Consider the following 65,476-nt stretch of genomic DNA (forward strand, 5'->3'; position numbering starts at 1 on the left):
GCTGGGCCCGTGAGCCATGGCCGCTGAGCCTGCGCGTCCGGAGCCTGTGCTCCGCAACGGGAGAGGCCACAACAGCGAGAGGCCCGCGTACCGCAAAAAAAAAAAAAAAAAAAAGATATTGGTTGGGTTTCCCTGGTGGCACAGTGGTTAAGAATCCGCCTGCCAACGCAGGGGTCACAGGTTCGAGCCCTGGTCCGGGAAGATCCCACATGCCGCGGAGCAACTAAGCCCGTGCGCCACAACTACTGAGCCTGCGCTCTACAGCCCACGAGCCACAACTACTGAGCCCATGTACCACAACTACTGAAGCCTGCACGCGTAGAGCCCATGCTCCACAACAAGAGAAGCCACTGCAATGAGAAGCCCGCGCACCGCAACGAAGAGTAGCCCCCATTCTCACAACTAGAGAAAGCCCATGCGCAGCAACGAACACCCAAGTCAGCCAAAGATAAATAAAAAATTTTTTAATCTTAAAAAAGATATTGGTTAACATTGTTTAAATGTGTTGTTTCTAAAACAGTCATAAAGTTAGCAGAGAACATCTCTTTTACTCCATCTTAATAACCTAAATCTATATGCTCCAAGGCTCACCTTTCGGCAGAAAATATCCCTGGAATGGGCGCAGCCTCCTTCTGCCCACCTGAGCAGTGGACATAGTGTCGAAGCGGGCGGGCGGAGACCGCGGGAGCGCCTCCCACGCTCAGTCAGACCTCCAAATGGGAACTACAATTCCCAGTGGCCCCTGCAGAACGCCGGCCGCGGCCACGATGCGCCTGCGCAGTGGCGGGAGCTCCGGCTGTGTGGTTCCCGCCATTTCTCGCGGCAGTCCTCCCTGGGTTCAGTTCCGCGCTTCATGGAGGCGTTTGACTCCGCCGAGCTGCCCGAGCTGCTTAAGCTTTATTACCGGAGGCTCTTTCCCTACGCCCAGTACTATCGTTGGCTCAACTATGGCGGAGGTGATGGAGGCGGGGAGTGGGGTGGGTAGTGGGTTGGGAGGGGAACGTGAGGAGGTTTCAGGAGGGTACCTTGGAATGACAATATGAAGTGCTTCCTGTGCGCCAGGCGTTGTGCCGGGCACCGTCGTGCGTTATCTTGAGCCCTCCCCCTCACCTCTGAGGTGTAAATGGGCCGAGAGAGGTTGTAATGACCAGCCTACGCTACGCATTGTAAGGCAGAGCCGCTGCTCCTATCACTCCTTGGTCAGACTCAAGTGGTCGGACTCACTTTCGGTTTGGTGTTTAGCCAAGGGGGGTTACCGGGTCATAGCATGAAGCTGCAGAGGCGTGATCTGCTCAGGGACAGAGGGGCATCTCCTAAAAGAGGAGAGGTACTTAACTCTTCCCAGGAATTTACTAGTGCCCACCGAGGAAAGAGAGGTGGTATTATATATTGAAAATATTTCTGCATCTTTTTCCTCATTTTTACTTTTCCCTGTTAGATGCGGGATGGTAAACCCCTTCAAATTAGGAACTAGTTCTTGTCTTTTTTTTTTTTTTTAACATGTAGGACAGTGCTGAGCACAGAGGACTCATTAAAAATATCTTATCATTGGTTAATGTTTTAATGCTCTGAGCTGGGTAATGTACCAAATTAACTTTTAAAGTGTACATTTATTTTGCAGTGGTAAAGAATTACTTTCAACACCGTGAATTTTCCTTCACATTGAAAGATGATATTTACATTCGTTACCAATCCTTCAACAACCAGAGTGATCTGGAAAAGGAGATGCAGAAAATGAATCCGTACAAGATTGATATAGGCGCGGTATATTCCCACAGAGTAAGAAATGGATTTTTTATGTAGAATGGATTGGTGCCCCTAGCATTTTGAGATAAATTTTTAGAGCTTATTTTAGTTGAAGAGCCACAAATTGTCCTTTGATGCTTGACATTACTGACTGGAAATTTTTTGGAAGTGAATTGGTTGTATTCTCACTAGGACAAAAAAAAAGAGTATCTGGCTAAAAGACTAGGAAGTCAGCGTGGTTGAGCACAGAGGGCATTGGAGAGAATAATTCTTGATTTCTCTATTTCTCTCACACCTGTATCTGTTTCACTAGGAAATCTCTTTAGCTCTACCATAATAATATCTAAAATCCAACCACTGCTACTAGTGCTGCTACCATCATCATCACCATCTCTAATCTAAATTACTGTAAAAACTTTCTAACACTTTGCTCCTGTAGACTCTAGACTCTATTCTCAACACAGCAGCCAGAAGGATCCTTTTAAAACAAGTAAGATTTTCATGATTCCTCTGCTCAAAACCATTCTCCAGTGGCTCCCCATTTCACTCCAAGTAAGAGCCCCTCTCTCCTGCTCAGTCACTCCTCACCTGCCACACTGGCCCGTGCTCAAGCAGTTTCCACTGCCTAGAACCCATTTCCCCAAATATCTTCTTGGTTCATTCCCTCACCTCCTTCAAGTCCTTACTCAGTGAGGCCTCTGCAGCCTGCCGTTCCTCCTACCCGCTCACCTCACTGATACATTCTAAGTGCCTAGAATACTGCTAGGCAGAGAGTACACAGTAATTATCTGTTGAATGAGTGAACATACCAAAATTTCCCTTCTTCCTCTCCTTAAAAATACACACATGGTGGGGAAAATATACACATGAAATAATAGCTTTTGTATGGAGCTTTTTCATGTGTTGTATAACTTGTTTTTCATATCAATCCTCACTATTCTTTTTACAAAGGAGAACTTCGATAATTTGCCCTAGGTCACACAACTTCTAAATGAGGGAGGTGGGACCTGCATCCAGGTTTTCTGACTCTAAATCCCTGGGGAAGGGGAGAAGAAGAGGTAAGAGAAGGCAGGCAGGGAAAACGCTTTGGAACAGTTGACTCCTCTTCAGAGGTGGAGGTTAAAGCCGTAGGCTCTGTAGAAGGGTCAAGTTGTCACTCTGCTCCTTCTCCCTTGCACAGAAAGGGGGGGATAGTGTCATCTTTTTAATTGGACCAAGACAGAGGCATCTATACACCTTTTTTGTGTGTTTTGTTTGTGATTTTTATCAGTTATATATGCATGTAGTTTACAGAATCAACTACTATTAATTAGGCTTTTTTTTTTTTAAGGTCTCCTACTTTCCCCCCTAGTTTTTGCTCCCCAGAGACAAGCATTTTCTTTTTGCTGATTGTTAAGGTATTTGCCTCCTTGTCTCTAAATAACATGATTATATTTCTTCTGTTTTTCCATTTTAAGCATTATCTACTGACCTTCCACTCTGGCAGATGAGAGTTTAGGGTTTTTTTAGTCTCACCCCCTACCCTCACCACACAGAGAACCTTCCTATTATCACATGCTCTTAGTATGTTTGTTAAAAATTAGGATTAGATCACTAATTCAACCCCAAACTGCTAATTATATAAATCTCCCAATGTACTCAGATCCATCAAGTATTTTGTCAGTTTCATCCTGAAGAAATTTCTCCTGCAGCCTTCTTAACTCCAATCTGGATTGATTCCTCTCTAAGCCTGACGGGTAAATATGATTTTTTTTTTTTTTTTTTTTTTGCTGTACGCGGGCCTCTCACTGTTGTGGCCTCTCCCGTTGCAGAGCACAGGCTCCAGATGCACAGGCTCAGCGGCCATGGCTCATGGGCCCAGCTGCTCCGCGGCATGTGAGATCTTCCCAGACTGGGGCACGAACCGGTGTCCGCTGCATCGGCAGGCGGACTCTCAACCACTGTGCCACCAGGGAAGCCCCTAAATATGATCTTGTAATCACCCTGGTTTCCTTTCACCTCTCTCCTGTGATCCTTGTTGCCTAGATCCTATGTTCTCTTTTTGGTTTACTCCCTTGTTTTGGTGGAGCACATCCTCCAGGAGCTTCCAAAGAAAAGGTGCATGGAAGACAAAATATTTCATACCTTCTGTATCTGGAAAATGTCTTCATTCTATCTTTATGCTTAACTAATGATTGAGTTTGTAAATCATTTTCCCTCAGAATTTTGAAGACATTGCTACATTATCTTCCAGCTTCCATGTTAAGAAGACTAATGCCATTCTGATTCCTGTTCCATTGTGTTGGACCTGGAAGCTCTTAGGATTTTCTTTTTAAAAAAAAATATATATTTTTTTTATTTCTTTAAAGTTGTATCTATTTTATTTATTTTTGGCTGCATTGGGTCTTCGTTGCTGTGTGCGGGCTTTCTCTAGTTGCGGCAAGCGGGGTCTACTCTTCGTTGCGGGGCGCCGGCTTCTCATTGAGGTGGCTTCTCTTGTTGCGGAGCACGGGCTCTAGGCACGTGGGCTTCAGTAGTTGTGGCTCGCGAGCTCTGGAGCGCAGGCTCAGTAGTTGTGACGCACGGGCTTAGTTGCTCCACGGCATGTGGGATCTTCCCGTACCAGGGCTCGAACACGTGTCCCCTGCATTGGCTGGCGGATTCTTAACCACTGCGCCACCAGGGAAGCCCCACTCTTAGGATTTTCTATCTATGCCCTCTGTCCCTAATGGTGTACCTTGGTGTACATCTTTTTTCATCTATTGTGCTAGATACCTGATGGACCCATATGATCATGAGCTCGTATCCTTCAACCCTGGGAAATTTTCCTCTTTTTTTTTTCTTTAATAGATCTTTATTGGAGTATAATTGCTTCACAATACTGTGTTAGTTTCTGTTGTACAAGAAAGTAAATCAGCCATATGCATACATATGTCCCCATATCCCCTCCCTCTTGAGCCTCCCTCTCCCACCCCTCTAGGTCATCGCAAAGCACTGAGCTGATCTCTCTGTGCTATGCTGCTGCTTCCCACTAGCTAACTATTTTACATTCGGTAGTGTATATATGTCAGTGCTACTCTCACTTTGCCCCAGATTCCCCCTCCCACCCTGTGTCCTCAACTCCATTCTCTGTCTGCATCTTTATTCCTGCCCTGCAACTAGGTTCATCAGCACCATTTTTTTTTTTTAGATTCCATATATATGCGTTAGCATATGGTATTTGTTTTTCTCTTTCTGACTTACTTCACTCTGTATGACAGACTCTAGGTCCATCCACCTGACTACAAATAACTCAGTTTTGTTTCTTTTTATGACTGAGTAATATTCCATTTTGTATATGTGCCACATCTTCTTTATCCATTCATCTGTCGATGGACATTTAGGTTGGTTCCAAGTCCTGGCTATTGTAAACAGTGCTGCAGTGAACACTGTGGTACATGTCTCTTTTTTTTTTTTTTTTTTTTTTGCGGTACGCGGGCCTCTCACTGTTGTGGCCTCCCCCATTGTGGAACACAGGCTCCGGATGCACAGGCTCAGCAGCCATGGCTCACAGGCCCAGCCGTTCCGCGGCACGTGGGATCTTCCCGGACCGGGGCACGAACCCGTGTCCTCTGCATCGGCAGGCAGACTCTCAACCACTGCGCCACCAGGGAAGCCCTTTCTTCCTATTTTTTAGTCTCCTTTTTCTCTACTTTCTGGGCAATTTCCTTAAAAGTTTTTAATTTCTGCTATTATATTTTCATTTACAAGAACTTTTTTTTAGTACATCCTGTACTTTTTTCATTGATACATCTTCTCTCACTGAGGATATCAATGATAGTTTTTAAAAATGTTTTCTGTTCCACAGGCTCTTTTCTCTAAAAGTGCATTTTTTCTGTTTTTTTCCACTCTTTCATATCAGAGGTTTTCCTCATATGTCTGGTAGTTTCTTGCTTGTTGCTTATATTTAAGAATAGAGTACTAAAAAGCTGATTGGAGACTCTATACATGGCTGAGATTTCTTTACTACAGAGTGATCTGGCTGGGCTGTTTTATTGGGGCGAATGTCTGATGTCAATTTCTCTAGATCTTTGCTAGAATGAAAACTCCAGTTGATCACTAATCTATTCCTAGAGCCTAATAACAGTGCCTGACACACTTGGACAGAGTTTTCAGAAAGGAATCTTCCCGTTTCCTGCCTGGGGTGTTAGTGGAAGGGTACGGAGGAGAGGGCTGCGTCTCAGCATTCCCCATGTAAAGGTCTAATTAATCCTCTGAATATCTGTACAACACATCCTTCTTCAACTGTGCCTGTTGTCCCCTCCCCAGCCCAGAGACCCTCTGTTTTATGCTCTGCAGATAATAATTCAGGTATCTTTGCCAGGGAAATGGAAGCACAGTCACCTAGCTCCACAGAGTAAGTGTAGCACTATGGGGAACTAACTGCTTCATAAGTAGATTTTAAATCAATCCTCTTGTTTTTAATCTCACCTCCAGAGATACCTGTTGTCACCTATTCCTGAGACTTTTGGGGATTCTGAGGTGTAAATTGGGTTCCTTCTTATCCTTTACTGAGAGCTGAAGATTCAGTTTTTTGGTTCTCCTTATAAAAATTGTGGTATTGTCTCCTCTTTGGTTCTTTTTTTTTTTCCCCCCAGGACACCTCTTTATTGTGTTAGAAGAGGTTGGTTACAACAGTTTCTCTAGACATGGAAGGCAACACTGTCCCCAGACCCAGGGGGACCAGAAAATTTATAGCATCAGAGGGAAGCCAGGGCAGGAAGCCAGAGCCTACTGAGGACAGAGCTGGCCTTAAGACCAGAATATTTTCTTCCCCCTGCTCCTTACCTGAGCCCAGGGTTCTTGCCCCAGCTTCAGCTGCCAAGACATCATCCTTCACCCCAAGATCCTCCTAGCTACCACAATTCAACAAAGGTGCAGTTGGGGAACTTAAGGGTGGGAGTACAGGCTGTGCCCCTAGCCCTGAGGTATCCAGTGCCCATCCCTCAGCCAGCTGTGCCTCCTGGGGAGGGGCCTGGTCATGCAGGTCAGGCAGGGAAAGGGGCTGCTCGGGTCAGCACCAGGCCCCTCTCTGGTTCTTTTTTAAAAGGCTTACACCAATGAACTTACTTACAAAACAGAAATACAGTCACAGGGACTTCACTGGCAGTCCAGTTGTTAAGACTGCACTTCCAACGCAGGGGATGAGGGTTTGATCCCTGGTCGGGGAACTAAGATTCCATATGCTGTGGGGCGCAGCCAGAAAAAAAAAGGAAATAGAGTCATAGATGTAGAAAACAAACTTACGGTTACCAGGGGGGAAAGGAGCGTGGAGGGATAAATTGGGAGATTGGAATTGACATATACGCACTACTACATATAAAATAGATAACTAATAAGGACCTACTATATAGCACAGGGAACTCTACTCAATACTCTGTAATGACCTATATAGGAAAAGAATCTAAAGAGTGGATAGGGACTTCCCTGGCGGCCCAGTGGTTAAGACTCTGCACTTCCACTGCAGGGGGCTCAAGTTCCATCCCTGGTCGGGGAACTAAGACCCCACATGCCAAAAAAAAAAAAAAAAAAAAGATAAAAAAGAGTGGATAGGGGCTTCCATGGTACGCAGTGGTTGAAAATCCACCTGACAGTGCAGGGGACACGGGTTCAATCCCTGGTCCGGGAAGATCCCACATGCCGTGGAGCAACTAAGCCTGTGTGCCACAACTACTGAGCCTGTGCTCTAGAGCCTGTGAGCCACAACTACTGAGCCCGCGAGCCGCAACTACTGAAGCCCACGCGCCTAGAGCCTGTGCTCCACAACTAGAGAAGCCACCACGATAAGAAGCCTGTGCACTGCAACGAAGAGTAGCCCCCGCTCACCACAGCTAGAGAAAGCCCTCACGCAGCAACGAAGACCCAACACAGCCAAAAATAAATAAATAAATAAATTTTTAAAAGTGGATATATGTATATGTAAAACTGATTGACTTTGCTGTACAGCAGAAACTAACACATTTTAAATCAACTGTACTTCAGTAAGAATTAAAAAGTAAGTGAATGAATAAAAGACTTGTGCCTTTCTTTAAAAAAAAAACAAACTTTTATTTGTGCACAGGTTTAGAGGAAGCCAAATTAGTATTTGTATTCAGTCCACCTTCTTTACCAGGTAGTCCATCGCCTCAAAGGAGATTACTTACAGCTTGAACCAGACTAACTGAGAGATCTTTTTGAATTATTGAAAATTTTCAAATACATTTCTATTACTTATATGTCCAGTAACAATTAAAGGTCCTTAAGATACCTTGCAGTAGGGCATTAATTATTTGTATGTACTTTTCCTTATCAGAAACCTAAAAATTCATTGTTATGATTTCTATTGATCAACAAATGTTTATTATACAATGTCATATATATCAATTATATCTCAATAGAACTAGAAAAAATATGGTAATATGTATTTATCTCTTCTTGTTTTAAGTAGATGAAAGTTACACTGTCATCAGTTCTGGATGTACAGGATCGAGTCAGTGAGCTTTAGCTGACATAGACTTGGCATTATATGGTTTCTTTACTTCTCTTTGGCCACTTTTACTGTGTAGGTAGAAAATAAGCATATCTGGCAGCATGGCAGCTCTTATAGAAACTGATTGTTATTCTGTACTTGTAGCCCAATCAACACAATACAGTGAAGCTGGGAGCTTTCCAGGCTCAGGAAAAAGAACTGGTGTTTGACATTGACATGACAGACTACGATGATGTGAGGAGATGTTGTAGGTGAGTTCCACATGTTTTGATGGTAGGTGGGTGGTATCACTGACAATGAGTAATGATGATTGTACTCCAGTTCTGCAGACATATGTTCTAAGTGCTGGACCCTCATGACGATGGCCATACACATCATTGACCGAGCATTGAAGGGCAAGTATTAACAGTATCAGAGTGGGGTCAAACGCGAGAATCTGTTTTCCTCTGAATATTAACCTATCTACACCATTTTTTTTTTTTTTTTTCTTTTTGCGGTATGTGGGCCTCTCACTGTTGTGGCCTCTCCCGTTGCGGAGCACAGGCTCCGGATGCGCAGGCCCAGCGGCCATGGCCCACGGGCCCAGCCGCTCCGCGGCATATGGGATCCTCCCAGACCGGGGCACGAACCCGTATCCCCTGCATCGGCAGGCGGACTCCCAACCACTGCGCCACCAGGGAGGCCCTCTACACCATTTTATAGTCAAATCTCATAAATTCCTAACATGTTTCTTTGAAACATATGGTAGGGAAAATAAAAGATTAGAATAAAGTTGTAGTTAAAACTTTGATAAAGCTATTGATCAAATCATTTAATTTTTTTCCCAATTCAGTCATCTATTGAGCAACTCTTGCAAGCTAGGTACTGTGCTAGATGAGGGAACTATGAAAGACAATAATTCTTACCTCAGGTAGGTTATGCAGTCTAAGGAGGAAACAAGAAAATTCAGGATTACGTATGCATTAATATGCACGGGATGCTATGGGGATATGGAACAGCAGGAGTGCATACAGGAATGGGAAGAGATTAGATGAGAAAAGGCTTCCTAGAAGAGGTGATGATGAGGATGATAATGATAATAATAATAGCTAACTCTTATATAGGGGGCTTATGATGTACCAGGCACTGTTCCAAACACTTTAAATTTATTAACTCTCTTAATATCCCTAGACTGGGTCTTTAGAGATAAATGGCAGTTGGTCAGGGAGAGAAATGGAAGTACTGGGGCATGAAGACATTCTTAGCAGAGAGACCAGGATAGGTAAAGAACTGAAGGCAAGAGCATGGGGGGCATGGGAAACTATTGGGTTGGCCAAAAAGTTCATTCAGAGTTTTCTGTAAGAGGTTACAAAAGACCCGAACGAACTTTTTGGCCAACCCAATACAAATAACGTACAGTTGACCCTTGAACAACATGGGTTTGAACAGCGCATGTCCACTTATACAGATTTTTTTTCAATAGTAAATTCTACAGTACTATATGATCTGTAGTTGGTTAAATCTGCAGATGTAGAACCGTAAACACAGAGGAACTGATGCAGAGGAACTGTTTCTATGGAGGGCCCACTATAAGTTATACATGGATTTTCAACTGGGGAGCGCTGGCACCCCAATCCCCACTTTGTTCAAGGGTCAACTGTAATATAGTTAAGATGAGTACCTGTGGGTAAGAGGTTAAAAAAATGATGCTAAAGAAGTAAGCAAGAACCAGGAATTCATAGATTTGTTTTAAAACCTATTTTTTCTCCCCTCCTCAGAGGACTTTGGATTTAAACATCGTCTCTGGGTATATTCTGGAAGGAGAGGTGTTCATTGCTGGGTCTGTGATGAATCAGTTAGAAAACTGTCCTCTGCAGTACGTTCTGGGATAGTTGAATATTTGAGTGTTGTAAAGGTAAGGTCTTCTTAATGATATTTACATTTCTTTGTTTGCTAGATATTACCAAGCCTGGTATGTTTAGTAACAAAATTAAACTATCTTTTAAGAATTTGTATTTCAGAGTAGATGATTTTACCAGTAGATCAATTAAAGTCATAGTAGCTATGGGCTTCCCTGGTGGCGCAGTGGTTGAGAGTCCGCCTGCCGATACAGGGGACACGGGTTCGTGCCCCGGTCCAGGAAGATCCCACATGCCGCAGAGCGGCTGGGCCCGTGAGCCATGGCCGCTGAGCCTGCGCGTCCGGAGCCTGTGCTCCGCAACGGGAGAGGCCACAACAGTGAGAGGCCCACGTACCGGAAAAAAAAAAAAAAAAATTGTAGCTACGTTTTTTAAGATGATTCATATTTTGCTGTTAAGCATCCTCCTTTGTGGCATAAGGAAGATTAGTTTACTTTTCTGGTTCAAGTATGTCAAGTAAAGTTAACCCAGAAAGTTACATGTATTGAGACTATATAAAATGGCATCCAAGGTTCTATACTTTGACAGAATTTAATCAATATCTTTAGAACACGTTAAAGAAAGTTTTAATTATTTCATTTATGTTACATAATATACACGAAGTGTTTTTTTGATGGTTTGTTTTTCAGGGTGGTCAAGATGTTAAAAAGAAAGTTCACCTAAGTGAAAAAATTCATCCTTTTGTCAGGTCTGTTGGAAAAGACTCCATAAAGTTTAAGTTGTGTCTGATTTACCTGCATGTGCTTTTAGAATTACCTGATTAATTTTCTCTGCTGGGGTAGCATTTTACAATAATAATAGCTAGAGTTAATTGAGTGTCTATTTTATATGCTCCAGTATTCATGATAGGTGCTTCACAAATATTCTCATTGGTCTTCACAACGACCTCATTAGATACATGATGGTATCTCCATTTACAGATGAGAGAAGTGAGATTTGGAGAGATTGTATAATTTGCTTGGCTTCACACAAGTAATTATTAAATTCAGGATTCATGTCCTGGTCTGCTTGATTCCACTGAATTCACTACTTCTCCAAGATAATGGAAAGAGGATTTGCATTAGGAGTAAGAATCCCTATTCTACCAGTTTAATACAACCTTGATAAATATTAGAGCCTCTGTTTCTTATCAGTATAGGGAGAACAATGTCTGCTCCATCTATCTCACAGAGTTGTGGCAAAGATAAAATGAAGCAGTAGAGGGACTTCCCTGGCGGTCCAGTGGTTAAGACTCTGCGCTTCCACTGCAGGGGGCGCGGGTAAATAAATAAACAGTATATGTGAAGTCTGTTTTCAAACTGCTAAGCACTATATAAGTGTTGAGATGTTAAAGCAAGCAATTCAGAGTAGAAACTATAGACTGTATCCCACATCCTACTACTGATGTATTATTATGCTGTCCTGACTTGGTTGCTTTCCACCCTTGTTACATACTAATGATGCTATTACCTTCTAAATTGTGGAGTTTAAAAAGTAAACATTTCTTGAATATCTAGTCTAAACCAAGTACTATGCTAGGTTCTTTCCCCTCAGAGTGTCTCATTTAACTCTTATAATCCTGTGAAGAGATGTAATTCCAGTTTTACCTAGTTAAGTTTTAGAAGTTCAGTGAAAATAAGTACTAGCCTTCCAAGTGGACAAAAGCCATGTGGCATATGTGTTGCTAATAGTGTTGGGCTTTGTTATTGTTATTCCTACAGAAAATCTATAAACATAATAAAAAAATACTTTGAAGACTATGCCTTGGTCGATCAAGATATTCTTGAGAATAAAGAAAGCTGGGATAAGATTTTAGCCCTTGTTCCTGAAAATATCCTTTCCCAAGACCATTTCTATGTGAGCTACTTGTATTGATGTACGATATTATAAATGTGTTCTGCCTACATATTCTCATATGCTTATAAGTCTAATGTTTTTACACAAAACATCTCCTGTGTTTCTGCGTTTTTTAATTTCTAGTCTGGAATACAATAAGAAGAGAGGCTGTTTTGTAAATAAATTTCCTCATTTTGGAAGTTGATCCTCCTAAAATTAATGACTACTTAAAGGATGTGGGATCATCCTCAAAATATGTACAGACCAGGGACCAGTTTTACCTTAAACTTTACAGTTATTTTGGCATTCTTTTTTATATCTAATGTAGTTTAACAGGGGAATTTCTCTAAGGATATGTGTTTAATATTTGCATTTTAGAAAACAATAATTACTTTCTATGTGAACTTTAGATATCCTTGTGGTAATACATACTGAAAATAAGTTGTTCATTGATGTGCCCTAAATGAGTGTGTTCCTTAATGACCCATCACCAATGCATGATGAACTTCAACAAAGCTTCCAAAAGCATCACAATTCACTTCAGCGCTGGGAGCATTTGAAGAAAGCAGCCAGCAGATGTCAGGTATATTCCATTGAAATCTGTATTACAAATACAATAATGCAGTTTTTAATTAAATTCTGATTGTTTTGCCTACTAAGTTAAAGATGGTTGAAGATCACTTTTTAACCACTTTAAAGAAATCCTCAAAAATTCCTACTGATCCTCATGCTGGATTTGCATCTGCTTTTAGAATAACAGCAAAAATGACAAATGTGGACCCTGGCTGGAGTGGGAGATCATGCTCCAGTACTGTTTTCCACGACTGGATATCAATGTTAGCAAAGGAATCAATCATTTACTGAAGAGCCCTTTTAGTGTTCATCCTAAAACAGGTACTATATAAAGAAAGTAAGGAAAATAAAAGAAAAATCAAAGTTATTTTTTGTTTTAGAAAGCATATCACTGGGTGTGAATGTCTGAAATAGTAAAGGTTGAAGAATTGTTCTGTCAGCTAATGCCCGTGTTCACTGACTTTTCAATTGTTGATTAGTACCTGCCTGATGAGTTTCCACTATGTAAATAATTTTTAGTTGGGTTTCTGAGGTTTATTGTTAGAAGTAGAGTTGGAGAGGAACTTAGAAATCACAGAACAGTAGCTCTCATTGTACAGATGAGAAAACAATGGCCCAAGAGGTTAAAGTGACTTGTCCACAGTCTTAAAACAAATTTTGGGGAATACCCTGGTGGTCCAGTGGTTAGGACTTGTCGCTGTCACTCATGGGGCCTGGGTTCGATCCCTGGTCAGGGAACTAAGATCCTGCAAGCCTCGCAGTGCAGCCAGCAACAGACGTATTGTGTCAGAGCTAGTAATAGAGTTCAGTTCTTAAAACTCAAAGTTCCGGGCCTCCCTGGTGGCGCAAGTGGTTGAGAGTCCGCCTGCCGATGCAGGGGATACGGGTTCGTGCCCCGGTCTGGGAGGATCCCATGTGCCGCGGAGCGGCTGGGCCCGTGAGCCATGGCCGCTGGGCCTGCGCGTCCGGAGCCTGTGCTCCGCAACGGGGGAGGCCACAACAGTGAGAGGCCCGCATACCGCAAAAAAAAAAAAACCTCAAAGTTCCATGCTTTTTCCACTATGCTGCCTCCCTCAGTTCTTTTTCAATAGATTTAGCTTTCCTCTTTCACATTTCTCTTAGATAAGATTTGATGGACTGAAACTGACTTTAAAATAAATATGGCAGTGGCTATATTGGAATAAACTTTGCCCCATCCAAACGGGACACAATTAAAGAAGTATCTAGTCCTTTTTAGTGTCAACAATCCAACTCTGCCATTTGCTGTGGGATGTTAAGCAAATTACTCTTGGTTTTAGCATTTGTAAAATGGAGATAATAATAGTACCTACTTCAGTGGGTTATGGTGAAGATCTAAAATACAAAGTGCTTAGAAAAGCGTCTGTTGGGGCTTCCCTGGTGGCGCAGTGGTTGAGAGTCTGCCTGCTAATGCAGGGGACACGGGTTCGTGCCCCAGTCCGGGAAGATCCCACATGCTGCGGAGCGACTAGGCCCATGAGCCACAACTACTGAGCCTGCGCGTCTGGAGCCTTTGCTCCGCAACGAGCGAGGCCGCGATAGTGAGAGGCCCGCACACCGCGATGAAGAGTGGCCCCCGCTTGCCACAACTAGAGAAAGCCCTCGCACAGAAATGAAGACCCAACACAGCCATAAATAAATAAATAGATAGATAGATAGATAGATAGATAGATAGATAAATAGATAGTCAAGCATTTGAAGCCCTTAAAAAAAAGGAAAAAAAAAGAAAAGTGTCTGTCGTATATTCAATACTCCCAAATTGGGACTTCCCTGGTGGTCCAGTGGCTAAGACTCCACACTCCCAATGTAGGGGGCCTGGGTTTGATCCCTGGTCAGGGAACTAGATCCCACATGCCACAACTAAGAGTCCACATACTGCAACTAAAGATCCCGCATGCCATAACGAAGATCGAAGATCCCACGTGCTGCAACTAAGACCCAGTGCAGCCAAATAAATAAATGATTTTTTAAATTAATTAATTAATTATTTTTTTAACATCTTTATTGGAATATAATTGTTTTACAATGGTGTGTTAGTTTCTGCTTTATAACAAAGTGAATCAGCTATACATATACATATATCCCCATATCTCCTCCCTCTTGCATCTCCCTCCCATCCTCCCTATCCCACCCCTCTAGGTGGTCACAAAGCACGAGCTGATCTCCCTGTGCTATGTGGCTGCTTCCCACTAGCTATCTATTTTACCTTTGGTAGTGTATGTATGTCCTGGCCACTCTCTCACTTCATCCTAGCTTACCCTTCCCCCTCCCCGTGTCCTCAAGTCCATTCTCTACATCTGCGTCTAAAAATATGGAACGCTTCACGAATTTGCGTATCATCCTTGTGCAGGGGCTATGCTAATCTCTCTATCGTTCCAATTTTAGTATATGTGCTGCCAAAGCGCGCACTAAATTTATTTATTTTATTTATTTTTGGTTGCATTGGGTCTTCGTTGCTGCACGTGGCTTTCTCTAGTTGCGGCGAGCAGAGGCTACTCTTCGGTGCACGGGCTTCTCATTGCGGTGGCTTCCCTTGCAGACCATGGGCTCTAGGTGCGGGGGCTTTAGTAGTTGTGGCACACAGGCTCAGTAGTTGTGGCTCGTGGGCTCTACAGCGCAGGCTCAGTAGTTGTGGCACATGGGCTTAGTTGCTCCACGGCATATGGGATCTTCCTGGACCAGGGTTCGAACCCGTGTCCCCTGCACTGACAGGAGGATTCTTAACCACTGTGCCACCAGGGAAGTCCCATAAATAATTTTTTTTTAAATACTCCCAAATTGCCTTGTTTCCTTTAATAATCTACAGTGACTCTGTAGTGTATACATTTATACAGCCCCTTTTCAGACCTGCCAACACATAGGTGTCTTTTCAATTTCAGCAAATAACTCAAGGTAGTGAAATGAACTATTTCCATCTATTCTATTCCATTTTGAGGACTCTAAATTTGAGACTGTTGTACTTAAATATAGGAGGATTTAGGGAAGAGGAAGATAGAAATAAAAGTAGAAATAACAGCAACTAGGTAATAGCTCAACAGTCTTTCACATCTATTTTTTGGTGTTTTGTTAAGAGAAATATAAGGCACACCTAATGTGCCTAAATACTGTTCTTAACAGATGAGTCTAACCCTCTTTCTAAGTCTTAGATTAAAATTTTAGCCAAAAATAACTCATAGGAGACAGTTTATAATGATCTGTATTCCAAAGTCTTCAGTTTATAACTTTTGGTTTTCACAGGTCGCATTTCTGTGCCTATTGATTTACAGAAAGTGGATCAGTTTGATCCATTTACTGTTCCAACCATAAGGTATGTTCCAGATCACTGATCACTCCTTTTTTGTTTGTGATTGTTGTTCTAAATGTGACGTATGTTGGATTAGATCCCTTCAAGAGAGGCAGCTTCTCTGAGGCTGTATGATGATGCCCTAGCAGAGCAACATTTCCTAATGAGTTCCATAGAACACAAGTTCTTCAGCTGCTATTATGCAAAAAAAGAGTTCAAATAAGTTTGGGAAATGCTGACTTAAGCAGATTAAAAGTTCTTTACTGCAAAATTTCCTGGTCTTTAATATGCTAATGTGCATGGAAAACTCCAAGAAGAGATTATGGTTTTTAGAATATCCCAAATTTAGTTGGCCACATAATTTTTTCACGGAAAATCTTGTGAGATTCATGTGCTTTCATACACTGGGTAATGTTGACCAAGAACCAACTTTAAAAATCTTATTCTACTATCTGTAGTTCCATTTGCCATGAATTGGATGTTATTTCTACTAAAGAAGAAGAAAAAGAGAACGGAGCTGAATCTGATATCAAACATAGAACCAGAGGTAGGTTAATATATTGAAGTCTCACTTTAACATAATCTTTCTATATAGACATCTTTCTGTGACTCCAGTAATTAACTCGCCTTGGATTCAGACCAGAATAGATCAATGTTTATCCTGAAACCAGCTCAGTAACAAATAATATTATAGCAATGTTTCTGTCCCTCATCAATTGCCCAAATGGTGCTGTTGAATCCAATTTGAGTCAACAAATATTCACAAGTAACATCTGAATGCTAGGATCTGTATTGTAAGATTAAATTGTCAGTTGGTTTTGATAGTTGTTTGAATCTCACAGTCTTTTTTTTTTTTTAAACAGCAGGTTCTTATTAGTTATTCATTTTATACATATAAGTGTATATATGTTAATCCCAATCTCCCAATTCATCCCACCACCACCACCACCCCCCGCCACTTCCCCCCCTTGGTGTCCATACGTTTGTTCTCTACATCTGTGTCTCTATTTCTGCCCTGCACACCAGTTCATCTGTACCATTTTTCTAGGTTCCACATATATGCATTAATATACGATATTTGTTTTTCTCTTTCTGACTTACTTCACTCTGTATGACAGTCTCTAGATCCATCCACGTCTCTACAAATGACCCAATTCCGTTTCTTTTATGGCTGAGTAATATTCCATTGTATATATGTACCACGTCTTTATTCATTCATCTGTCGATGGGCATTTAGGTTGCTTCCATGACCTGGCTATTGTAAATAGTGCTGCAATGAACATTGGGGTGCATGTGTCTTTTTGAATTATGGTTTTCTCTGGGTATATGCCCAGTAGTGAATCTCACAGTCTTATATTCAACAACTATTTATTTAACAACTACTATATATGCAATATTTTGTTCTCTACTTTGTTTTTATATCTAGATGAGTGTTCTGTTAAATACATATCTAAACTGTGATTGAATTGTATATTCAAGGATTTGAAGGAGCTGGGAATATAAAACTTCCTGTTAGTGAAAGTCAAATCTTCTTATACCAATACCCAAGAGACACTATAGCAGTAGAGTCCAAGAGCACTTTCTGTGATGATGGAAATGTTATGCATGGCCCAAATGGTAATCACTAGCCATATGTGGCTTTTGAGCACTTGAAATGTGAGAAACTGGATTTTTAATTTCATTTAACTTTAATTTAAATAGCCTCATGTGGCTGGTGACTACTGTAATGCGCAGTGCAGATCCCTCATCTCTGACCTTTTTAGTCAAATGTTGCTACCCTTCTTTCAGAATCCAAGTTCGAATATCACTTCATATATTCTAGCTCTAACATAATACGTAAACAGGTACCTTCCACCATCATTATTTGTAGAATGATTACAAGCATTCTGTTTAAAATATTGGAAAAAAGTCTCCAACATAAATAAACTGGATAATAATAAACTGGAAAAAAGAACTCAGGGAAAACAGACAATGCAAGGAACAAAGTCAACCTTTTTTAAAAAAAAACAATATCTGGTCTTCCCTAGTGGAGTGGTGGTTAAGAATCCTCCTGCCAGTGCAGGGGACGTGGGTTCGAGCTCTGGTCCGGGAAGATCCCACATGCCACGGAGCAACTAAGCCCATGCACCACAGCTACTGAGCCTGTGCTCTAGCGCCTGCGGGCCATGGCTGCTGAGCCTGCGGGCCACATCTATTGAAACCTGCACACCTAGGGCCCTGCGCACCTAGGGCCCATGCACAACAACAAAGACCCAACACAGCCAAAAATAAAAATAAATAAAATAAATAAATTTATATTAAAAAGAAAAAAGATATCCTCAGAGAATAAGAGAAGATAGTGTATCCATGAAACAAGACCAGAATGCTATGAAAAAGAAACACTCAGAGAACAAGAAAGGGGTCTTAAAAATCAAAAAAATCACCATTTGAATAAAAAATTCAATGGAAGAGCTGGAAGAGAAAAGTTGAGATTTCCCAGAAAGTAATACAAAAAAGACAAGTTAGCTTTTTTAAGGAGGAAAAAGATAAAATTAAAGACTGGTTCAGGAGGTCTAATATCTGACAGAAGAAGAATAAATAAAACAGGTAGGAAAAAATTGTCAAAATTATATAGGACAACATCCCAGAAATGAGCCCTTTGTTGAAAGGGCTCAGCATAATAAGAATGATGTGCCTACACCAAGGCACATCATCTTGAAATTTAACACTGAGAATTAAGAGAAGATCTTAAGAGCTTTCAGACCCCTTCCTACTATCCCTCCCCAACAAAAAAGCCATAAAGCTAGGAAGAATGGCCTTAGATTTCTAAATAACAATGGAAGTATTCATTTTTAGAAGTGAATGCTAGGAAAGAAAAAAGTAGTTGCCATTCAAGAAGATGGGGAGGTCAGAATTAGGGCAGGAGGCTGCTATTTTTTCCACTATAAACCTGTTAGGACTATTTTACTTTTTTTAACCAAGTGCATATATTACGTAACACAACTTTTTAAATTTAATATTATCTCTTTGTGGACGTCTTTCTCCTTTGTTCAGAGGTTTTAAGCAAGCAAGTTTTGGCTCCCTATAATGAGAAGCTTTGTAATAAATACAAGTGTTCAAACATAAACTGCACTGCCTATCATTTCAAGTATTCATAAAGTATTCAGTAAATCAGGGATGCTCTAGAGGTAGTGGGAGGCTGGAATAGGTGATATGTAAGTTCCTTATTATTTCTTTAGCTTCTGTGATTCTAAGCTTTGTCCATTTTCAGATTAGTACCATTTGCTCCTTCCCTTCTACTTCACAAATCCTGGAATGTTCTCCACTCTCCTCTGTATCTAATTAAATCTTTTTTCTAAGACCTAGTTCATAGCCACCTCAGTCAACTTTGATTGGTCAACTCTTTTTTTCTTTTTTTTTAATATTTATTTATTTATTTATTTTTGGCTGTGTTGGGTCTTCGTTGCTGCGTGTGGTGTTTCTCTAGCTGCGGCGAGCAGGGGCTACTCTTCGTAGGGGTGCACAGGCTTCTCATTGCAGTGGCTTCTCTTGTTGCGGAGCACAGGCTCTAGGTGCGTGGGCTTCAGTAGTTGTGGCACGAGGGTTCAGTAGTTGTGGCGCACAGGCTTTGTTGCTCCGCAGCATGAGGGATGTTCCTGGACCAGGGCTTGAACCCATGTCCCCTGCATTGGCAGGTGGATTCTCAACCACTGCGCCCCCAGGGAAGCCCTGGTCGATTCTTTGGACTCATAATTATCCATATGCCTGTTTGGCCTTTAATTATATATTGTTTTCTATCACAACATATAGGAGTTGTTTTTCCAGTTCATTCCAAAACTTCTTGAGGGAATTTCCTGGCAGTCCAGTGGTTAGGACTCCGAGCCTCCACTGGGCCCCGGGTTCCATCCCTGGTCGGGGAACTAAGATCCTGCAAGCCGCACCGCATGGCCCAAATAAATAAATAAATAAATTTTTAAAAATAAAAACTTCTTGAGACCAAGTAGTATGGCTTATACTTTTTTATAATTTAGCATAGTACTCAATATATTGTATAATAGGCAGTTGTAAATATTTGTTTAATTTGTGAGTATTTGTTTAATAATTATATGGAGAGCTTATATATTCCACAATGGTGAAACAAAGATAGAGGTCTTCATCCAAGGAGCTTACAATCTTGAATTAAAGTTTCAAAGTACAATGTGGTTGAACCCAAACTAAATTGTTTCTTTGGTATAAGTTTATTTATCTTAAGAAAATTTATATATTAAAAATTTAGAACAAAATTATAATTTACTTTCATAATTGCGACAAGTATTCATCCTTAATACTCTCATCAAGATTCCTTTTCCAGTCCCAAGTAAGTCAGATAACATTTACTAAAAAAATTTTTAAGTATAGTTTCTTTTTTTTTTTTTAAGATTTTTTGTTTGTTTGTTTAATTTTTTGGCCACATGCCATGCGGGATCTTAGTTCCCCGACCAGGCATCGAACCTACACCACCTGCAGTGGAAGCGTGGAGTCTTAACCACTGGACCAAGGGCGAAGTCCCTAGTTTCTTTTTTTTACTCTTTCCAGTAAACTATTATGAGGACTCTTAATTCCATGCAAACAAAATCCAAATCTCATTTTGACCTCAATTAGATTTTTGCCTCCTTTGGGTATTAATTATAGATTGTTTAATTAAATGGATGATTAAGATTCTATATTCAAAATTTTATGTACATTTTTAAGACTGTTTTATAGATCAAAGAATACCTGTACCTAATGCATGTGACTATCAACTTCTGATTGTTTTCAGAAGGCATGGCCCTGACTTCACATTTTTAATGTTTTGCTCTGTTGGTAAAGCTATTTATTATTGAAGCCACAATTTCTAAAGAAAGGAATGTTTGATGGGACTTAACACATAGCAGTAGATGATGCTATGACTGACTGCTAGAGTAGATGTGTACACGTGGTTTGGATGTTTTAGAGCAGCACTGTCTAATACATTAGCCACATGTGGCTATTAGCCACAGATTTTTTTTTAATTTTAATTAATTTAAACTTAAAAACTGATAATCGATTCAATTGGAGAACTTTTAAGTATGTTTGGAAAAACTAGTTATATGAGTTTTTTATCTATATATTTTATAATTTAAATCTAGATCAAGTATTTCCAATGATAATATAGTATCTAAATTGAGATGTGGGCTTCCCTGGTGGTGCAGTGGTTGAGAATCTGCCTGCCAATGCTGGGGACATGGGTTCGAGCCCTGGTCTGGGAAGATCCCACATGCCGTGGAGCAGCTAGCCCCGTGAGCCACAATTACTGAGCCTGCGCGTCTGGAGCCTGTGCTCCGCAACAAGAGAGGCCGCGATAACGAGAGGCCCACGCACCGCGATGAGGAGTGGCCCCCACTTGCCGCAACTAGAGAAAGCCCTCGCACAGAAGCGAAGACCCAACACAGCCATAAATAAATAAATAAAATTAAAAAAAAAAAAAAAGCAAAAGAAATCTGAATGAAGTATGGTCTTAAATTGAGATGTACTTTAAGTACAAAATACTAGATTTCAAAGACAGTGTGAAAGAATGTAAAATATTTCAATCTATATCACATGTTGAAATGATATTTTAGATATAATGGGTTAAATAAAATACATTATTAAAATTAATTTCACCTTTTAATATGGCTACTAGAATGTTTTAAATTACACATTTCTACATTTCTTATTATATTTCTTTTTCTTTTTTTTTTTGTGGTACGCGGGCCTCTCACTGTTGTGGCCTCTCCCGTTGCGGAGCACAGGCTCCGGACGCACAGGCTCAGCGGCCATGGCTCATGGGCCCAGCCGCTCTGCAGCATGTGGGATCTTCCCGGACCGGGGCACGAACCCGTGTCCCCTGCATCGGCAGGCGGACTCTCAACCACTGTGCCACCAGGGAAGCCCTCTTATTATACTTCTATTGGACAGTGCTATTCTACAGAATTTTTACAAGAGACTTATACTTTCATGTTATTCTTGCTGCCAAAATGCTAATTATAATTCATGGTCTTCATAATTTAGATTACAAGAAGACCAGTCTAGCTCCTTTTGTAAAAGTTTTTGAGCAGTTTCTTGAAAACCTGGAGAAATCTCGAAAAGGAGAACTTCTCAAGAAGAGTGGTAAGATTCTATACCTTTCCCTTATAGCTATTTAGGTCTTAGTACAGGTAGTTTAAAACATCCAGCAAGTGAACAATTTTTAGAGCTGTAATCTTTCCCCTCTCAAAAAAAGTTACTAGTTTATCTCACTATCCTTAGTGTTTTGAAAACTGAGGTCCCTTAATTCAATTCAGCACATACTCATTTTAACACCTTCTATGTGTCAGGTACTATGAGGGAAAAAAAAATGAATTATACAAAGATGAATTCCACATCATGGCTCCCCTGCCCTTAAGGAGTACTAACTGGTACAAAACAAAGAAGTACAAAATGCTAAGAGATCTCATCTGACTGAGAGAACTTGAGAAGATTTTATATGAAAATGGTGGTTTTTGAACTCTTTTTCAGTGAGCTGCTGTACGAATTCTAATCCCCAATGCTAATATATCATACCTTGAGGTATGAGTAGGATTTCCACAAGCAGAGATTTGATGAGGTAAAGGTACAGGAGTGGAGAAAGGAGACAGGTTGTTCATTCTTGAAGGAACAGCAGGAACAAAGGCATAGAAGCAGGAAAGCATCAAGTCACTCTAGAGGCCATCAAGTAGTACAGCTTATCTGGTAAAAGATGCGTCAGGAAGTGATGGGAGAGAAATCCAAAGAAGCAGACTGAAGCCAGAGTATAGATGGCCTCGAATTCCAGTCTTGGGAGTTTGATCTTAATTCAGATGGGACAGGGAAGCTATTAAAGGTTTTTGAGAAAGGGAGTGCCATGATTTGTAGTTTTATCTATAATAGAAAGATAAATCTAGCAACAGTATATTTGGGGAGAAACGGGATAGACTAGAGCCCAAGAGATCAATTGAGCTATTAGTATTAGGACAGTAGAATTGGAGATCTCCAAAAAGTACAAATACTGGAGCCATCCTTGAAACTTGGTAATGATTTTTTGGAAGTTGAAAGATCTAAGTAAAAGTGTCACAGAAGCCAAGGGAAAGGAGAGTTTCAAGGAGGTTATCAAGCGTCAAATGCAGTAGGGAACTGATAAACTCCTGTTGGATATAAGAGCGAGAAGGAGGTGCTAGGAGGATAGCAGTGTCAAAGGAAGAATTCTTTGAATAGGAGACGCCTGAGCATATGTGTAAGCCAAAAGGAAAAAAACCAACAGTGAATATTCAAGAGACTGATGGATACCATAGAAAACTGGCAGTGTTATAAAAATACAAACTCCCTTTCCACTTCATTTTTTAATAAAATGTGTGGTGGTTAAAAAGTAGTGCCTAAGATAATGCTCTACTCATAGTAGCCACTCAAATATGTGCTTGTTGAATGAACAGTGATGACTCTGAACTTGGAAAGCCTCAATGAAGCTGCCATTCCAACTGGTCATATTAAGTCCTTTGTATTCTTGTTCTGTACTAGCTCAGCCTATAATGTGGGCTTCAGTAAATGTGAAAGCAAATCTTTATGCATGATGTGAATTTAATGGAAGCATTAAGCAAATCAGGATGTGAAATAAATGGGCTTTGTTTTGTTTTCCTTTACTATCCTTGATAAAAATCTGTTCTATTTTAGATTTACAAAAAGACTTCTGAAGATAACAACTCCCTTTTTACCAATGTGGATATCTTCTCCCTTCAACCAAGAATCAAATACTTCAAGAGCCATTTAATAAATATAGCAGAACTGTGTATGTGTCTTAATGCTCAAAGCAAAATTTTCTTTTCTTGAAAAATAATTATGTTGAAAAGATTCCTGAGACCACCAAAGGAGAATATTTAGGTTCCTGGAAGGAGCAGTAATGGGAGGATATAAGTGGATTGCAGATTAATTTGTAAAATTTAATATTATAATTCTAAGATTTCTGATATAGGTACTCACTTCTACCAGTTGCCATATATAGAGGTAAGTGAGCAGTAATATGCCCAAGACTTTGATGTCAGTTCACCAGATTCAGCCTCCGTATTTCTAGGTGAATGAGCGTTTTGTTCTTAAGTCTTAGACACTTCAGTCAATTATACCTGGAGTGTGTATTCAGTCACTCCCTAATTTTGCTTACTGATATTTTTATTGGTCAGGCCACACCCCGCTGCTTGTCTTTTAAAGAATCATTTTAAAATGAGTATCTACACCTACTAAAACTTTAGTTTTAGTTTTTAGAAAAAATAACCAACTTCACCAGCATAAAACCTTTTGTACTTGTCAAAACACTTGGACTCTCTATATCTCCAGACACTTAAATTTAATTTTAAAGGTTTCATTTCTTCTGTATTTGATTTTGTGTGATAGATTCTGAAGTGTCAGATTTCTTTTGCCTGGTTTTACAACCAACCTAACAAAACAGTCATTCTGGTTTACATTCTGTCTTTTGAGAAACACTGAGAAGCAAGCTATCAGGCTGGTGCTTTCCGTGAGTTATGAAAATTTTCCTTCCTTTGCACTACCTATAACATTGTTTTCTCCATTGCCACAGTCCTTTTTTTTCTGATTTATATAAAACAGATTCTATAATACAGTTAACACACTGAAATGCCTTTCTTTCTCTTTTCTAATTTTTTAAGAAAAAATATTAAAGACTTGTGTAAAATTCCTCATCTGAGCTTCTGTTTACTATGTGTTGTTCAGTCTTTTTGGAAAACAGTGACTGGTCCAATTAAAACTCCTGAATACAAAATTAGTAAAGACTTGGGACTCCTCTGGTGGTCCAGTGGCTGACTCTGCGCTCCCAATGTAGGGGACCCCAGTTCGATCCCTGTTCAGGGAACTGGATGCCACATACTGCAACTACGAGTTCGCAGACCCAGCGCAGCCAAGTAAATAAAAATTTTTTTTCAATTACTAAAGATTCATTAGTCCATCTTAGAATGAGTAGAAAGACTGGTATTATGCTTTCAGCAAGAGATGTTTTAGGCTTCCAATATGTCTAGCATTAAAACATTTTAATGCTTTAATATTAGAGCCCTTGATAAAAGCCGGTATAATTGCCCATAAAATAAATTATAGAATATATTATGCTTGTGTAAAAGAGCGTTTGGTTCTTGAAGACGACAGAAACATAAAGACTTGACTTCCCTAGCTGATTTGCCTTCTCATCCATATATGAGAATTGTAGAAACAAAGAGCACAGAACTGGTTTCCGTCTGCAAACTTGCCCAGTTTATAAAGAAACCCAAAGAAAGAAAGTATGTCCTTCCTTAGCTAATCATTAACAGAGTTAGAAAAGTCAGTGGGCTTGCTGGGAAAGAAAGGGGAATGGTCAAAATGTAGTTTTGTTTGTCTAAGGAGATGGTTGGCTATTGCTGGCCCTTTCTTCTGAAGGTAAATGGACTGCATTGACAAGTCTCCCAGATCACTATTAGGTAGAAATTCTATTAACAATTTTAACACTTTTTAAGTAATGTACATAATTTAATCTTCCTAACGATCCTATGAAGCAGCTACTATTATCCCCATTTCATAGATAAGGAAACTGAGGCATATATGTGTTAATTAAATTGCCGAAGGCCGCCATTAGGTAACCTAGCTGAGATTCAAACAAAGGAGTCTGGCTTCAAAATCCATGTTCTTATTCACTCCATAATATTGCCACTCCTATCTAAAGACAATTTCAGAAATTTTCATTCCTGGTAAACTCCACTATCTCATTTAATCCTAATTCACTAATCCTAATCCTCACTTCACTATGGTAAAATATCAGAAATTTTAAAGTAGCTTTCAAAGCATTGCTTATCTTAAAAGGCAGCCAACCATTGTCTTAAAGCCACTAGCTCAAATAGTGTTAGCTGGTTTAGGTAATGTATGTGTTGAGTCCTTTTGGAGAAAGGATATGGGAGCCAGGATCCCTAGCCTTTTCATTAACAAAACACTGTTACATTCTACTTTTCAAAAATCCTACTGTATAAAGCGTGGGATCCTGGGCCTCTAGAACGGATGAGTTTCAGGATATAATGTCCAAAACAGAAGCAAAAAGAATTGTATATGTGCCTATGTTCTTTTTTCTGAATAGGGGAATTTACACCTTTATAATAATCTCAGTCTAAATTATGTATTCCAAAAATAAAACTGAGGATTAACCTAGGCCACAGCTATCTTCCAATGGTGTGAATACAATCTCTGTGGCATTCAGCATTACTTAACACCATATTTTCCTGAATTATTTGAGAAAAGGAAGTCAGAAAGTAGCAGTAATACTGCTGTGGCTACTTTGCCGACGGGGGAGCAGAGTTTGCTTCTCCTACAATTGCCCTTCGCGTATCAAAAATGCCTCGACTTGGGGGACGGGAAGGGGTCGGCTATCTTAGGACTGCATGGCTCAGAGAAGAGAGTTCCTGCCAGGCCAGCGAGTCCTGTTCTAAATTCATACCCTTATTTAGACCTCGTCACCACCCCAGACTGGAAACACCCGGACGGCTCACTGGTTAAAGGAAGTGACTGCCGGCAGCTCCTGACCCGGAATCGGATCCTGGTCCCGCCCCCTCCGCCAGGCTTCGTTCTGCAACAGGCGTGGGTTACGTTCTCGCTAGCTCTCTTTCTGCCGCCATCTTGGTTCCGCGTTCCCCGCACAGTAAGTGCTGTCTTCGTCACGACTTTTTATCCGTAGCCATCCGCCTTTCTTGCGGGCTGAGCCTCCCCGAGGACTGGAACTAAGGAGAATTGGAGGTTTTATGGGGCCACCGGGTTCCTGCTCAGCCCTGGGCAGTGTGGCCTTGGGGCCTCCGGACAAAATGGGGTCTGCTGTTGGTGTCCTGGCGAAAGCGCAGAAAGGCCGTAGGCCGCGAGTCCAGGGCTGGGGAGATGGGAGCCGTTGCGGCGTCGGGTTTGGAAGTGGGTTGCGTCTGATGTTGGGAACCGCTTCAGGAGAACCTAGAGTAGGTTAAGGGGTCACAGCCTTGGAACAGCCCCCCCCCCCGCACGCGCGCGCGCACACACACACCCACCCATACCCTTCTTATTGTGACAAGCGAGTGTTGGGACCTAGGACACCCTGTTTCCCCTCCTGGGTCCCGAAAGTCGGCAAACGGCAGTCCTTGAGGTCCTAGTCCTGGAAGCGGGGCGGGGGGGGGGCGGGGCGGCGAGGGGGGACGGCTGTTCAAGGTAGCGTCTGAAGTCTCCCATCCCGTGCTCAGGAGCCAGACCGCGAGCCTCTCCCTCGGGTGGAGAACGCAGTGGTAATTGCTTCTGTGTGGGATTTGGAATGTGGAATAAAACGAATCCCTGGGCACTGGGAAATCCGCTCTCTGCAGAGTGAAGAGGACCGGTAAAAGGTGGTGGTTCTGCTGATCAAAAATGTGAGGGTTACGTCGTGTTTTTCACGTATTCCAGCAGCTTTGGGGAGGGTTGTCCCACGCTTATGGTTTTCTAACAGCCCTCCGCAGTTTGAAGCTTGACTCTGGGTTAGGCAGCAGAACGGATCCGAGTCATTTCAGTCCTCCTTTTTATTCTCTTCAGAAATGCCCGGTGAAGCCACAGAAACCGTCCCTGCTACAGAGCAGGAGTTGCCACAGCCCCAGGCTGAGACAGGTAGGTTCCCTAGACCCCTTGCCCTTGATTAAGATTGTAAGATCGACCCTAAAACCATTTGGTGGGTTAAGGGACAAATAGAATATACTTGTGTTTTTCAGTGTTGACTCTCATTAAAGAAGATGGGGCTGTAGCTTTACCAGGGAGCGGAGTCCATAATAGTAGTTTTCCTGAAGGAACTTGCTGAGAGAGTGGAATAAAAACCGTATATTTAAGATTCGGGAACATTAAAAGCTCCATGGCTTGCTTTGTAGGTTATGACAGCTGCCTCAAAGGTAGCTCTGTTGTGGAACCCTCCCCTCACATAGGAAAACTGAGCAGGAAAGGGACTCTGATTCTTACCTGTTGGAACTAGGTGACACACTGGCAGGTCCAGGAGACCTGAGCTTTTGTGAAGTTCCAGCCAGCAGGTTGCATCAAGGTTTTAGATGGCAGTGCTTGGCATTGTGCCATCATCACATGCCTGGATAAGTTGTTTGCTGATGGTAAATGTGTCCTGCTGGGCCCCAGGGCCCTCCTAGATTAGTTAACTTGGTTTATGGATTGGTGCTGAGATGTTTCTAGCATGCTGGAACAGTGCCTGCATCAACAGCTTATCTGGAACCCAGAATTGAAATAGAGCCTTCCTTTGACTGCTCTTCAGCTTTGGAATTAATTAATGTAGAACATAGCGTAAGGCAGGTTTTGAATTCTGATTAAAATACATTTCTATAAAACTTGATAAGGGGTAGGGAAAAAAAACTTTTTTATGGTAGTCTTCTTGCTGATTAGTTGTGCAGAACTAAAGGGAATTTTCAGGCTGTGACCTCCATCCTCATCTTTTTTTTTCCCCCTTTATGGTAAATTCATTATTTTTTTTTAAACTCCACCTGTGACTTAACGGCAATTTTTATATCTTTCTGGAATTAAAAGAGTTGTTTATAGTTGAAAGCATTAAGGTTCTCCCTCCCCACCTGTCTGATTTTAGCAGCTGAAGGGATTAATACAGCTGCTAGCAAAGAAAAAGGAGGGGGCCTCTGAGCTGGGAAGTAAGCTGTATGAAATCCTTGAACTGCAAGGGACTTAAGGAAGGTAAAAATAAAGGACTGGTCTCTAAAAGATTCTGTAGTTTCAGTGCTAACAAAACTTTAGAGAATCTCAACTTGATTTTACAAATGTGGAGACTGAAATTCAGATGAATTTAGAATAATCTAGATCAAGCTTCAAAACTAATGCTGTTTGCTTCTGAAGCAATCCTTAGTGCTGTTAAACTTATTCCTGAATATTTTGAGATTGCACAGTAGGTTAGATGATAATATTAAGTAAGCGCCAGTGATGAACACTTGGAGTTTTTTTAAATACATAACTATAATTAAATAATTATTAGAATGAATGAGGAAACTGACTCGGGATTCATTATGGTGTCTAAAGCAAGTAATTTGGGCCTTAATCCCATCTTGAGGTCCAGTGAGATGAAAACATTCTAAGTTTCAAATTCTAATTAATATGTTTGAGAACATTTGCACTGTAATCATAAGAATTTGACCTACCAACTCTTGAGGAAAAACTGCTTGAGCCATCTGTCTTTTCTGTAGTTGGGATACTTTTGGTTGAGTGAATTTGGATGCTATAAGCTTTTTTTTTTTTTTTTTTTTAATAATACTCCCTTCTAGGTGTTGAGCATTTGTTGGTCTAATCCTGTGTTACCTCCTGATTAGTAAGCATGGTATTTTTTCATCATTTAGAAAATCTTTTGCTTAGGTTTACTCTAGTGCAAATAGTGCCTATTTTGGCAGAATGGCATACTCATCCGGATTAAGGGTTGGGGATCCAATGTATTTTCTCCACTCCAGTTCTCTACTTTCAAAATAGAACCACAGTCTGGTTTATCAAGTTGGGTTACAGTTTCATAATACAGTTCCTACCCTTGTGACTAAGCTGTCTCTCATGGTCTAATTCATCTTAGATTGATGTTTGGAGACCTAACATTACTTAGAGACTGTAGAGTCCACCCATTTGTGGTTGGTTTTTTGTTTGACTTGGATAAGTAAAATGAGGTATAGGGAGGCTAAGTGAAGTAGTATTTAATACATAGTATTAAGAGTCAGATTTTTCCTGACTTAGTGGAAGCCTCAGCATTAAAAGGCCCGTTTTTTATCATCCAGCTCTGGTTCCCCATCATTATTGCCACTATATTCCTTGTTCCAGTTTTCAGTATTTGTTTCAGTTAGTTCATGCTCCTTGGGTAGACAGGGTAGACCTGTTCCAGTGGTGATTCTATGGCCTGTGAGAAGGACTTAGGGTTTGTTTGAGGAGGGAAGGGAAGAGCACAACTGGGAAAGGGTAGAAAGCATGCTGTTCCCAACTTACTCCTGGGCCTGTGCTCCCCATTTAGAGACTAATAGGCTGCTCTTAGACTGTTCTTCACCCTAAAATATTTCACTTACTTGAGTAGAACTTGGGAAATGTGGGAGATGAGGAGAGGGATGTATTCTTACTTTACCACTGAAGTATGTTTGGGGAAGGTTGCTGTTGCTTGTCACCTTTGTCTAATCCTGTATGGTGACTTTCATTCTCAGATTTAAAATTCCAATGTTTTCTGTGAGGCATGTTGTACCAAGTTGGGCTGTATAACTCACCTTTGTTTTTTTCCTTCCCTTTCCTCCTTTATCCCCCCCCCCCTTTTTTTTTTTTTTTTTTTTTTTGCTTTTCTCCTCCAGCTTTGCTTCCTGTGTCTTCAGCCTTGAGTGTCACTGCTGCTGTTTTAGGGCAGCCTAAACCTACCCCTACCCCTACCCCTACCCCTCCTTGTTCCCTGGCCTCCCAACAATGCCCTCTGGCAACCCCTAACCAGCCTTCCTCATTCCTTTCTCCCTCTACTATTGCCTCAACCCTTCTTGAAGCTCCTTTTCCTGAGTCATCCACTGGGACAGCCCTGCCTTTGGGAGCTGCCCCTCCCCCTGCTGGCACCCCAGCTTTCCTAATAGGGCCTCCCATCTCCCCAGCTGCCTTAGCTCTGGCCTCTCCCATAATAGCTCCAACTCTGAAAGGTGTTCATTCCTCTTCAGCTCCCTTGGCTCTGGTGGCCTTGGCTCCCCACTCAGTTCAGAAGAGCTCTGGCTATCCACCTAACCCTCTTAGTTCACCTCCTTCAGTTGCTGTGATTGAGTCAGGGTCAGTGACATCTCTGTCAGCTCCAGTTGCTTCCTCAGAACCAAAGCCCTCTCCTCTTCAAGCTCCCTCTCAAGTAGTCCCTAATCCAAAAGGTACCCCCAGCCCTCCAGGTATAGTCAGTGCTGTTCCTTCCCATCTTGTAACTCCTTTGGCCTCTCTTCAGTCTGGACTAGCCTCATGTCCTCAGACGCCACCTGCCACTCCCCTAGCCATCCCTTCCCCTCAGGTCAAAGGCATCCCTATTTCCTCAGCTCTGACTTCTCCACAAAACCCTGCAAGCCTCAGCCTAAAGGGACCCCTTAGTCCACCTGCTGCTTTATCTCTTTCAACTCAGTCTATTCCTGTGGCTCCTCATGCCCCCCCAGTTTTCCTCACTTCTCTTGGTTCTCCTGTTCAACCTTCAGGTTCTAATATTCTGTCAGATCCCATAGAGGATACTGTTTCTGTAGATCATTCTTCCACGGGTACCTCTTACCCTTCTCAGAGATCTCTAATTCCTCCCCTTCTTTCCAAAAATGAGGTGGTTCCTACTGCTGTGGCTGCTTTTCCGGTGGGGGCTCCAACTTCCCCTCTGGCTCTGTCTGCTGACAAAGGCCTCTCTACTATCACTGACATAGCCTCTTCCAATGTAGCTACCTCTTCTCTGTTATCTCCTACAGCCTCTCTGATTCTCAAAGACTCTCCTAGTGCTGCTCATCAACCTTTGGTGGCCCAGATTCTTGGTTCTTCTCCAGAGGGGCCAGGCTTGAAAGAAGCTCCTGTTTCTTCTGTTGGAACCACCCCACTTGGGATGGCTAACTCCTCTACAGTTTCTGCAGCACCTGTTACCTTTGAGGTAGCTACTTGTTTCTCTATTCCAGTTTCATCAGGTCCCATGAGCAGTAAGGACTCAGTTTCCCAGACTGCCTTGGTTATGGCGCCTGTGGCTCCCAAAGAGCTTCCTACTCCTCAGGTAACCACCACTCTGGGGATACCAGTCTCTCAACCTCTGCCAGCCCCTGAGGACCCCAAAAGTCTCCCTGTTTCACCAGCCCTGGCCGCCCCTAAAAATCTCCCTTCTCTCCAAAGTACATCATCTTCTCTGGAGATAGCTCTTTCTCCTGAAGCCACCTTGGTAAAGAAAAGCTTCCTAGAGCCTCTCCCTCTAGTTAAGCCAGCCAGTACTACTACCTCGTCTCTGGGGGTCAACTCCCCAACCTCTATAATCAAGACAGATTCTTATGCAAGCCCAGATCCAACGAGTCTGCTTCTCAAAAGTTCTCTCACTACCCCAGCTGTAACTACATTTCCTTTGGAAAGCACTGCCGTTGATGGGATGGCTCCTACAACTGCCAAAGGTACCTCCACTCCTATACCTGTAGCCAGTCCTTTTCTAGAAGGAGCTGTCTCTCTAAATTCTAAAAGCCACCCTGCCAAGAAGAGTACTTCCACTCTTACTACTTTACCTTTGGTCCCTCCAACCTCTGAAAGTTGCCCTGTGGCTCCAGCTGTGACTTTATCTCCCCAGAATGTTTCTGCTTCTCCAGCTACTGTGGCACAGGTCCCTGAAATTCCCAAGTCTGAGTCTTTTCCCTCTCTTCCTCCAGCTGGTACTCCTCAAGGTGCAAAGAAAGTTCATGGTATTTCTCAAACTTCAGCATTGGCACCTGTGGCTTCCTCTCCTGAAGGGTACCCAACTGAGGACTCTGGTGCTTCTGTTACTGCATCTTCCAAAGGAACTTACCTAACTGACTCCCCATCTCCTTTAGGGACTAGTGTGTCTCCTCAAACCAAAAGAACTCCAACCAAGAAGGGTTCAGCTACTACTACCTTAAGTCTTGCTCCTGTTTCTAAAAGTGTACCTGCTGTCCCTGATACTCCTGCTGGAAATCTGTCATTCACTATTTCTCCAGTTGAAGCTTCCTCTCTTCCAGAGGCCAATCTTTCTTTTCATGTCCATAAAGGATCACTAGCCAAGAAGCATTCCCCTACTCCCCCATCCCCCAAAGAGGCTCCCATTCCCCTACCTATGTCTCCCCCTTCCCCCAAAGCGGGGCCAGCAACCCCATCCCCTAAAGAAACCCTAACTCCTCCAGCTGTGACTCCTTCCTCCCCCAAAGGAGCCCCAGCAACTCCATCTCCCAGAGAGTCCCCAGCTACCCCATCTCCCAAAGAGGCCCCCACTCCCTCAGTTGTGGCTCCTCCTTCCCCCAAAGGGGGACCAGCAACCTCATTACCTAAAGAGACCCCCACTCCTCCAGCTGTGACTCCTTCCTCCCCCAAAGGAGCCCTTACTTCCCCCAAAGGGGGCCCAGCAACCCCATCTTCCAAAGAGCCCCTCACTCTGTCAGCTGCGGTTCCTTGCTCTCCCGAAGGGGGCCCAGCAACCCCATCTCCCAAAGAGCCCCTCAGTCCGTCAGCTGCAACTCCTCCCTCTCCCAAAGGGGGCCCAGCAACCACATCTCCCAAAAGAGCCCCAGCTACCCCACCTCCAAAGGGGGGCTCCACTCCCCCAGCTGTGGCTCCTCCTTCCCCCAAAGGAGACCCAGCAACTCCATCTCCCAAAGAGGCTCCTGTTCCCTCAGCTCTGACTCCTTCCTCCCCCAAAGGGACTCCAGCCCCCGTAAGAGCTCCAGCTATCTCACCTCCCAAAGGGGATTCCACTCCCCCAGCTGTGGCTCCTCCCTCCCCCAAAGGAGGCCCAGCAACTCCATCTCCCAAAAGAGCCTCAGCTTCCCCACCTCCCAAAGGGGATTCCACTCCCCCAGCTGTGACTCTTCCCTCCCCCAAAGGAGGCCCAGCAACTCCATCTCCCAAAAGAGCCTCAGCTACCCCACCTCCCAAAGGGGATTCCACTCCCCCAGCTGTGGCTCCTCCCTCCCCCAAAGGAGGCCCAGCAACTCCATCTCCCAAAAGAGCCTCAGCTTCCCCACCTCCCAAAAGAGATTCCACTCCCCCAGCTATGGCTCCTCACACCCCCAAAGAGGCCCCAGCAACTCCACTCAAAGGAGCCTCCACTCCCTCAGCTGCGGCTCCTCCCTCTCCAAAAAAGGCCCCAGCAGCTCCATCACTCAAAGGAATTCCCACTCCCTCAGCTGTGGCTCCTCCCTCCCCCAAAGGGGGCCCAGCAACTCCATCCCTCAAAAGAGCCCCACCTACTTCACCTCTCAAAGGAGACCCTACTCCCCCATCTGTGGCTCCTCCCTCCCCCAAAAGAGCCTCAGCAACTCTGGTCCCCAAAGAGTCTCCAGCAACCCCAGACCCCAAAGAAGTCCCCACTTCCCCAGCCATGGCTCCTTCCTCCCCCAAAGGGGGCCCAGCAACTCCATCTCCCAGAAGAGCCCCAGCTGCCCCACCTCTCAGAGGAGACCCTACTCCGCCATCTGTGACTCCTTCCTCCCCAAAAAGAGCCTCAGCAACTCCAGCCCTCAAAGAGGTCCCTACTCCCTCAGCTGTAACTCCTTCCTCCCCGCAAAAGTCTCTAGCCCCCAAAGGGGGGCCAGCAACCTCATCCTCCAAAGGGGCTCCCACTCCCCCAGCTGTGATTCCTCCCTCCCCCAAAGAGGCCTGTACTTCCCCAGTTTCAGTCACATGTCCCTTGGGGTCCATTGCACCTCAGGCATCTAAAGAGCCCCCAATAAAGAAAGGCCCCACAGCTCTCAAAGCAGTGCTTGATGCTCCAGCTCTAGAAAGTGCACCAGTCGTCACAGCTCCCACTCAGAAGAAGAGTTCTATTTCACCTCCTGTGTGCCCAGATCCCTCAGCTCAGAATGGTACTAAAGGATCCCTTCCTACAGTGGCTCCAGCTCCTCTGCTGACAGTCTGCACTCAGAAAGGTTCTTCTCCAAAGGCTCCAAAAGCCCTCCCTGTTTCTCTCTTAAAGGGCAAAGACTCTTTCCATTCCCCAAAGGGCCCCTTGGCTCCTCCTGAGTCTGAGACGTCTACCCCTTCAGCAGCAGCTGCCCCAGAGAAGGTCCTTCCTAAAGCTGGATCTGCATCTGTCTCTCCAGCACCTACCCCATCAGTCTCTCTGCCTCTTGCTCCCTCCCCAGTTCCCCCTCTGCTCCCTAAACAGCAATCTCTGCCGTCCTCACCTGGGCTGGTGCTGGAATCACCCCGTAAGCCCTCAGCCCCTGCTGATGAGGATGAGCTGCCGCCTCTGATTCCCCCGGAACCAATCTCGGGGGGAGTGCCTTTCCAGCCGGTCCTCGTCAACATGCCCACCCCCAAACCTGCTGGGATCCCTGCCCCAACCCCCTCTGCCAAGCAGCCTGTTCTGAAGAATAATAAGGGTATTTGCCTTGGTTTGCCGTGTGCATGGTGTGTTGCCCACAACCCTCCGGGGGCCACCCACCGATACTAACCGTAGGATGCGCCGCTTTCTCCAGTATATCTGCTTGTGTTTGGACGTAGAAAGATAAGTTTAAATGCAAAAGCTCTAGGAATGTGAAACAGAATCTTGGTTTTCACCTCAGATAGTCTGTTGTATACCATCCTGTGTAATGTGGTTCAGACTAACTCTGGATCTGTCATCTTTTTTACCTAACTGATCTGACATTGAAAACCAAGACCTTCTAGACCTTTAATTTGCTCTATACTATGTCACTAACTTTGTCCCTGGGCCTGGGATTTGCTAAAATATTGGGAAATCTAGAACTACTTGAATTTCTTTTCACATCTTAGACTTAGTAATAACCAGTGCCCAGGGACTCCCTTTTCTTAAAAGACCTATTTTTCCTAGCCTGGGAACGGTGCAGGTGTATGCTTTTTCCCTTCGTAGTCTGTTGATGCTTGGCCTTTGAATTGAGGGAAACTTAAATATGTGAATTATTTTTGGAAGAAACGGAAGAGGTCACAGGACAGTATCTAGTAGAGGTGGCTACAGAACTGTAGATCAGCATTTTTGAGAATCTTCAAGCTGTGTTGATTAGATCAAACTGCTAGGGTGAGTGGTTTGAAAATAAGGCTAAATGTGTGTACACAACTGCTTTTGGCCTCCCCCAACCCAGTTTAAAGGATGAGGGGAAATCATCCCCCTCCCCCCCGCCCCCAGTCTGCCTCCACAATGTGATCTTACTTTTTTTTCACTTAAGTATATCTGGAGGCACCTTGTTTACCAGAACCTTTCTAAGACGGTTGGGCTCTTGGGTAGAATTTAGCGTTACATAAGTCATTGGTGTTTACCTGTGCCAAGAAGTGAAGACCTTGAGGGAAAGGAAGCAGTTACATAAACTACTCGGCTGTATCTAGTAATTACCTCTCATTTCTGGGGCTGGGTCTTTAATAGATGTGTACACACTAGTTTGTGACTGAGTTGGGGGCTATCGTATCAGTACGACCTGGCTTCATAGAAGTCAGTTTACATTTAATTTTGCGAGGTCTAGCATAAGCCAGTGACCTCTAGTCTGGGGAGGCCATGGTGAGGTGCCTCTTCCTTGTAATCTTTACTATAAAATAGTAAAAGTTACTTGTCTTCTTAGGGTCTGGAACAGAATCTGATAGTGATGAATCAGTACCAGAGCTTGAGGAACAGGATTCTACACAGGCAACCACACAACAAGCCCAGGTAGGTATTCTCTTTTTTTTTTTTTTAATAAATTTACTTATTTACTTACTTATTTTTGGCTATATTGGGTCTTCATTGCTGCACGTGGGCTTTCTCTAGTTGCAGCAAGCGAGGGTTACTCTTTGTTGCGGTGTGTGGACTCCTCATTGCGGTGGCTTCTCTTGTGGAGCGTGGGCTCTAGGCGCACGGGCTTCAGTAGTTGTGGCACGTGGGCTCAGTAGTTGTGGCTCACAGGCTCTAGAGCGCAGGCTCAGTAGTTGTGGCGCACGGGCTTAGTTGCTCCGCGGCATGTGGGATCTTGCCAGACCAGGGCTCAAACCTGTGTCCCCTGCATTGGCAGGCGGATTCTTAACTACTGCGCCAGGTGGGTATTCTCTTAACTTACTAGTGTAAGTACTTGGGTCAAGGAAGCATTGGAGAACCAGTGTTGATCAGAGAAGCTGACTTATGTATTTGGAGCTGTGAACCTTCATAAAGGGAAAACCACATGGGGATTGTGGTATCCAGGTCTTACATTCCAGTTTACTCATAGCTGTTTGATCTTCTTAGCTGGCAGCGGCAGCTGAAATCGATGAAGAACCAGTCAGTAAAGCAAAACAGAGCCGGAGTGAAAAGAAGGCACGGAAGGTAAGAGTTTAAGTTATAAAGAAGGATTAAAGGTGCTGATGAAGCACCTTTTGAGAGGGGAAACTGTAGTGGAACTCTTGGTAGTGGTAGAATCAGGTTTAGTTGAACTAACAGAAGTTAACTGTGGCAGAAAGCCCAGGAGGCCTGGAAATCAATTCTGTATTGCTATATAAACTTTTCTTAGCCCACAGAAAGTCTTTGCTTAGAATGTAGTTTTATTATGTTCCTTACTTCCTGAAGCTGCTTCTAAAGAAGTTGAAAACCTGATGTTCTTTTTTATTCTTTAGGCTATGTCCAAACTGGGTCTTCGACAGGTTACAGGGGTTACTAGAGTCACTATCCGGAAATCTAAGAATATCCTTTTTGTCATCACAAAACCAGATGTATACAAGAGCCCAGCTTCAGATACCTACATAGTTTTTGGGGAAGCCAAGGTAAGGAAAGTTTTCTTGGGAGTTGCTCTAGACCAGGGTTTCTCAACCTCAGCGCTATTGACATTTTGGGTCAAATAATTCTTTGTTGTGGAAGGGCTGTCTGTTTAGCAACATCACTTGCAGTTGTGATGACCAACGAAATCTCCAGACTTTTGACACATGTCCCCTGGGGAACAAAATCACCCCCCGGTGGAGAACCACTGCTTTAGACCTAAGTTATTTCTTTATCTGCAGTAATATATAATCCAAGTGAGGCCACGTGATTTAAAGCTACGTAGTAAGTTAATGTGAAGTGGGTTTAAGAGCGGGAGTTTGGAAAAGATATAAATGATTTCTTTGATTTGCTGCTGATCAGTCTACTCACATGAATCTATTTTCTGCCCTATAGATTGAGGATTTATCTCAGCAAGCACAGTTAGCAGCTGCTGAGAAATTCAAAGTTCAAGGTGAAGCTGTTTCAAACATTCAAGAAAACACACAGACTCCAACTGTACAAGAGGAGAGTGAAGAGGAAGAGGTATATAAGGAAATCTTTTGTGCTTTTAATCCTCACAAGATAGTATGTTTGTATTGATGGGTGGATTCTATATTATTTTAGGCTCTTGAACTCCATTGAGTTAAGTAGCTTTTGAATTATATTAAGAACTAGATTCAGGAGATGCCGGACAGAACTACTGAAGTTGTTCTTGCCTTTAGTTTATTAAGTGTTTTTTCTCTCTCTTTTAGGTTGATGAAACAGGTGTGGAAGTTAAGGACATAGAATTGGTCATGTCACAAGCAAATGTGTCGAGAGCAAAGGCAGTCCGAGCCCTGAAAAACAACAGTAATGATATTGTAAATGCTATTATGGTAAGTGTCCAAGCCTTTATTCCTTGACTCCCTCTGCCCTAACCAATCGTGGGTGACTTTATTTTCTGTGCTTAATATCAGCCAATTAGGAAGCCTCTTTCCAAAGCCTTTTCTGAGTTGCCTCAGGTTTTAGTGACCTGAATTCTCTCAATTTGCCTGTAACCACCTCTGATGGATCTCTTTTCTCTTACAGGAGTTAACAATGTAACCATCTTGAAAAGAGGACCCTTTTTTGGTGTTTCAAAAGAGTAACTGCAGCTGGGTTTGAAATTTGTACTGTTTCTATCATTAATAAAGTTATGGCTTCTTGTTGGATGAACTCAATGGGTGCTTGATCTCTTCCCCCAAAAAAACATGAAAGCTCTAGAAATGAAAAGGTTTAGTACTGCAGGTTCCCCTCTTAAAACCTCAGCCTTTTCACCTCTTGTGAGAAGATAACTGTTGAGGCTACCTATTAGGAACTTCTTGTTCTCAGAGACAACTGTAAGTTTCTCATTTCTTTCCCAGATGTTAACTAGTAGCAAATCCTGATTCTTCTTCTTCATTTTTTTAAATAAATTTATTTATTTTTTATTATTTATTTTTGGCTGCGTTGGGTCTTCGTTGCGGTGCGCAGGCTTCTCATAGTGGTGGCTTCTCGTTGCAGAGCATGGAGGCACGTGGGCTTAGTTGCTCCGCGGCATGTGGGATCTTCCCAGACCAGGGCTCAAGCCTGTGTCCCCTGTGTTGGCAGGCGAATTCTTAACCACTGCGCCACCAGGGAAGTCCCTGATTCTTCTTTATTTAATAATTATCCCCTTCTCTGACCTGCAATCTTTCTGAATACATATTGGGCCTCGTCTGGCCTCTGTGGCAAGCGTTTCATGTTGGTTATATCTTGTCATGTAAGAGCTTGGGACAGAGTTGGAGAGAATGCATAATGGATGGGGGTGAAATGACAGTACTTTGTAGCAAATGAAAAGGTACCTCATGAAGGAGAGATTTTGACTATTGATATACAGTACAAGCACTCTGCTCTTAGACATACACTGTACAGGCATATATTAATCTACAAAGTAAATTATGATTAGGGTAGCCATAGTTATGCTAGGATAATAAATGAAAACCAGAACTGTACCAGGCAAACTGGTACATACAATTAGCCAGTTTGTGATAAATATAGATAGCTCTATAGGAGTCCTAAGAAGAATAAAATTTCTGCATTTAGGTTGTTAGGAAATGGTTTGGGGGAAGTGGAGGACTTAAAATTTGGAAATAGGAAGCCTACAAGTAAATGTAGAGTCAAGAATCCTAAAATGAATAAGTGGTAAGACACTTAGAACGAATATTAGAATAAGAATAAATTAGACTAACATTGCTGAAGGCTTTTGGAACTAAAGTTTAGATCTTTTTATTATTGATTATTTTCTCAATCTCTGAGAAAGTAGGCATTATTTTAGCAGTTGTGATTAAAAGCTGAGGACCAAAGAGGTTAAATGACTTCCACAAAGACCAGAGCCCTTTCGCTGTGGTAGGCTACCCTGGAGAAGCACAGATGGGTGTCCGGGGGAGGATGGTGATCTGCTTACATTTCACTGGAGTAGAACAAATTAGATCATTAAATGAACAAAGTCTCATGAGGCTAAAGTCTGCCAAGTCTGAGTCAGCCTAGTAATTCTCATTTCAGGAAGAAATTAGGGATATTAACTCATTTCCTCACCCTTCCCTCTACAGGTTAACAAACTGCCAATTCTTGGTTACATTTTTAGAGAAGTATCTTGTTGAAGGCTGTTACTGCCACTGGTAACTAATGCTCTATTCCCACCTCAAAGACCTTGCTATTGCTACCCCTTCTACCATGTATTACTGGCAAACCTCAGAGATGTGGGTTTGGTTGCAGACCACCACAATAAACAAATATCACAATACAGTGAGTCATGAATATTTTTGGTTTTCCAGTGCATATAGAAGTTATGTATACACTACATTGTAGTCTATTAGTGTGTGATACCATTATGTCTAAAAAAACAGTGTACAGCAAGTCCCCTACATATGAACGAGTTCTGTTCTGAGAGCACATTTATAAGTCCAATTTGTTCGTAAGTCCAATAATTAGCCTAGGTATCCAACTAACAATCGGCTGTGTAGTCCTGTACTGTAACAGGTTTATGATATTTTTCACAATACATAAAATATTTTTAATCTTACAGTACAGTACCTTGAAAAGTACAGTAGTACAGGACAACAGCTGGCATACAGGGGCTGGCATCGAGTGAACAGGCAAGAAGAGTTACTGACTGGAAAAGGGAGAGGAGGTGAGAGATGGTAGAGCTGAAGGATCGTCAGCAATAGGAGATGGAGGGCAGGCTGCAATTTCATTCACGCCTGACGCTGATGGCACAGGTTCTGGTTCCTTGATGGATTCAGTTCTATCTACCGTCTTGAAAAAACGATCCAGTGATGTCTGGGTAGTAGCTATTTTTCTCATCATAGATGACACGGTAGCACTGGATTGCTTTCTGAACGGCTGCTGCAGCCTCCATGTACCGTTCTACGTTCAGGTCCTGTGCCTCAAAAACTAACAGTGCTGCCTCAAGTAAAGAAAATCCCCTTGCCATTTCCTGTGTCGTGAATCTCTTCGGTTCTTCAGTTACTTCTTCCTCTTGTCTCTTGGTCTTTCTCTGGGCCTCCAATTCCGTTGTTACCACTTGGCGCTTGTTAGCAGTACCAGCTACATCACCACTGCTTTTACGCTTGCTTCTTCACATCCTGGGCTTGGTAAAGATACTGTACTACTGCACTGTATACAGTACTGTACAGTAAAGTACACAGAAGCACAACCACTTTTGGATGAACGCACGTGACAACGTATACCAGACACATGAACTAACACGTGACTGGACAAGTGAACGCATGTTTGCATCTTTGAAAGTTGAAGTTCAACTTGAAGGTTTGTATGTAGGGGACTTACTGTACAGGAACTTCCCCAGCAGGCCAGTGGTTAAGACTCCACGCTTCCACTGCAGGGGGCACAGGTTCGATCCCTGGTCAGGGAAATAAGATCCCACGTGCCATGCAGCATGGACAAAAAATAAATAATTAAAATAGTGTACATACATTACTTGAAGAATACTTCATTGCTAAAAAATTCTAACATCTGAGCCTTCAAGCAAGTCATAATTTTTCTTTTTACTGGGGGAGGGTCTTGATGTTGAAGGCTACTGACTGATCAGGCGGGGATTTCTGAAGGTTGGGGTAACTTTTTGGCCACACCACACGGCTTGCAGGATCTTCGTTCCCTGACCAGGGATAGAACCCCGGTCCTCAGCAGTGAGAGTGTGGAGTCCTAACCACTGGACCACCAGGGAACTCCCTGGGGTAACTTTCTTAAATAAGACAACAATGAAGTTTGCCACATCAATTGACTTTTCCCTTTACAAACAATTTCTCTGCAATGCTGTTTTGATAGCATTTTCACCCACAGAACTTATGTCAAAATTGGAGTCAATCTTCTCAAACGCTGCTGCTGCTATATCAACTAAGTTTATGTAGTATTCTAAATTCTTTGTTGTCATTTCAAAATCTTCACAGTGTCTTCAGCAAGAGTAGATTCCATCTCAAGAAACTACTTTGCTCATCCATAAGAAGCAACTCATCCATTCACGTTCTATCGTGAGATTGCAGCAATTCAGGTACATCTTCAGGCTCCATTTCTTATTCTAGTTCTCTTGCTGTTTCCACATCTGCAGTTACTTCCTCCACTGAAATCTTGAACCCCTTAAAATCATTCATGAGTGTTGGAATGAACTTCCAAACTTGTTAATATTGATGTTTTGACCTCTTCTCATGAATCACTAATGTTCTTCGTGGCATCTGGAATGGTGAACCTTTTCCAGAAGGTTTTCAATTTACTTTGCCCAGATCCACCAGAGGAATCACTATGGCAGCTATAAGCCTTACAAAATGTATTTCTTAAGTCATAAGACTTGAAATTACTCCTTGATGCCTGGACTGCAGAATGGATGTGTTAGGTGTGAAAACAGCATTAACTTCACTGTACATCTGTCAGAGCTCTTGGGTGACCAGGTGCATTGTCAATGAGCAGTAGTATTTTGAAAGGAATCTTTTTTTCTGGCAGTAAGTCTCAACAGTGGGCTTAAAATATTCAGTAAACCATGTTGTAAACAGATGTGCTGTCATCCAGGCTCTGTTGTCCCAGTTACAGAGCACAGGCAGAGTAGACTTAGCATAATTTTTAAGAGCCCTAGGATTTCTGGAATGGATGATAAATGAGCATTGGCTTCAACTTAAAAGTCACCAGCTGCATTATCCCCTAACGAGAGTCAGCCTGTCCTTTGAAACTTTGAAGCCAGGCATTGACTTCTCTCTACCTATGAAAGTCCTGCATGGTATCTTTTTCCATTATAAAGCTGTTTTGTCTACACTGAAAATCTGTTTAGTATAGCCACCTTCATTAATTACCTGAGCTAGATCTTTGGATAACTTTCTGCAGCTTCTACATCAGCACATGCTGCTTCACCTTGCCCTTTTATGTCATGGAGATGGCTTGCTTCCTTAAACCTCATGAACCAACCTCCACCAACGTCACATTTTTCTTCTGCAGCTTCTTCACCTCTGCACCTTCATCAAATCTAAGAGAGTTGGGGCCTTGCTCTGGATTAGGCTTTGGTTTAAAGGAATGTTGTGGCTGGTTTGGTCTTCTGTCCAAGCCACTAAAAATTCTCCATATCAGCAATAAGATAGTTTCGCTTTCTTTTGTGTGTTACTGGAGCAGCACTAATTTACTTTAAGAACTTTTTCATTGCATTCACAACTTGGCCAACTGTTTAGTGTAATTTAGGCCTAGGTTTTGACCTATCTCTGCTTTTGACATGGCTTCCTCACTAAGTTTAATCATTTCTAGCTCTTGATTTAAAAAGAGAGATGTGGGCTTCTATGGTGGCACGGTGGTTAAGAATCCGCCTGCCAGTGCAGGGGACATGGGTTCGATCCCTGGTCCAGGAAGATCCCACATGCCTCAGAGCAACTAAGCTTGTGCACCACAATTACTGAGCCTGCACTCTAGAGCCCATGAGCCACAACTACTGAAGCCCACGTGCCTAGAGCCCGTTCTCCACAACAAGAGAAGCCACCGCAATGAGAAGCCCGCGCACAGCAATGAAGACAAAACGCAGCCAAAAATTAAATTTTAAAAAATAAATAAATAGAGGTGTGGGACTCTTCCTTTCACTTGAACATTTAGAGGCCATTGTTTGGTTATTTATTAGCCCTAGGTTCAGTATTGTTGTGCCTCAGGAAATAGGGAGCCCTGAGGGGAGAGAGAGAGAGAGAAAAAGAGAGATGGCTGGTTGGTAAAGCAGTCAACACATTTATCAATTAAGTTCACCGTCTTATATGGCCATGGTTCATGGTGCCCTGAAACAACTACAATAGTAACATCAGAGATCACAGAACACCATAACAAATACAATAATAATTTAAAAGTTTGAAATATTGTGAGAATTACCAAAATGTGACACAGACATGAAGGGAGCAAATGCTGTTGGAAAAATGGCACCAATAGACTTACTCCACGCAGGGTTGCCACAGACCTTCAATTTGTAAAAAAACAGTGTCTGCAAAGAGCAATAAAACGAAGTATGCCTGTAATTCCTTTCTTTCAACCATTTTTTATCCACCACACTTAAAATGTACAACTAACTTCCTCTGCCACAGAAAGATTAAATTTTTAGTTCTCAAATTAGGGAATGTATAGTTTGAATAAACCTTTTAAAGAGGAATTACTCCTTCCTAGTTCTCAAACTGATTAAATATGTGTATTCAAATACTCAATAGGCCACATAAAAATATCTCAAGTAATCTCTGTCTCCATCTGTAACAATAGACCTAATACTCCCCAAACACATGTAGGATGGTTAGAAGCATTTGATAAGAATTTGAAATGGGCATAGGTTATTTGCTAAATGACCCTTCTGATTTAAAAGAAAAAAAAATAAGCCTTCTAAAGGGCCAGTTTAGTTACTTAGCTAAACTTTCACGTTTCTACCGTTCGCTTAAAAAGTGATTATTGATTATTGGGAGTTTTTTTGGTTTGTTTTGGCTTTGATTTTTGGAGTTTTTGTTTTGTTTTTTTTTTAGGCACACGGGATCTTAGTTCCCCACACAGGGACCGAACCCATGCCCCCTGCATTGGGAGCTCAGAGTCTTAACCACTGGACTGACAGGGAAGTCCCCAAAATTGATTTTTTTAATTGGGAAATACATAAAACATGCAGATGAAAGGTTATGTGTACCTACTACACAGCTGTTTCCTTTTTAAGAAACATTACAGATACAGTTGGGGGCCCCTGTATATTCTTCCTCAGTCCTATTTCCCTCCCTTAAAGTAAACACTATCAAGAACTGGTGGTGCAGTGGTTGGGAATCCACCTGCCAATGCAGGGGACACGGGTTCGAGCCCTGGTCCAGGAAGATCCCACATGCTGTGGAGCAACTAAGCCCGTGCACCACAACTACTGAAGCCCACGCGCCTAGAGCCCGTGCTCCACAAGAGAAGCCACCGCAATGAGAAGCCCACGCACCACAACAAAGAGAAGTCCCCACTCGCCGCAACTAGAGAAAAGCCCGCGCGCAGCAATGAAGACCCAACACAGCCGATAATTAATTACTTTTTTAAAAACTGATATTTTATAATTCCTGTACATGAGTTCCTACTCTTAATACATATTTATAATATACCCAAAAAGTTAGTGTTCTGCTAGTTTTAAAACTTTAAATAAAATTATATTGTGCAGGGCTTCCCTGGTGGTGCAGTGGTTGAGAGTCCGCCTGCCGATGCAGGGGACGCGGGTTCGTGCCCCGGTCTGGGAAGATCCCACATGCCGCGGAGCGGCTGGGCCCGTGAGCCATGGCCGCTGAGCCTGCGCGTCCGGAGCCTGTGCTCCGCAACAGGAGAGGCCACAACAGTGAGAGGCCCGCGTACCAAAAAAAAAAAAAAAATTATATTGTGCATTACATATCTTCATGCAAATTGCCTTTCATTTCAACTTACTTTCCAAGATTTATCTCTGATGATAGATGTAGTTCTATTCTTTCTCTTCCTGGTCCGTTGTAGTCTTCCTTTTTTTTTTTAATATTTCCTATTTTTCTTTTTTTTTAAGGATTTTATTTATATTTATTTATTTATTTGGCCACGTTGGGTCTTCGTTGCTGCACGTGGGCTTTCTCTAGTTGCAGTGAGCAGGGGCTACTCTTCATTGCGGTGTGCAGGCTTCTCGTTGCAGTGGCTTCTGTTGTTGTGGAGCACAGGCTCTAGGCACACGGGCTTCAGTAGTTGTGGCATATGGGCTCAGTTGTTGTGGCTCACAGGCTCTAGATCGCAGGCTCAGTAGTTGTGGCTCATGGGCTTAGTTGCTCCGCAGCATGTGGGATCTTCCCGGACCAGGGCTCTAACCCATTTCCCCTGCATTGGCAGGTGGATTCTTAACCACTGTGCCACCCGGGAAGTCCCTGTAGTCTGCTGTTTAACTCTACCTCTCCAGCAAATGTGTCTTGTCCAGTTCACCTAGTTGCTAATTCCAGTGGATACTCTTCATGCATGGCCGCATTTGTCTTTCTTCAAATTAGTTTTCTGACTTAGCAAGTTCATTTTCAGTTTCAAGATACCCAAAATTAGTTCTATTATCTATCCTGTCAAAAATTTCCCATATGTATTTCCTGCTAACACAGCTAATGAACGACACAGCTATCCATTCAGTCACATTTAAAAAAAAAAAAAGGAATTCCCTGGGTCCAGAGGTTAGGACTCTGCACCCTCACTGCCGAGAGCCCGGGTTCAATCCCTGGCTAGGGAACTAACATCCTGCAAGCCATGTGGTACAGCCAAAAATAAATAAATAGGGATTTCCCTGGTGGTCCAGTGGTTAAGAGTCCACACTTCCAATGCTGGGGGCCCGGGTTCGACCCCTGGTCAGGGAACTGGATCCCATAGGCTGCAACTAAGACCCTGAACAGCCAAATAAATAAATAAATATTTTTTAAAATTATAAATAAATATAAATAAAATATTTAAAATTTTTTTTTAAAAAAAGGAACTTGGTCTTTGCAACAAATTGTGTTGGGAAAACTAAATATCCACATGCAAAAAATGAAGTTGTACCCTTATCTTACACCATATACAGTAAGTCCCCTATGTACAAACTTTCAAAGAGGCAAACGTGTTCCATCAGCGTCAGGCATGAGTGAAATTGTAGCTTGCCCTCCGTCTCCTATTGCTGACGATCCTTCAACTCTACCATCTCCCACCTCCTCTCCCTCCTCCAGTCAGTAACCCTTCTTTCCTGTTCACTTGATGCCAGCCCCTGTATGCCAGCTGTTGTCCAAGGTAATGTACTGTAAGATTAAAAATGTTTTCTTTGGTTTTTGTGTTTGTTTATTTTTTATGTATTATGTGTGTGAAAAGTATTATAAATCTATTACAGTACAGTACTATATAGCAGATTGTGTTAGTTGGGTACCTAGACTAACTTTGTTGGACTTATGAACGCACTCTCAGAACAGAACTCATTCGTATGTAGGGGACTTACTGTACAAAAATTAACTACAGGGAATTCCCTGGCAGTCCAGTGGTTAAGACTCGATGCTTTCACTGCTGTGGACCTAGGTTCGACCCCTGGTTGGGGAACTAAGTTCCCACAAGCCTCGCAGTGCAGCCAAAAAATAAATAAAAAATAAAAAACTACAAATGGATCAAAGACCTACATGTAAGACCTAAAATCATAAAACTCTCATAAGAAAACATAGGGGGAAATCTTCATGTCCTTGGATTTGACAATGATTTATATAACAACAAAAGCACAGGCAACAAAAGAAATAGATAAATTAGATTTCATCACAATTTAAGATGTCTCTGCATCAAAGGACACAAATCAACAGAGTAAAAAGGCACCTCACAAATTGGGAAAAAGGATTTGCAAATGGCAATTTTGGGGTTAATAATGGGTTAATATCCAGAATATATAAATACAGTAACTTCAACTCAATGAACAAAGGACTTGAATGGACATTTCTCCGAAGAGGTTATTCAAATACCCAATAGCACATGAAAAGATGCTCAACATCACTAATCATTAAGGAAATGCAAATCAAAACTGTGAGAGACCACCTCACAAGCATTAGAATGTCTACTATCAAAAAAAAAAACAAAAAAAAAACGAGTGTTGGTGAGAATGCGAGGAAATTGGAACCCCTGTGCACTGTTGACAGGAATATAAAGTAGTGCAGCTGCTATAGAAAATGGTATGACAATTCTCAAAAAAATCAAAAATGGAATTACTATGTGATCTAGCAATTCCACTCTGGGTATATACTCCAGTCGAAATCAGGACCTCAGAGACATCTGTACATCCATGCAGCATTATGCCCAATAGCCAACATGTACAAACAACCAAAGTGTCCCTCGGAGATGAATGAATAAACAAGATGTGGTATATACATATAATGGACTATTATTCAGCCTTAAAAGGAAGGAAAGTCTGGCACATGCTATATGAGTAAACCTTGAGGACATTAAGCTAAGTGAAATAAGCCAGTTACAAAAAGACAAATATGTATGATTTCACTTATATGAGGTACCTAGATTAGTCAAATTCATAAAAACAAAATAAAACTGGTTGTCAAAGGTCGGGGGAGAAGGGGAGGGAGAATTAGTGTTTAATGTGTACAGAATTTTAGCTGGAGAATATGAAAAAGTTCTGGAGATGGATGGTGGTGATGGATGCACAATGACAAGAATATAATACCACTGAACTGTACATTTAAAAAATGGTTAAGATGGTAAATTTTATGTTAAGAGTATTTTTAAGAAAGAAATCTTAATATCATCCTAATCGTGTCACAGTTTCCCTTCTTCAAAGCCATTCCCCACTAGTTTTACTTTATAATTATTTTCAGTTCATCCCCCTCCCTTCATTCCCAATGCCATTGCCTTAATTGAAAATTACGTGGGTCTCAGGACTTCCCTGATGGTCTAGTGGGTAAGACTCCAAGCTCCCAATGCAGAGGGCCCCGGTTTGATCCCTGATTGGGAAACTAGATCCCGCATGCATGCCACAACTAAGACCCGGAGCAGCCAAAATAAATAGTATTAAAAAAAAAAACGACCTGGGTCTCAATATATAATAGCCTTATTGAGACTCCTGACTGTTATTCTATCCTCCCCACCGAATCCCTCCACACTTGCCTCCAGAAAGTGGGTTGGTTCTAAAATCTTCTCCCACTTAAAGCACTATTGAATAAAGCAGCAACTTTTTGTTATTGTTGTTGTTTTAAGAAACTATATTTTTTAATTGAAGTATAGTTAATTTACAATATTGTGGTAATTTCAAGTATACAGCAGTGATTTAGTTATACATATTTTTTCAGATTCTTCCATTATAGATTATTATAAGATATTAAATATAGTTCCCTGTGCTATACAGTAAATCCTTGTTGTTTATTCTTATATATAGTGGTGTGTATCTATTAATCCCATACTCCTAATTTATCCCTCCCCCTCTTCTCTGTTGGTAACCGTAAGTTTTTTTTCTATGTCTGTGAGTCTGTTTCTGTTTTGTAAATAAATTCATTTGTACTGTTTTTTAGATTCCACATGTAAGTGACAACGTATAATATTTGTCTTTTTCTGTCTGGCTTACTTCACTCAGTATGATAATCTCCAAGTCCATCCACGTTGCTGCAAATGGCAATATTTCATTCTTTTTTGTGGCTGAGTAATATTCCATTGTGTGTATATATATGTGTGTGTGTGTGTATATATATATATATATATATATATATATATATATATATATATACCACATCTTCTTTATCCATTCATTGCCAACGGACATTTAGGTTGCTTCCATGTCTTAGCTATTGCAAATAATGCTGCTATGAACACTGGGGTGCATGTCTCTTTTTGAATTAGAGTTTTCATCTTTTCTGGATATGTGCCCAGGAGTGGGATTGCCAGATCATATGGTGACTCTATTTTTAGTTTTTTAAGGAACCTCCATACTGTTTTCCATAGTGGCTGCACCAATTTACGTTCCCACCAACAGTGTAGGAGGGTTCCCTTTTCTCCACACCCTCTCCAGCATTTATTTGTACTTTTTCTTTTTAATAAATTAATTAATTTATTTATTTTTGGCTGTGTTGGGTCTTCGTTGCTGCACACGCGCTTTCTCTAGTTGTGAGCGGGGGTTCGCTGCAGTGCGTGGGCTTCTCATTGCGGTGGCTTCTCTTGTTGCAGAGCACGGGCTCTAGGGGCGCAGGCTCAGTAGTTGTAGCACACGGGCTTAGTTGCTCTGCAGCATATGGGATCTTCCTGGAGCAGGGATTGAACCCGTGTCCCCTGCATTGGCAGGTGGATTCTTTAACCACTGCACCATCAGGGAAGTCCCTATTTATACATTTTGATGGTGGCCATTCTGACCTGTGTGAGGTGATATCTCATTGTAGATTTGCATTTCTCTTATAATTAGCGATGTTGAGCATCTTTTCATGTGCCTATTGGTCATCTGTATGTCTTCTTTGGGGAGTGTCTGTTTAGGTCTTCTGCCCATTGTTTTGACTGTTTTTTTTTTTTTATATTGAGTTGTATGAGCTGTTTGTATATTTTGGAAATTAACCCCTTGTTGGTCGCATTGTTTGCAAATATTTTCTCCCAGTCCATAGGTTGTTTCTTTGTTTCGCTTATGGTTTTCTTTCCTGTGCAAAAGCTTTTAAGTTTGATTATATCCCATTTGTGAATAAAACAGCAACTTTCAAACTTTAGTCATGATTTTTTTTTGTTCAAAGTAAGTCTTTTTTTTTTTTTTTTTTTTGCGGTACACGGGCCTCTCACTGTTGTGGCCTCTCCCGTTGCGGAGCACAGGCTCCAGATGCGCAGCCTCAGCAGCCATGGCTCACGGGCCCAGCCGCTCCGCGTCATGTGGGATCTTCCCGGACCGGGTCACGAACCCGTGTCCCCTGCATCGGCAGGCGGACTCTCAACCACTGCACCACCAGGGAAGCCCCCAAAGTAAGTCTTAATTAGCATCCTAACATAAAACTCTGGTTGAAGAAACTAGGCCTTTACTACTCAGCCTTATAATATCCCTGTAATTGGACTAGAGTACGAAAAGAAGTGGGAGCACACGGCTTGCAGGGATCTTAGTCCCCCCGACCAGGGACCAAAGCTGTGCCCTCGGCAGTGAAAACTCGGAGTCCTAACCACTGGACCGCCAGGGAATTAATCTCCATCTTGGTAAAAGTGCTATGTGCACCTAGAAAGTGTGTGTTCTGGTGGAGGTAGGTGGAATGTCCTATAAATGTAAATTAGTTTAAGTTGGTTTGTAATGTTCAAGTCTTATTTTTTTTTATTTTTTTAAATTTATTTATTTATGGCCACGTTGGGTCCTCGTTGCTGCAGGCGGGCTTTCTCTAATTGTGGCAAGCGGGGGTGTGCGGGCTTCTCACTGCGGTGGCTTCTTTTGTTGTGGAGCACGGGCTCTAGAGCGCAGGCTCAGTAGTTGCGGCACACGGACTTAGTTGCTCGGCAGCATGTGGGATCTTCCCAGACCAGGGCTCGAATAACCACTGAGCCACCAGGGAAGTCCCAAGTCTTCTTTATCTGTACTAGTTTGTTGCCTATTTATTCTATCAATTATTGAGAGAAGGGCATTAAAATCTCCTATTTTAACTGTAGGTTTATCTATTTCTCATCATATTCTATCAATTTTTTTTTTCGGTACGCGGGCCTCTCACTGTTGCAACCTGTTGCACAGTTGCACAGGCTCCAGAAGCACAGGCTCAGTGGCCATGGCTCACGGGCCCAGCCGCTCCGCGGCATGTGGGATCTTCCCAGACCAGGGCACAAACCCATGTCCCCTGCATCAGCAGGCGGACTCTCAACCACTGCGCCACCAGGGAAGCCCGGTGCCCATTTTTTAATTAAATTATTTGTGTTTTGAATGTTGACTTGTATTAGTTCTTTACATATTCTGGTTGCTAGACCCTTATCAGATATATGATTTGCAAATATTTTCTCCCATTCTGTCTTACTTTCTGGATAGTATCCTTTGAAGCATAAGATTTTTAAATTTTACTGAAGTCTATCTACTTTTTCCTTTGGTTGCTTATGCATTTAGTGTCAAATCCAAAAAACCATTGCCTAATCCAATGTCACCAAGATTTACACCTATGTTTTCTTCTAAGGGTTTTATAGTGTTAGGTCTTACATGATAAGTCTTTGATCCATAGAAGTCCAAATTCATTCTCTGTGGCAAGATCAGCCTAGGTGTAAACTTAAGGTTTTCTCAAGACTTTTCTGGGCCTGTACCTTTCTCTGAGCATGTGCGGTCACTTTTTAGTTTTCCCCATATAGGCAGTTACCTTTGAATGTTCTTGTCTTTACTTGGTTTCCAAAAAGGGAAAAGAGAAAAATGACGGGAGGTGCAACAACAATGGTCACCCATGTCTTTGTCTGCACCTCTGTGATCAGAAACAGCAATCAGAGATCAGAGCACAGATCACCAACATTTGGGGGAGGGGGCCCTTTTTGCCCACTCTGGATCCCACAAGCTGCCTGTAAGCTGCTCCTTGAACGTGTGCACAGCTGCCTGCCATGGGACTGGGAGTGGAAGATGGGTAGCTGCTACCGTGTTAAGAGCTAAAATGACCAAAATTAACTACAATTTACTCTCTAAGCCTTCAGTAGACTCCAGAATTCCAAAATAGTTACATCAGACAGATGCTGCCAATGCAATTGTTGTCTAGAAGGAGGGACAGATCTCTGTTCCTTCCTACTCCACCATCTTCCCAGAATTCTCTCTAGCTTCTTGAACATATGGAATAAAGTTATAATAAGTGTTTTAATATCCTTGTCTACTAATTCTAACGTCTATATACTTTTTTCATTTTTCTGCAAAAAGCTTTATTGTTTCCATTTGGTCCAAGACTTGGAAGAGAGCTCCAGGATGGTTAAAAGGCTGCCTAGTGGCTGCAGAGAGAGGCTTCAGGCAGAAGCCCTGATACCAGAGGGGCTCCTCAAAGGCCACTGGGCTCCAGAGGCTCATAGTCATGCTTGATGGTGAGCCTTTCGAAGAGATACTCACCCAGCCAGCCTGGGGACCAGCCCACTTGTGGAGGTTAATCAGGTGGTCAGGTGTTGCCCATCTTCTTGATGAGTTTCATCTGCTCATCTAGGCAGTGGCTCTCCAGGAAGTCACAGAGGTGGGGGTCTATGTGGACAGAACCCAGGGTATGCAGATCCAAAAGGGCCTGGTTCAGGGCTTCCCTGGTGGCGCAGTGGTGAGAGTCCGCCTGCCGATGCACGGGACACGAGTTCGTGCCCGGGAAGATCCCACATGTTGCAGAGCGGCTAGGCCTGTGAGCCATGGCGGCTGAGCCTGAGCGTCCGGAGCCTGTGCTCCGCAACGGGAGAGGCCACAACAGTGAGAGGCCTGCGTACCGCAAAAAAAAAAAAAAAAAAAAGGGCCTGGTTCATATTCTTCTCCATGAGAATGTCAGCTTCCATAGCATCCTGGTTTTTTGAGATGGTTTCTGCACATCCTGGAAGAGGGTGCAGCTGCAGGACTCATTTTTGCGCCCTCGCAGTGCTTCTCCCGGGCCAGCGCCCTCCACAGCTACATCCTCTTGATCGAAATAGAAGCCCAGGGAGAGGTAGGTGTAGGAGGCCTGCCGATGCATTTGACTAGGCTGTGAATGGCGGCCTCCATATCAGTGGAATAATTCTGACAAATCTGGGAGCTCATGATTGATCAGCAATAAGGAGCTAAGCTCAAAAAATTGTGTTGGCTGGTCCTGGAGGCTGAGGATAGCTGAGTGGTTGGTTCTGAAGGTTGGGACTGGAAAAAAATGTTGGAGGGTGGTTGGAGGCTGGAGGAAGGGGCATCCCTGGGTCTGTTCCATTCAAACACAGTTGAAGCAAGAGACAGATCCTACCCTGACCCCCAACCATTGAGGGCACTGCCTAACACCTGAATACTTTCTGAGTTAGTTTCAATTGATTGAATTTTCTTCTCATAATGGGTCCTATCTTCCTACTTCTTTCCATTCATGTTAACTTTTGATTGAGTGCCCAGACATGAATATTACTTTGTTGGGTTCTGGATATTTTTGTATTTCTATAAATATTCTTGAGATTTGTTCTGAGGTGCAGTTAAATTACTTGGTAATAGTTTGATTCTTTCAGGTCTTGCTTTTAAGCTTTGTTAGATGGAGCCAGAGCAGAGTTTGGTCTAGGGCTAATTTTTTCCCACTACTTAGGCTTCTAAGGACTACCCAGTCATTTACAAGATTTTCTACCCTGGCTGGTGGGAGTAGGCACTATTCCTGGTCTTATGTGAGATTCAGAGATTGCTTTCTTTAATTGTTTCAGGCGGTTCTTTCCCCACTCTAAGTGGTTTCTTCACGTATATGCACTAAACAATACTCAGGAAAACACCTAAGGGGAACCTCTAAAGATCTCTAGAAATCTCTCAGTGTGTAGCTGTCTCCTTTCTGATACTTTGCCCTGTACTCCCTAGCTACCTTGGCCTCCATCTCCTTAACTCAGGGTAACAGCCAGTCTCCTCCTAGGTTCTTCCTCCTTGTGCCTTGACCTGGAAATTGTCTCTGGGCAGTAAGCTGAAACAATCATAGGGTTCACCTCATTCGTCATTCCTTTTTTTTTTTAATTTTTATTTATTTTTATTTGGTTGTTCTGGGTCTTAGTTGTGGCAGGTGGGTTCCTTAGTTGTGGCTTGTGGGCTCCTTTGTTGTGGTATGCGAACTCAGTTGTGGCATGCATGTGGGATCTAGTTCCCTGACCAGGGATCGAACCCAGGCCCCCTGCATGGGGAGCGCAGAGTCTTAACCACTGCGCCACAAGGTAAGTCCCTCATTTGTCATTCTTAAGTAATCACTGTCCTTTTTTACCAGATATTCAATGTCTTGAAAACAATCGTTTCATATATTGTCTAGTTTGACTAGATCAGATCCCTGTTACTCTATCTTGGCCAGAGCAGTAGTTCTGGCATTTTTCCTGCATAGCTCTTTCTTCATCAGCAACCTACCCTGGTTTTCCAGGTGCCTATTGCTAAAACAGAGAAAAGGTATTGATTTCTGTATATTTTCCTTAATAAGAGATTGTCTCTGAATGGAAATGGGGAGTGAGACTGTTGGGACTGGTTATTTTTTCATAACATATATTATAGAGTTGAATGACTCTTTTTAAACCATGTGCTTGTGTAATTTTGATAAAAATAAAGATTGGTACAATATTAGTATGCTCTTCTTAAGATATGGTGTTTAAAAACTGAAATAGTTGAAATTAAATATCACTTCAGGATCATTTCTCAAATGTGGGGAATTAAACATATGAAGCTTGGATGGGAATATAGCTGATAAGACGTTATGATAGAAAATCAATCTAGATATAGAAATAATTTAGCAATTATCATATCTGTCCCTACTCTTTCCTCATATTGATGAATGCAATAAATATGTTAGTACTTAATCAGTGTTCTATTCATGAGCATCAGGCAATAAGCCACACATGCTGAACAGAGGATCAAAAAACATAAGGGCTTCTTTGGCATTTTCCTGAGGATTTCAAAGCCCTTAAAGTTACCCATATAGAAATATATCTTAGATATTGTGTGGGAGTTAGATATTAGTTTTATTTCCATGTTGCAAATCTGGAAACACAGAACTCAAGTGATCTGAGGTCCTCTGAGGTAAAAGATGATTTCTATCACAGATCTGGCACCTGATGCACTCCTTCAACAAATTATTTATTGAGCAGGAATCAAGAGAAAGCTGCTAGAAATAGGGACTTCCCTGGTGGTCCAGTGGTTAGGACTCCACGCTTCCACTGCAGGCAGCATGGATTTGATCCCTGATTGGGGAACTAAGATCCCACTTGCTGCTCGGTGTGGCAAAAAAAAAAGAAAAGAAAAAAAAGCTACTAGAAATGAAACCAGTCCTGTAAAGACTGCTGTTGGCATCTGCAGGGGTCAAGAGAGTAACCCATGGAGACTTCCCTGGCGGTGCAGTGGTTAAGACTCCCTGCTTCCATGCAGGGGGCACAGGTTTGATCCCTCGTCAGGGATCTAAGATCCCTCATGCCAGGATCTTAAAATTTTAAATAAATTTGTTAAAATTAAAAATAAAATAAAAGAGAGTGACCCATGGGCTAGGAATTAAGAATGTCCCTCTATAAGCCTGGAGTGGAGGTTCCTGAGAAGTCAAGGTGGACTCAGATTTGTACACTTTAATACAATTTTTTTTTTTTTTTTTTTTTTTTTTGCCGTGCGGTGTGGCTTGCAGGATGTCAGTTCCCCAACCAGGGACTGAACCAGGGCCACAGCAGTGAAAGCCTGGAAGCCTAACCACTAGGTCACCAGGGAATTCCCAAATTCTTATTTTTAAAAAAGTGAGGGAGTCAGTATCCTCAGGGTGAGAACAGCCCTTCTGCATGTCTCCCTACTGAACTCTATCAGCAGAGGTCAAGTGGGAACACCAGAACTCTTCATGTTCTGGCAAGATTCCCCACTGTGGGACTTCACTGGTGGTCCAGTGGGTAAGACTCCATGCTCCCAATGGAGGGGGCCTGGGTTCTATCCCTGGTCGGGGAACTAGATCCTGCATTCATGCCACAACTAAGAGCCCAAATGCCGCAACTAAAAGATCCTGCATGCCACAAATAAAAGATCCTGCATGCTGCAACTAAAAGATCCTGCACGCTCCAACTAAGACCCGGCACAGCTTTAATTAATTAATTTTTAAAAAAAGATTCCCCACTGTACTCAATATTCACAGCCTCCTACCACCATCTCCCTTGAGATCATTAAGCCCTTTATCCCTGTTCAGTCAGTTATCATTAGAATCCAGGAGTCCCTAGCCATGCCTTATACCCCGGACTCTAAAATTCCTACAGTCTGTATATCATTGCTTCTAACTCCATTTTACATGCCTTCCCACATTTTGAAATCCTTTCACAACTGAACTCAAGATCAAATATCTGCAAAATCCCTTATATTCTCAATCTCTTCTCTGAACATTTCCTTCACCTTCTTGCTCTAAGTGTAACCTGGCTCTCCTTTGATGGCAATGTTTCCCCTGCAGCCCTCTTGAATGTAGCTATTCTCCTACACTCTGTTACTATTGGGCCTAGAGGTGGGGTAAGTGTCCTCTTTAAATCATAAGTTATCAGACTACAGACAGCCCCCAACTTAGAATTGTTTGACATGGTGATTTTTCAACTTTACAATGGTGCAAAAGTGATATGCATATAGGAGAAACCATACTTTCAAATTTTGAATTTTGATCTTTTCCTGGGCTAGCAATATGTGGTACAATACTCTCTTGTGATGCGGGGCAGTGCAGTGACCCATAGCTCCCAGTCAGCCACTCGATCACAAGGGTAAACAATCCATACACTGACAACAATTCTGTACCCATACTATTCTGTTTTTCACTTTTAGTACAGTACAGGCATACCTGTTTTATTATGCTTCACTTTACATTTTTTACAAATTAAAGGTTTGTAGCAACCCCGCATCTAGCATGTCTATTGGTGCCATTTTATCCTACAGCACTTTGTTTCCGTGTCACATTTTGGTAATTCTTGCGATATTTCAGACTTTTTCATTATTATCATATTTGTTATAGTGATCTGTGATCAGTGATTTTTAATGCTACTACTGCAAAAAGATTATGATTCACTAAAGGCTCAGATGATGGTTAGCATTTTTTAGCAATAAAGTTTTGTTGTTGTTGTTGTTTTGGTTTGGTTTGGGGTTTTTTGGCCATGCCATGCAGCATGCAGGATCTTAGATCCCCAACCAGGGATCGAACCTGTGCCCCCTGCAGTGGAAGCACAGAGTCCTAACCACTGGACCGCCAGGGAGTTACCAATAAAGTATTTTTTAATTAAGGTATGTACATTTTTTTTTAGACATAATGCTGCTGCACACTTAGGCTATAGTATAGTGTAACCATTACTTTTATATGCACTGGGAAACCAAAAAATTTTTGTGACTCACTTTATTTTGACATTTGCTTTATTGTGGTTGTCTGGAACCAAACCTGTAATATCTCCAAGGCATGCCTGTATTCAGTAAGTTACATGAGATGTTCAACACTTTACTACATTTATTAATTTAAAGTTTTGCTTTGTTTGATTTTTGGCCATGCCATGTGGCTTCTGGGATCTTAATTCCCTGACCAGAGATCCAGAGATTGAACCCGGGGCCACGGCAGTGAAAGCACTGAGTCCTAATCACTGGACTGCCAGGGAACTCCCTTATTTATTCGTTTATTTTTACATTCTTTTAAAAATATTTTTTCCATTATGGTTTATCCCAGGAGATTGGATATAGTTCCCTGTGCTATACAGTAAGACCTTGTTATTTATCCATTCTAAGTGTAATAGTTTACATCTACTAATCCTAAACTCACAGTCCATCCCTCTCCCTCCTCCCTTCCCCTTGGCAACCACAAGTCTGTTCTCTACATCAGTGAGTCTGTTTCTGTTTTGTGGATAGGTTCATTTGTGCCATATTTTAGATTCCACATATAAATGACATCATATGGTATTTTGCCTTTTTTTCTGATTTACTTCAGTTAGTACGATAATCTCTAGTTACATCCATATTGCTGCAAATGGCATTATTTTGTTCTTTTTTATGGCTGAGTAGTATTCCATTGTATATTATGTCCCACATCTTCTTTATCCATTCATCTGTCGATGGACATTTAGGTTGTTTCCATGTCTTGGCTATTGTGAATAGTACTGCTATGAATCTAGTACTGCTATGAACATAGGGGTGCATGTATCTTTTTGAATTATAGTTTTGTCTGGGTATATGCCCAGGAGTGGGATTGCTAGATCATATGGTAGTTCTATTTTTAGTTTTCTGAGGAACCTCCATACTGTTTTGTTTTTGTTTTGTTTTGTTTTTTTTTTTTTGGCTGCATTGGGTCTTTGCTGCTGCATGCGGGCTTTCTGTAGTTGTGGCGAGTGGTGGCTACTCTTTGTTGTGGTGTGCTGGCCTTTCATTACAGCGGCTTCTCTTGCTGCGGAGCACAGGCTCTAGGCCTGCGGGCTGCAGTAGTTGTGGCTTGCGGGCTCCAGAGCGCAGGCTCAGCAGTTGTGGTGCACGGGCTTAGTTGCTCTGCGGCATGTGGGATCTTCCCAGACCAGGGCTCAAAACCATGTGTCCTCTGCATTGGAAGGCGGATTCTCAACCACTGTGCCACCAGGGAGGTCCTAACTTACAGTATTTTCAACTTACGATGGGTTTGACGTAACCCCATCGTAAGTTGAGGAAGATCTGTATACTACACACTAGCTCTTCTTGTAATTTATTGCCTCTTTCCCTAGGTTACTTCTACTCATTCCTTTAAGGTTTTAGATCCTGGCTCTCTATCACCCTCTCCAGGGACAGCCATCAGAATTCTTGGTGATATCAATATCCCTTCAGTACTTTGGCGTTTCAAGTTTCTTGACCTCTTCTCCTCCAATGATGTTCTCCTTCACCATACCTGAGCCACCATTTCAATGACCATATGACTTCGTCATCACCAAATAACTGCATCACCAATAACTGCAACCTTGTCATCACCAATTCATTTCCTTGCAACCTTCTTTGGCCACATACTTGAGAATGTGTAATTTTAATATATATTAGATAATTTGGAGGTGATTGTAATTTCTTAAATCTTTTTGTAAAAGACATTGAATAATGCATCTCAGCATATTTCTTGCTTCTTGTCTCCCTTATTAAAATGTAAGCTGGGGCTTCCCTGGTGGCGCAGTGGTTGAGAGTCCGCCTGCCGATGCGGGGGACACGGGTTCGTGCCCCGGTTTGGGAGGATCCCACATGCCGCGGAGCGGCTGGGTCCGTGCGCCATGGCCGCTGAGCCTGCGCGTCCGGAGCCTGTGCTCCGCAACGGGAGAGGCCACAGCAGTGAGAAGCCCGCGTACCACCAAAAAAAAAAAAAAAAAAAAAAAAAAAAAAAATGTAAGCTGGGGCCTCCCTGGTGGCGCAAGTGGTTGAGAGTCCGCCTGCCAATGCAGGGGATACGGGTTCGTGCCCCGGTCTGGGAGGATCCCATATGCCGCGGAGCGGCTGGGCCCGTGAGCCATGGCCGCTGAGCCTGCGCGTCCGGAGCCTGCGCGTCCGGAGCCTGTGCTCCGCAACGGGGGAGGCCACAACAGTGAGAGGCCCGCATACCGCAAAAAATAAAAAATAAATAAAAAATAAAATAAAATAAAATAAAATGTAAGCTGTATGAGGGTAAGGACTTTTGTTTTGTTCATTGTTATATCTTCAGCATCTACAACAACACTTGGGCCATAGTAGGTGCTCAATAAATATGTGTTGAATAAATGGAGGAAATGCCTATTACATATCAGGCCCTAGGAATACAACAAACAAAACAAAATCTCTGACTTTATGGAAACTACGATTTTTAAATATTTATTTGGTTGCGCTGGTTCTTAGTTGCGGCTCGCGGGGCTCCTTAGTTGTGGCATGTGAACTCTTAGTTGTGGCATGCATGTGGGATCTAGCTCCCTGACCAGGGATCAAACCCGGGCCCCCTGCATTGGGAGTATGGAGTCTTATCCACTGCACCACCAGGGAAGTCCCAAGGAAACTATAATTTTATAGTGAAAATAAAAATATTAAAGTGGTAAAACTTCACTATTTAGATAAGAAAGTACCTTTTTAAATTATTTTTTATTGAGATATAATTGACACATAACATTATATTAGTTTCAGTACAAAATCTTTTTTTTTTAATTATTCAGCCATCACGCAAAGGTTTGTTTCTGGGCTCTCTGTTCTGTTCCATTGGTCTACATGTCTGCCTTTAAGCCGGTACCACACTATATATATATTTTTTAATATTTATTTAGCTGTGTCGGGTCTTAGTTGTGGGCTCTCTAGTTGTGGCGTGTGGGCTCAGGAGTTGCAGCACGTAGGTTTAGTTGCCCGGTGGCATGTGGGATCTTAGTTCCCTGAGCAAAATCGAACCCACGTCCCCTGCATTGGAAGGCAGATTCTCAACCACTGGACCACCAGGGAAGTCCAGTACAAAATATTCTTGTGTCTGTGTCTGGACTCTATCAAGAATACCCCATTCCTGTTATTGGTTATCATTAATGTTTATACAGAGGTGATCCGATCTGTATGAAATCATCACTTTGATATATGCTTGATCGTCTTTGGCAAATTGTCTTAGGTTAAGCTTCTCTAACAAAGTACCATATACTAGGTAGCTTATAAACAATTGAACTTTATTTCTCACAGTTTTGGAGGCTAGAAGTTTGAGATCAGGGAACTAGCACGGTTGGGTTCTGCTGAAAGCTCTCTTCCCAGTTGCAGACTGTGACTTTTCATTGTATCCTCACATGGTGGAAAGACGGGAGGAGAGAGGTCTCTGGGGTCCCTTCTAAAAGGGCACTAATCCCATTTATGATGGCTCACTCTCATGACCTAATTACCTCTCAAAGTCCCCACCTCCTAATACCATCACACTGGAGGTTAGGATTTCAACCAATGAATTTTGCGGGGGACACAAGCATTCAGTCTGTCACACAAAGCCAAAACTTTAACATTCCAGGATTAGAGTACCAAAATAGTTCTATCTATATACACTACATAAGAGATCCTCCTTACAAGCCAAGCCTTGAGTTTTTGTATGTGAAAGAGATTAGAACCTGTTTACATACTAGTTTATAAGCCCTTAGACTTTCATCTCCTTCCATCTTTCCTCTGTGTTTCATGCTCTCCTGCCTCATACCAGACCTTGTTCTCTCACTTATCCTGTCTTCAACCCCTCCCTTTCGACTAGCTTCTTCTCTTACTCTTCAAACATGATAAAAACAAACAAAAACCACTCCTCATTCCTAAACAAGCCACAAAAATTAAAATCCTTCCCTCAAGTACTAAATATATACAATATTAAACTATCTCTTTTTACTCCTCCATCTGTCCCTTTCAGTCTCAGCTAATGGTGTCACATTTCACCCCCTCTCCCAAACTAGAAGCCTCTTTATCTCTTCCCCGCTTCTCTAACTGGTCTTCAAGGGCAGAAATTTATCAGAATTCTGGGTGAGCATTTCTCTTCAGCCCTTCAGCAACTGCTTTAGTTCTGGCTCTACTCTCTTGCCTAAACTACCGTAGCTGGCCTGTCTGCAGTCTTTTTACAGCAAATTATATTCCACAAATTTTTGAGCATCTATTATGTGTCTGGCACTGGAAACAAACAAATATGACACCAGTACCTATACGCAAGAAGCTTGTCCACTCACGCTATAGCATCATTCCTATTAAAAACTTCTGTTGCCAGTAGAATTAAGTACAAACTTTTAAGCAGACATATAGGGCACTTTACCATCTGGCCTGAACCCACTGAACTTCCTGCCTTCTCTCTCACCACTCTCCTTTACCTATAGTCTCTCTTAGGCTCTGGCCACACTGAACCTTGCACAGATTCCTGAAAATTCCATTGCCTCTGCTTTACATATGCTATATTCTCCACCCGGAATACCCTCTTCTGCCTCTCACCATTGGCCTGGGAGAAATTCATTCAGCCTTTGAAACTCAGCTTTGATCATTATCCCTCTTTGATGCTTTCCCAAATGCCCCTACTTAGTTCTTTGGGTTGCTGTTCCCACAGTACTCTGTTTACAGCTCTAATATAGTACTTGTCACATGCATTATAATTTATCTATTTACTTATTTACCTTTTCTAAAATTCCTGGAGGTCAGGAACAATATTGCTTTGCTGTATCAGGCATATGGTAGGCTCTAAATTCCAAATTTTAAAAAAATTAAAAAAAAATTTTTTTTGCCACACTGGGTGGCTTGTGGGATCTTAGTTCCCCGACCAGGGATTGAACCCTGGCCCACAGCAGTGAAAGCATGGAGTCCTAACCACTGGACTCCCAGGGAATTCCCTCCAAATATTTTTTAAATGAAATCTCTTAGCACTTGGTCTTCTCTTATTTTCCCCCAAATGGAATTACCTAGCCCTTATTTCCTAGAAAAGGGAGCATTAAAAAAATTTCAGGTGAATAACTAAAAAATCAGAAAAAAAGAAGCCTCCCTTAACTTTGAAAGTAATCCTATTTCTCTATCATCCCATTATATACTCAGTTATCCTGCAAGGTGCTGAACAAAATGATGTTAATATTCCACCAAAATCTAATGTCTGAATGTATATGTAACCTTTTTCTAGTCACTTCCTACCTTACACAATGGAAAGAGCACAATGAAGTATTTGCTTATGGCAAACAGAGTTACCCGAGAACTGTAATACATTCTCTCATGAAAACCATGAAATTAAAAACTATTATCCGATTTTTTCTGATCCCAGAGAGTATTGCTAATTTACATAGAAATAAGCATATATCACTCTATTTATTGTCTTATTTTCTACAACATGAACTGCTGTAAGGTGATGTTTGGGGTAGAAGACCATTTTTAGAACATTTCAATGTATTTTATTTAAAAATGAATTAGCTTTTTAAAGCTGCTTCCTACACTGAGAGCTGTTCATGCTTTTGTCATCCTACAGTGAGAGACTAGCAGCAAAACTCAGAATATGAAAAAGCTCAACACAAGACACAGTCATTTCTTAACCCTTTCTATTACTGCCAAACCAGACTGGTAAGGTGTGCTTCTGAATTGTAGGAAGATAATGATGGTGTCAGAGAACATAAAGTAATTTAAGTTGGTATATGTGATGTTTACATTTAGCTAGGTCATGATGTCTCCCTTAAACTTTATGACCAATTTCTTATTTCCTATACCTAGAACAGGTTACTACTTTGCCCCCTTTCCTTTTATTTACCTTACAAATACAAAAGTAACAACCTCTAAGTTCTTATCGTTTTAGAAAACCCCCTCATAAAACTGGACTTTTCTCACCTGTTATAATTTTTTTTTTAATTTTAAAAATTTCTCATATCAGCCTATAAAGTTCTCTTTTGCTATTAGTGGCTGTGGACACATTTAAATTCAGTCCTCAGTAAAATATCAGGGAGAAGGTGGATGCTACAATTAAAACTGACAAATTCTGTGTTCCTTTTTACTAGTGTTTTAAATTGGCCTGGGAATTTCTTTTCTCTTAGGAGACTGTTAGGATCAAACTTGTGAAATGGCATCTAATACCAAGTATTTTCTAGTTTTTGCCAATTTGGGTTGCATATTTCTCTCCCCAAAGCCCTGACACTATTAACTATACATCTTTGAATCTAGATTTTGCCCCCTACTAGATACATAAGTTTTCAGTGAATTTGAAAAAGAGATCTGATACAACTTGGGTCCCCATCAGCTAATGGATGAGATAAAACGTAAAGGCATGGATAAACCTGATTATAAGCTATTTGTGAAACATCTGGGTGAGATGCCATTTCCAGAGCTACACTAACATGAAATCCTTTGAAATATGTCCAGTGGGGGTAGTAAATAAACTATAAATTACAATGCAATGGATTTGAATTTTCAAAAATTTGTGTGATGGTTTTTCCCACAGCACTTCTTTTTTTTTTTTTTTTTTTTTTTTTTTTTTTTGCTGTACACGGGCCTCTCACTGTTGTGGCCTCTCCCATTGCGGAGCACAGGCTCCGGACGCACAGGCCCAGCGGCCATGGCTCACGGGCCCAGCCTCTCCGCGGCATGTGGGATCTTCCCAGACCGGGGCACGAACCCGTATCCCCTGCATCAGCAGGCGGACTCTCAACCACTGCGCCACCAGGGAAGCCCCACAGCACTTCTTTGATAAGGGAAAATGCCAGTTATTTCGGGTTGCAGACTTCTAAATGCTATCTTCAATTCAGTTCCTCCATTTTCAGTTCATCTTATATGTTGTTGCCAAATTAATCTTTCTAGAACATAAGAGTGTTACTCTCCTTCAGAAAAACTTCAATAGCTTCCCACTGTCAGAGAAATAAGTTGAAAACAATTAGCCTGATACTCAGTGTGACCTACCTTCTCCCTACACTCTGGATTTCCTAGGCCAGGGATTGGCAAACTACAGCCTGCAGGCTGCTAATTTTTTGTATGGCCTTCAAGGTAAGAATGATTTTTACATTTTTAAAGGTTGGAAAAGAAAATCATATGGCATGCAGACATAAAAAATTCAAATTTCAGCATTCTTAGTTTTTTTTTCCCAACACACTCTCATTTGCTTACACGTTATCTATGGTTGCTTTCATGCTACAATAGCAGAGTTCAAAAGCTGCAGTAGAGACCTTGTGGCCTTATCTGACCCTTTACAGAAAGTTTGCCAACTCCCCCTAGATATACTTGTTCCTATCTCTTCACCTATCAAGATCCTTGGCCTGGAATGTACTGTTCCCACTCATTCCTGCTGTCACCTCTGAGGCTATCAAAGTAAATTTTTCAAAAAATTTCAAAACATGATTCTCCCACCAATATAAAATTAACGTGAGCCAAGCATTCATTTATTTAACTCACTGAGGGAACCAGTAAGACAGTAAAGCTGGTTCCAGGAGCATTTAAAGAACTAGATATTTACAGGCATAAAAATAAGAATTAGAATAAGGTTGCAGGTTAAACAAAACTGGTTAGCGTCCTACAGAGCAATAAAACCATAAACTTTTGAGTTAGCTTTTCTATCAGTCAGCAATCTGCAACTCAAGTAACTTCACAATGTTTGAGCTCTAATCATATAACAAATAGCAAGTCAAACACAGGTACCTTCTCCTAGAGAATCATCCTTGGGCAGACAGGTTAAACCATGTCCCAGCGTGAACTGAAAGGTCATCCCTCCACTCCTTGCCTTATTTCCATGTTTTGGGTAATTTTTCTTAACAAGGCCTCTCTTAATCCTTCCAGTCAATATCGACCTCTCCTTTTATGCTCCCGTTATTTTTTGTACTGCCATTATAGGACTCAAATATCTGGATTTGTGTGCTTTATTTTGTTTTCCCCAACAAGCACTAAGCTCCTTAGAATCACGGTATTGAGAGCTGGGGTTTAACCTCCCCTTTCAAAGGGATTTGAGCATTGGGTCCAATGTCCGTAGTTCCCAACATCTGCCTTGCACAGTACAGATACCAAGTCCTCAATGCTTAATATGAAGCCCCCAAACACTTCCCAAAATGTTTTACCGCACTTCCTTAAACCTTCTGTCTTCTAACGAGCGGCGCATTGGTGTATTTCTCCCTTACTGCACGGTTAAGTGACCTTCTACAGTAGACAGGTACTGTTTTGATTCTCTTGGTTACCAACCCCCAAGAGCCTAACCCAGTGCCTTGCACAAAGCGGCAGTTCGACCGCAGAAAAAAGATGGGGGACCTCCACCCCCAATTGATGTGCCTGGAGACACCAAAGTCCTAGTCTCTCCATTCCCACAAAC

General features: G+C 42.2%; 2 protein-coding genes and 1 pseudogene across 5 annotated transcripts; 2 read left to right on the plus strand and 1 right to left on the minus strand.

Moving 5' to 3' along the window:
- The first annotated feature begins 811 nt into the window (after positions 1-811).
- PRIM1 (DNA primase subunit 1) lies at positions 812-24,517 on the plus strand. Of its 2 annotated transcripts, XM_060112301.1 has the most exons (13): positions 812-956; positions 1,622-1,779; positions 8,378-8,484; positions 8,555-8,628; positions 9,991-10,127; positions 10,761-10,819; positions 11,832-11,941; positions 12,438-12,529; positions 12,699-12,840; positions 15,775-15,844; positions 16,279-16,367; positions 21,848-21,946; positions 23,501-24,517. In XM_060112301.1, exons 1-13 carry the CDS (start codon positions 854-856, stop codon positions 23,518-23,520), a joined length of 1,260 nt encoding a protein of 419 aa, XP_059968284.1. In that variant the 5' UTR covers positions 812-853; the 3' UTR covers positions 23,521-24,517. The 2 variants fall into 2 exon arrangements, with proteins under 2 accessions (XP_059968284.1, XP_059968285.1); XM_060112302.1 differs by lacking the exons at positions 21,848-21,946; positions 23,501-24,517 and adding an exon at positions 16,939-17,159.
- Positions 14,843-14,942, minus strand: LOC132499698 (U6 spliceosomal RNA; annotated as a pseudogene).
- Positions 24,518-26,375: 1,858 nt separating the features above from the next.
- On the plus strand, positions 26,376-38,372 carry NACA (nascent polypeptide associated complex subunit alpha). 3 transcript variants are annotated; one of them, XM_060114274.1, is made up of 9 exons: positions 26,376-26,489; positions 27,374-27,445; positions 30,145-34,869; positions 36,058-36,143; positions 36,693-36,770; positions 37,058-37,204; positions 37,593-37,721; positions 37,931-38,053; positions 38,247-38,372. In XM_060114274.1, the coding sequence occupies exons 2-9, from the start codon at positions 27,376-27,378 to the stop codon at positions 38,259-38,261; spliced, it is 5,373 nt and encodes a 1,790-aa protein (XP_059970257.1). In that variant the 5' UTR covers positions 26,376-26,489; positions 27,374-27,375; the 3' UTR covers positions 38,262-38,372. The 3 variants fall into 3 exon arrangements, with proteins under 3 accessions (XP_059970257.1, XP_059970259.1, XP_059970258.1); XM_060114275.1 differs by lacking the exon at positions 26,376-26,489 and adding an exon at positions 27,059-27,213; XM_060114276.1 differs by lacking the exons at positions 30,145-34,869; positions 38,247-38,372 and having other exon boundaries at positions 26,382-26,489; positions 37,931-38,095.
- The last annotated feature ends 27,104 nt before the right edge of the window (positions 38,373-65,476 follow it).

This window comes from Mesoplodon densirostris, chromosome 11 (assembly GCF_025265405.1).
Source record: "Mesoplodon densirostris isolate mMesDen1 chromosome 11, mMesDen1 primary haplotype, whole genome shotgun sequence".
NCBI lineage: Eukaryota > Metazoa > Chordata > Mammalia > Artiodactyla > Ziphiidae > Mesoplodon > Mesoplodon densirostris.

Coding starts and splice junctions, on each gene's coding strand:
- PRIM1 (XM_060112301.1), top strand. CDS start 854: ATGGAGGCGTTTGACTCCGCCGAGCTGCCCGAGCTGCTTAAGCTTTAT. Junction 957..1,621: donor TTGGCTCAACTATGGCGGAG/GTGATGGAGGCG, acceptor TTTATTTTGCAG/TGGTAAAGAATTACTTTCAA. Junction 10,128..10,760: donor AATATTTGAGTGTTGTAAAG/GTAAGGTCTTCT, acceptor TTTGTTTTTCAG/GGTGGTCAAGATGTTAAAAA.
- NACA (XM_060114274.1), top strand. CDS start 27,376: ATGCCCGGTGAAGCCACAGAAACCGTCCCTGCTACAGAGCAGGAGTTG. Junction 27,446..30,144: donor ACAGCCCCAGGCTGAGACAG/GTAGGTTCCCTA, acceptor TTTCTCCTCCAG/CTTTGCTTCCTGTGTCTTCA. Junction 34,870..36,057: donor TGTTCTGAAGAATAATAAGG/GTATTTGCCTTG, acceptor TTGTCTTCTTAG/GGTCTGGAACAGAATCTGAT.